Genomic DNA, 60948 nt, shown 5'->3' with positions numbered 1-60948 from the left:
AGGAGTTTGGAGGTCTTAACTTTCGTGACTTGGAGGGCTTTAACAAGACACTAATAGTCAAATAAGCTTGGCGATTTCTAAAAAATCCATCATTATTAGCATCCAAAGTTTTGAAAGCTATTTATTTTCCAGACTCCTCTACTTTTTAGGCTACTGCTAATTCTACTGCTTAATATTTTTGGAAAAGTCTCATATGGGGCCGTGACCTATTTCTTCAAGGGACTCGCAAACAAGTGGGCAAAGGTGATACAATAAGGGTTTTTGAGGATCCTTGGTTACCTAGAGAAAAGTCTTTTAAGCCGATCACACCAAAATTTTCTAATGGTAATCTTATGGTTTCTAGCTTAATCGAGCCCTCTGGCACTTGAACCTTGGGATTCTGTCTAGTGTCTTCTACAGAGATGATATTGATCTAATCCTAAAAACTCCCCTCAGTTGTTATAATTTGGAAGACTACTGACTATGATATTAGGACAACAGAGACATTTTCAGTGTTAAAAGTGCCTATAAATTATTCATGAGCAACAAAATTACTGCAGACACCAGCAACTATTTTATAAGAGGCAATTTCTGGAAGAACATAGGGAACATGAGCATTCCTACGAAAATCATATCTTTCCTATGGAGATCAATGCATGGGTTCTTGCCTACTATGTACAATCTTCAAAGGAAAGGGTTAGATGTCTCACCTTATTGCCCATGCTGCAAAAATAAGGTGGAAACTACAGCTCATGCTCATTTGAACTACTCTCGGGTGCAGCAAATATGGTCTACCATTCTCCCTTCTACACCCTGTTCTACGAGTTCGAATGTTCCATTTCCTGATCAATGGGAGAGATGGCATATGAAGCTTAGTAAATCGGAATTAGAAATTGCAGCGATCAAATGCTAGGCCATTTGGAATGACCGAAACCAAATCATTCAAGAAAAGCCAATTCCTGAAGTCTCTGTTAAAAGTGAATGAATTACCTCATACTGGGTTTCATCTCGTCAAGCTTTCCATTCTCCAATACCAGCTCCGCAACAGAGAACAACAATTGCCAATTGGAGTTCGGCCACGGTAGGGCTGAAATTAAATATTGATGCTGCGTGTGGAGCTAATTCGACTGAGTTAGACTTCCTTCTTCGTGATGAATCTAGCCGTTTATTGGCAGCGAGATGTCAGTCTATACCTCTTCCTTACACACATTTACTTGCTGAGCTTCTGGCCATTCATGAAGGTCTCTGCTTTGCAATTTCTCTGGGCTATTCACATTTAACAGTTGAATCAGACTGTCTCACCGCCATTTCTTTTCTTCGAGGTGATTCGAAAACCCTCGGTCCTGAATAGGTTTGGATTAACAATATCGGTGCTCTTGCTCTCAATTTAGATGTCTGTGGCTTCATGCATGTGCTCCGGGAATGCAATCGATCGGCTGACATCTTGGCTAAACAAGGTCTCCATGCCTCTAGTTCTTCTTCGTGGACTTGTAATTCCCCTTTTGGCTTCTTCGTATCTCTAGAAGGGAAAGTTCTTCCCCTCTTGTCGCCCCTGTGGCATTTGTTTCTTAATGAAAGCAATATTTCTAAAAAAACAAACAAACTTTTAGTCGTATATACTCAAATATTTTAGGTCATATAATATATACCTTGAAGTATTTGCCATATATCAAAAATCTAATCACGATTTTAGGGATTTCAAAATAAAAATTAGGAAATAGCCCAAATTCTAAATTTATTCCATATTTGATTTGATTTTTTTTATCTTTATTTAACATATATTGGAAAGGACCTATGAATAATTTTCCTAATTGATTCCACTATAATGTGTCAATCTTTAGACAATAATGTAAATTGTCAAAAAGTTAAGCTAATTGTGTAATTTGAATCCTAAAATAGACTCGCTGTGTACTAATCCTATAATATAAACTTTTTTTTTATTAGTTCTTTTAGTTGGACTTATACACAAATCTCAAAGTTAATTACTAAACTTTAATCTAGCTTTTCCTTTTTTTTTTTTACTAAATATGTCTAATGGTCCATAATATTTTAGATTTTTATTAATTTGGTCTTCAGTGTTTTAAGATGTGTTACAAAATCTCAATCAATTCATCCCATATAGGTAAATATGTTAAAATTATAATAGAAAATTTAGATGCCATTAAATTATTGTTTATTAACATATTTGGATGAGATGCACACGATTAATTTTTTTTACAGGTTCATATATTTTATAATATTAACAATGTTGTAGTATTAAATACCAAATTGAAAGGGAAAAAAAATCCTAAAAGTTTTTATAAACTATTAGAATGTTTTTCATAAATTTTGTAACTAAAACTGAATTCAAAAATTCAGTATTTAAATTTTAACTTTAGTTCATTTTAATGTGGACTTAAAAGGTTAGTTTTAGTCCCTTTAAAAGTGATCATTTTAATTCCTACCTATAAAAAAAGAAATTATTGAAATTTTAGAAAAGAGTATTTCAACACAAATTCTATACCTAACACATAAATCTTTTAATATAAATTAATGATTATATTTTAAGAAATGTATTGAGTTTAGTATCGTGTTGAAATTGTGATAGAAAAAAGAGATTAAAAATAAAATTAAGAGATCAAAATAGTAACTTTTTTAAAGGATAGGAACCAAAACAAAAATTTTGAAAGTATATAGACCAAAATGAACAAAAGTTGAAGGTATGAAAGACCAAAATAATATTTTTACCTATACACCTGTGCTTATTTTTCGAAAAATTGAATTACGTCACTATCTTTTAGGTTGATAACATGGTTAATATTATTTTGGTAAAACGTAAAAGATATATACTTAACTAGTTGAACTATGACATTTATTTAAATATAGTTCAACCGATTAAGGCATATATCAACGACAATAAAGTCTTGGATTCAAATCCCCACCCCCATATATGATGGTATAAATTAGTAAATTAAATTTTAAAGATTTGTCCCAAGGGACCAAGCTAAATTGTAAGAAAATGATTTCAATCATAGTGGTCACCTACCTAAAATTTAATACTTCACGAATTTTCTTAAAAATCAAATGTAGTATAGTCGACGCAAGGGGAAATTGAAAGACTATAATTTAAGGAATCAAATTACTTTAATACCCCACGGGATACATGGGGCCGTTATCCCATTCCTATCATACGTGTCAGGCTTGTTTCCACGTGTCATGCCGAGATGTGTATCCATGGACCGCACTCCGCTCTCTGTGGCGCGCGCGGGCATTAACAGACGAACGAGGGTAGGCTTCACAATCTTCTTCTCCTTCGCGATATTTTTCCCACTTTTGAAGCTCTAATCTATAATGGCGAAGGCGTTTTTAAGGCCGACGAGCTTTGCGGTTGAAGGGGGATTTGAATGGTGGAATGAGATCGACGAATCGGAGCAATGGCAGAATGGGATTTACTACTTCTTGGCTGCCTCTTATGGCATCATTTCCCTCATTGCCTTAGTACTCCACTCTTCTCTTACCCCTTTATGCTCTTTTCGTTCATTTTCTTCGCAGTTCCGGAGTTGTTTATCTAATTTAATGGCCGTATAACGCGATTGTTTGTTTATTTGTTTGTTTGTTTTGTTTTTCTTAGAAAGCATGTTGTTTTGTTGAGTTCGTGTCTTTATTGGGATTGACTGGTTTTATCTGTCTTGTGCTGTAATCTCGTGCCTCACTTTTCTGTTCAAGATAAAACAGGGCTTTCCTCCCGATGGACAAGATCCATAATTGTACTCTCGTGTACCATCAAATTATCGACGAATATAAGTGTTAAGTGTTGATAATTGATTGAATTTACTGTAGCCCATCGGCACAAGTTTTTGAGTTACGGTGGTTTAATATGATATCGGAGGAGGGCTAGAGTTGGGAATGAAGTTAAAACCCCATGCCCACCCATCTTAAGAATTAATTCCTATGGGTTTCCCAGCACCAAATGTTGTAGCGGGCGTCGGGCGGTTGTCCTGTGAAATTAGTTAAGGTGCATGTAAACTAGCTCAGACACCCGAAGATATAAAAAAAAGGAAAAACGGTATCGGTGGAATGTCATTTCTAAGTCCGGTGGAATGTCATTTCTAAGTCCACTACCACGAGTAGGGGAGTGTTAAGGGTTAATAAAGGATTAAATTTACCGTCCAATGAATTGAGATCTCTCACATATTCAGTTTGTTTGAAGTTTTAAAATAAAATACTCTGTGTGTGGGTTTGTCGTGAGCGTATACTGTATGTGTAAGCTGATAAAAAAGAACTGGATTTTTGGCTTACTTTGAAGAGAGGTTATCTCGGTTCCACTCTCTTTATGAGTTAGGATTTAGTACTTATTGTAAGGTAATTAAGAATGATATGGTGGAGTGTCAACTGTCCAATATGCCCTTGGACAATCAGGATTTATTGTGGGCATTCCGTCTTAGTTTGTTTCATTTGCTTCACTTTCTTCCTCATTTATATCCAACAAGAAAGAGAGTATGACCAAGCCAAGTGGAACCCTTTATGCAGTTTCTTGATAACTTTTGAAATTTACAAATGTAATAAAAACTTTAACCAGATTTTGTAAGTTCGATTAGATTTCTTGGGAAAAAGAACACGATAATTGGTTTGGTCTTTGTAATTAAAGCCTAATACTTAGAGTAATTGCTCAAGTTTTCAGGTTCAACTTATCCGAATTCAAATAAGAGTACCAGAATATGGGTGGACAACACAAAAGGCGTTCCATTTGATGAATTTCATTGTAAATGGATGTAAGATTGTATATTTGTTAATTTTTATTTATTTTTAATTATACTTGATGAGTAAATGTACCTTATTTGCATTTTGATAGTGAGGGCTATTCTCTTTGGGCTTTATAAGAGTGTTTTCCTCATTCGGCCAAAGGTAGGTTTCTTATATTAATTGTGATAATGCCAACAAGGATTTGTAGATTATTAATGTCCTATCGAAGCTATGGTTATCGAGTATATCTAGGCCTCATTTTGATATTGTAGTAATACCATATTGACATTTATTTATTTTGTAACTATATGAAACATCCAGAAGGCTTTCTGAAGGTGAAATTGATAAATAAATATAAACACTCAAAAGCCTTGTTTCCTGATTTCTGTTGGTCAAGAAAATCCAGGGATTTCTTCCTCCTCTGACACTGGGAACCATAACATTGTTAGATGAAGATTTATTGCATTGTGTTAATATTGTTACCCATCATAATCCACAGTGCAGCAGAGCATCATATTCCCATGCAAAAAAAGCAAGTCAATATATAGACTTAAATTGATAATCCAGATATTCAGAGAGATCCACATACCTTTTCCCATGATGTAACTACGACTATTTTCTCTGAACTATATGGGTTGGAACTTTCATGTTGGTAAAGGCTCTTGAAATGGTGGTTATGGAGATTCCTGGACTTCTATTTTTTTCAACATACACTCTGCTTGTTCTATTTTGGGCTGAGATATACCATCAGGTACAAGAATCATTATTCTAATTAATCTGGACGAAGTTATGTTACATATTATATCAATCCTGTGCTAGAATTTTCATTGGTAATCCATTTAGGTGATTTTTATTCTCTCAGGCACGGAGTCTTCCTATTGATAAACTTAAGCCCACTTACTGTATCATCAATGGAGTTGTGTATCTTACACAGGTAAGATAGAATATGTCACAACCAAAAGTTGTCTGTACAATGTGAAAACAGAATGAACTGAAATTGGTTGATTTGTTTATATTAATTTTTTCTTGTCAATTATTTGTCATTGTGTTGCAGATCTGCATTTGGATATTTGTGATGTTAAGCCGAACACATGGTGCAGTTATAGCTGCTAAGCTCTTCTTTTCAGGTTGCAGTTTGAGACATACATTTTTTTCCCTTATATAAAAAACAAATGATATTTTGATATTCATTTTCTAATGTGACAAGAAATGTGATGTATAATTGATGTCCATTTTCAACTGGAACCTTCCATAAAAAATTGTCAACGGGAACCTTTTGGTTTTCAAATCCTTGTTTATAGAGGCATATGTAAATGTAATTTTTTTTTCTCTATTGTTTCCAGTGGTTTCATTTTCTGCTGCACTGGGTTTCCTGATTTATGGTGGGAGGTAATATCTGTTTATGAGGAGCTGTGGTTACTTATGTTCTACACTAATAACTTTGCTCTTAACAGGCTATTTGTCATGCTGAGACGCTTCCCTATTGAATCTAGAGGGCGCCAAAAAAAGTTGTATGAGGTCGGTTTAGTAATGCGTTCTTTTATGGACTATGCCTGGAAAACATAAGAAATACTGTATAACTAGAATTGTTTGAAGCAATGGAGTTTAAGAAACCTAAATATCTGAAAAGGATACATCATTTTTCAATTTTGTCTCCAATGTTCCAACAGAACTATTTCATACCCATATATTTAGAAAAATTTATCCCTATTATAAGGGTTACATGACATTTCAAAAAATATCTTTTTACATGTGCTAGAAATATCCCCTACACCCTACTGAAATGAAGGTATTGTATCCAATTAGAAAAATGACCCCAGGAAGGAATGAACACAAGACATTCAAATGCTACACCACTACACCGCTATTCCATTATTAAATTTCAATAAGAACTTATTGAAAAATTTTGAAAGATCGGAATGAAATTAAACTCTTAAAATATTAAGGATGAAATTTAAGAATGGTGTATATTTTAGAGATACATGATAGATTTAGCCTTTTAAAGGATGCAGATTTTCTGAAGCTGTGGTTGATTTCTTATTTTTCCTTATCCTTGCAGGTTGGTTGTGTGACAGCAATTTGTTTTAGCTGTTTCTTTATAAGATGTTTTGTGGTAAGACGTTTTGATTTCCTTATGATTTCTGTAATCTTCATACCCATTCCTTAAGCAATTAATACATACATATATTTCTTCATCTTGTAGCTTGCCCTCTCGGCATTTAACAAGGATGCTGATCTTGATGTCCTAGATCATCCCATGCTCAACTTGATATACTACATGGCAAGTTTTCTAATTCCTAGTCTATATTATAATATTTTTTTCAAAGATGAATGGATTATTCTTTTAGTTAGTATTGCAAGTAAACAACTGAGGACGTTAAAAAATATTCTATTTGTTGGGATTATTTAAAGGGATTTACAGGTCTATTGTCTAACCCTTTTTTTTTTAACTTATAAAACAAATATTCATATTATCAATGGATACATTAAATTTAATTTCACATGCTTCTACATAGGAATAAAGATCCACAAGAAAACTTTACAAATTTATTTGGGGGTCATTGATGCTTCTGTGAATGAGACATCAAGTAGAGTGAAGGATTTTAGGCCTAGAAGAATGGTCACAAGCTTGTATAAGATAATCGCGAAGACTTTGGTTGATAAATTGATAAAGGTCTTCTTAGCATGATTTTTGATTCTTAAGGGGCCTTCATTGTGGGGGGGTAGATTTGGATCAAGTTTTTATTGCTGATGAGGATATTTAGGATCATAGAATTTGTAACAAAGGTGTTATTGTAAGCGGGATGTTAGCTAAGATCAAGAAGGGAGTTGCGATGGTGAGTATGACTTACAGAAGTCTAGGAAAAATTTATATATATATTTCTTAAATGTGTTATCAGAAGGCATTTATGTTCACTTGGGAGAAATTTATGAAGCATATGTAAGAGACTCCTTTATTGGGATAAGCTGAATTTATTTATTTATTGTTTTATATAATTTCTGATGAATTTGATGTGCATTCTACTGCAGTTGGTAGAGATTGTTCCGTCGGCATTGGTTCTGTTTATACTGAGAAAACTTCCTCCGAGGCGTGTATCTGATCGGTATCACCCCATTGAATGAAGCTCTCAAAAATTTCTGGTCAGCAGAACTTTCCATTCTAGTTATGTTTTTATTCTGAGTAGAAGATTTTTGTTCTTTAGGACTTTAGTTGCAGATTTCTGTTTGTCTATTTGGCTAGATTTACATTATCGCTTCTACTTTAATAAAAAAATACCTCTTCAAGCTGAAAAAAAAAAAACCTTCTGTCTTATGCAAAATATACCATTACTTTTAGGATGCTTTATGATTCAATAATACTTCAATGTCATAAATGTGGGATCAGTCTAATTATAATAGATTAGAGAAGAGTGTACAAAATGTGTCCAAAATTCAACTTCTAACCCAAAATTCTTGGCAATATAAATGTACTTTAATAACCATTCTTGGTAATATTTTGTTTTTGTTGCCTGTTGAGAAAACTTTGTTCATTAATAATTTATAGTGATGAACCTGTCAAATTTTCTTTTCTAAAATACTAGCCTACTGTTTCTTTCTTTCTTTCTTTTTTCTTTTTCCTTCCTGAGAGAGCAATATGAGAGTAAGGAGTGAGTCTCTGGCTCTGTGGTGCTATTTGGATTCTGCTATTGTGATAGAGCGGAAAAGGTTTACCATTTCTTAGGGGTGGAGTAAGGAATAGGATTTAGGAAATTGGTAAGGTGTGGCTTCTTAATTCAGTTGGTTTCAACATTGTAGTAATATATATGGTATTAAATATTCACAGATTTGTTGTAATTTGAAAAAGTTTACCAACCCAGTCCTTTGTACCCTTTTCTTCCCATTTTTCTATTAAAATAAATCCAAACTATGGTTTTTCTTTAAGAAAAATAAGATTGTCGTGTTTTGCTGCCAACCAACAAAAAATGACAAAAATCCTAAAAATTGGAATTGTAAGATAGTAGAATCTAGGCTAGTCTGGTCGTTATTTTTACATTTTAAATTTTGTTCCTAAACTAGGCAAGATACGTTGTTGGGCTAATAGATAATAGAAAATCTGCTAAAGGTTTGTTTTTATTTATAAGGAACGAATGTCTCTGTTGATTGCATGGTGTATTCAACATGGTGTTTTGGAAACGTGAGCAATCTGGAGAGGGTTGAGACAAACTATAACTGATGATGAGCTATTCGGATGTGATAAGAAGTTTTTTTGGATAAATAAATAACCAAATGAAAAGGACGACAAAAATTTCCTATCTTGTTTCTTTGAGATCATCCTCCATGCAATCCCAACCCTTCATTTTAATGGTCAACGACAAAGAGAATGGCGACCAAAGAAAAAGAGAGAGAGAGAACCACCGCTGATTTGGGAAAATAAAAAAAAGCTCTCTCTTTCTCTCCCTCTATCCCTTCAACAAAATGACACGAAGTAGGTCTTATCTACTGCTCCTGTACATTCGGCGCCGAGGATCGCAGCCGCTTAGTCGGAGACTCGGCGGCGGATTCGGGGCTCATAGAGCCGGTGTTGTCACAGCTACTGCATGCAGCCACATCGTGCATGCCGAATGGACTCGGAGGCACCGGCTGCTCGGGTTCACCACTCTGCTGTTTTCGGAGCGTTGCCGGACACGTGTCGATCACATACTCCTCCATTTGTTGGTGACAGCTTTTCACCATTTCAACTCTGTTCGCTGCCAGGAAATGGCTACATAACGGCTAGAGAATTGAACCTCTCGCCAGCCGTGCAGAGAACGGCTGCAGCAGCGATGGCAGATGGTGGAAACCCCAAGAAATCGATCACTGGGTGCTGAGAATTAGGAAACCCCAAGAAATCGATCACTGGGTGCTGAGAATTAGATTGAAAGAAGCAGAGAAGAGGCAATGAGAGTATTCCTCGTCTCCATCATCGGTGGTGGTGTGGAAGAAGAAAGAAGGTTGGAGATGAAGTGGTGTTGCTGCCAGATGGTGGAAACCCCAAGAAATCGATCACTGGGTGCTGAGAATTAGATTGAAAGAAGCAGAGAAGAGGCAATGAGAGTATTCCTCGTCTCCATCATCGGTGGCGGTGCGGAAGAAGAAAGAAGGTCGGAGATGAAGTGGAGGAAATCGAAAGGTGTGACGTCGCTTAATCTCCAATTGAGATTAGAAATGGCCCAAAGCTCCATTCTCTGAACCGTTTTGGGCTCGAAAACATATTTCGGTTTGAAAATTTGGAGGTCCAAGAGGTTCTTCCATTTTCGCCACTTAGGACAAGCACACCACATATAGAAGCTGAAATGGCTATCGGCCATACATTCAGTCGCGGAAGGAAATTCAAGGAGAGAGAGTGATCAAAGTAATTGATGGAGAGGAAATCAGTAATTGGTTTAAAATTGTAGTGCTCGTGCACCTTCAAGATCCACTTGATGGAGTCTTGGCGAGCGGTGAAGTCGATCGAACGGTCCTGGCACCGGCAGACATAGTCACGGCAAGGCATGTGGTCAAACTCCGATAGGACCTGCGATCATAGTCACAGCAAGGCATGTGGTCAAACTCCTATTGTAGAAGCCTGGAAATGGTGGACTCATTGGAGATCACGAGACGGTAGAGGAAGTCGCGGGCGGGGGAGGAGGTAGAAGAAGCGGAATGATTAGAAGAGAGACACATTGATGATGGGAGAGGTCACCGGAGAGGAAATGCGGCGGCAGCAGCATTGGAAAGTAGGAGGAAGATGAATCGGCAATGAAGGTGGCGGTGGGTCTGTTGAGGTAGATGGTCATAGCTTTATGGGTTCGGATGGAACATGAATGACTGATAAGAAGTTGGTTATATGTTTGAATGACTGATAAGAAGTTGGTTATATGTTTGTATAGTTCTTCAAATGTTTGGCGGGCGGAGGTTGGGGCTTTAGGAAGGTCAGATGGGTTGATCATAGATTGGGCATGTAAATGGTGTGTTGGATCAATCACGGTTGCCACCTATGTAGGATTTCTCAACACGAATGTTGTAGAGTTAGTAGGAGTGTGTTAGTTGTCTTGAATACTTTCTTTCATGAAAAAGAAAACAGAGAGAAAAAATCTAGGTTGATCTTGTGTGACTTTTCTTTGGTGCCGACTTTGGGTGTTGCCTTCTCTGTCTCGTTTGCTAAATAGTTGGTTGGCAGAAAGGATTGGTGGTCAAGTGTGCTATGTGAAGGTTGGCCAGGGTGTAAGCTAAGGAGAAAATTGAAAGGATTAAATAGAGATTTTGAAGAGGTGGAGGTTGGAGAAAAGGCAGGGAGAGTACAAGATAAGGAGGAGTTGGAAAAAGCATAATCTGGTCTTGATAAACAGGAGGAATGCAAATTGTTAATTGTTCAAGGAAACGTTTGTTGCTCTATGCTATTTGAAGAAAGAAACTGCTGCAAATGGGAAAATTATATGGCTGAAAGAAGTGGATGGGGGAATTTAGATCTTTTTTTCCTCAAACCGTTGGCTGCAAAAAGAAGAAAGAAAATCTGATTTTCGAACTGTGAAATGACAAGGGGGAGAGTTTAATGGAGGAAAGTCTGATCAAACAAGAAATAGTAGGTTTTCCCAGAAAACTATACGCTAAAGAAAGAGGTGAGAATCTGTTCCAGAAGGGATAAGGTGGCAGCCTATATCTGAGAAAGAAAAGACTAGGCTTGAAAGAACTTTTGAGAAAGAAGAAACGGGGAAATGTGAAGTCTTTTGATGGGTGTAAAGGCCCTGGTCCAGATGGGCTTACATTGGAATTTTTAAGGAAATTTTGTATGTGCATAAATTGATTTTATGGAGCTGTTACAAAATTTTTGTAAGAGAGAAACGGGCATTTGAATTCTTGTTTGAAAGAAAACGTTATTTGCTTGATAAAAAGGAACAAGAAGGTTGAAAAAGTGAGAGACTATAGACCAAGAAGTCCTGTAACTAGTGTTTATAATGTAGCAGTAAAGATTATTGTAGGAAGGTCAAAGAAAGGCCTTAAGTTCCACTATTTCAAACTGTCAAAATGCCTTTGTTAAAGGTAGGCAGATTGTGTGTTCGATTCTTATCGCTAACAAACTTGTAGAGGATTGTAGGAGGAAGAAGTGCAGGCATGGTTGGTTAAAATAGAATGGTTGGTTAAGATAGACTTGGATAAACAAGATTATGATATGGTGGATTGGAAATTTTTATGTGAAGTCATGAGAAGGAAAGGTTTTGGAAATAGATGATATCTTGGATGGAAGGCTGTATTTTCAGTACCAAGTTTTAAGTATTCTTGGATGGAAAACTGAGGGATAAAGTGGTTGTTTCAAGGAGGTTAAGGTAAGGAGATCATATTTCTCCTTTTCTTTTTGTTAGTGTGGGATATTGTTTGAGTTGATTATTAGAGCTTGGCGTGCAAAAGGTGTATTTGGAGGGTTTAAGGGTGGGTCGAGATGAGGTCTCGTCTCAAGTTTCTCGGGTAATATATATATATATTTTTAAAGACAATTTAAATTAAATAGCTTGTGGAACTTGTTAAAAGTTTTGAGATTTTATTTTTTCAGATTTATTCGGGTTTGAAGCTGAATCATAGAAAGGCCCATGTGGCAGCTTCAACATCACTGTTACCAAAGTTCGGAGGTTTGTGATGGAGAAGGGTTATTGTGCGGTGTTTATGCCAATAGAAAAATTATTTGAGGAGTTTGGAACAATGTAGTTAGCAGTTTTATGCCATTGGAGGGAGGAGAAAGAAATTAAAAATTACGATTTAACAATCTATTTAAGAGTTTAGAGGAGTGCAGCATCCAAAATGGATGTTTTTTCAGTTAAATCTTTCGTTTACAACCTGATAAAGGGTGAAAGAATTTTGGAGAGTCACTTGTGCCCAGATACTTAAAGTTGGAGACCATCGAGATATGGGTATAGCAGAGTTGAGATTTAAGCTCACCATCCATTTGCATAGTGCCAGTCCCAACCTAGGAAGGACGTGTCCTACAAAAGCTAAATGTTTGTACGTTCAAGTAAGTTTGAATATTATAGGTGGACAACGAGGATGTCTTATTTTGGAGTGTTTGTTGTGCTTGAGAGTCAGCAATATGAGTAGTAACTAGTGGATCCATTTGTTGGAAGTAGTCTTTTAGAATATAAGAGCTCGAAAGAAATGATAGCGTTCATGATAAGACGAATGATAAGTTTGTTTACCAATCTAATATGAAGTTGATCGTTATCTCTCAGTTTCCTTAGATAACGAGTTTGAGCTTTATTTTTATTCGAATATTACTGGTAGTTGGGGTTAGGGTTGTTTCTTCTATATCGGCAGAGTAGGGTGGGTGCGAGGTTCTTGTGATGGGTTGTCTCCTCTCTAAGATACCTCTCTTGAAATCGTTTTGAAAAACAACTTTTTGACATTGTCTTGCACTTCAAGCGATAAGTTCGGGTTTAGTCTATCGAGTTTCTATATTTAAGAAATTGCGAGTTTTGGTAGATTAGATCAGAGAAGATGTTGCATATTGTATTAAAGGTTTATTTAAAATGTAAATTTTGATATTTGAGGCTTGGACTTGTTCCTAAACAATCTCAAAGTATTGTTTTATAGTGGACAAATGATAGAGTGGGAAAGGCCAAAAGAAGAGCAATTATAATGTAAATATTTTCTTGCTTACATCAAACCTTTCTGATGATGACAGTTGAGGTTCCTGCACATCATATTAACAAAAAAATAAAAAAATTAATACCTTCCAAATCTATAAGATTTCTAATTTTTTTTATTGAAAAAAAAGGTATTGTATTCAGATAGGCTTACTTTTGTAAACTAGTTAAGGGGCTAGCTGTTTGGATGTATTTACTCAACACTATTTGATATATGTATTTTTTTTTTGGCACGTTTGATAATTATTTTGATTTTAAAATTTTAGTTTATAAATACTATTTTTATTTATGTATTTGATTCTTTTAAAGTTTAAAAATAATTTTGGTTCCTGTATTTTTAGTAAAATAGTGATACAGAAGGTAGTGATTTAGTCTCGTAATAGATCTGTATTTTTAAATTGGTAACAATTTAATCATTGAACTTTAATATATAACAATTTAGTTGAATTGAATGGCTTGATGTTGACTAGACTTTTCTGATATGGTTTGTAAGGGACTTTTAGACTGTATAGACATAACAAAAAATTAATAAATAATTGCTTTTTTTTATTTGAAAATATAGAGAAAATGGAGGTGTAGCCCAAACACGATAAAATGGAAAAGTCGATTATACCGTTAAAACATGTGGTTTTCTAAAAATGAGGAAATTCACAGGTACTGGTATAATTCATAAATTAGTTATATCAGATATACCTAAATTGAAGTATTGTTGTTTTATATAGACCTAACCTGAAGAATTGTTAGTATGTTAGTGATATACCTAACATGAAATATTGTCACTAATAGATTTAGGTATCGATTATATCAGTGATATACCTAAAATGAAGTATATTACTGATATGCAATAAGAAACTTGCAATGTTACTTAAATCAAATATGAAGTATTGTGGTAGGTATATTGCATATTAGGCATATATCAGTTATATTAATGATATATACTTAGTATTCGAAATATTAGTTATATAACTTATATACCTAATATTAAGTAGTATTTGGTACATCACTTATATAATCGATATACCTATTATGGAGTATATCAATGATATGCTTCATATTACGTATATAAATTTTTAGAAATAACAAGGTAAAAATTAGAATAAAAAAAACGAAAACTTTTATTTAAAAATTTTGGCCATATTTGCCCCCACCCTCCCTCTACGATCACCAAAACGACTTCGTTCTAAATCTTGTAATATCGTAGATTTGAGGTGTTTTTGTTTCAAGTTTGGAATGGCGGAGTGAAGTTTAGTTAAACATGGAACGAGAAGCCATTTTCCATGGTCACAAATGCTTAGATTGTTATATGGTGTGTTGATAGTAGAAGGAGAAAATAATTTGGGCAAGTTAAGTTAAGGTAGTAGTAACCTTCCTCATTAGTCTAGCTAAGCTAAGGTTCGAATCACTAATCTATATTGATAATAATAAAAAATAAAATCTAAAAAAATAATTAAATGTGTTGTTTAAGTAGAGAAGAAAAAAAAGAGGAAGAGTGTAGTAATAACCTGAATTTGCTTGTATCGAAACAACTTTTTGAATAAGAAATAGCCGATGCATCCGGTTCGGTTAGCCCTTTCAACGGCGTCATGCATATACTCTAATAGACATTCGTACGTCAAGTTTTTAAAATTCTTCACTAAATCTATTAGAATGAATGTCATTGCCCCATTCATTGTCTTCCCGGTTAACATCTGCACCCGATTCATCACCTTAAAAAAGTTAATTGCTTCAACTCCAATCAAAATATGTAGAGTGTGCCAACATGAGCATATAGTTTAGTGATAAATGACTTTTACTCCTTCCTTTGAGTTTGGAAGTTTAAATCTAAATATCCCTACATATGGTGTATTAAAAAAAAGAAAAAAAAAGAAAAACTCTACCCTACATTTAGGTATAATTTATTTTTCTCTATAGTTTTTAATAGTTCAACATAACGAAGAAGGAAGTCCTTCCTAGTTTATCGTAATTCAACAATACTTCAGGTTTGGTGATTGTTTTTTTGTTTTTTTTTTTGTCTTAACTTGTCTCGGTTAAATTTTTGGAATGGAAAGATTATATATATATAAAGTGAGCATATAAGCTTTTGCCTCTCACACTAAGAAAATTTTTGGTTTACGCCCCACTCAACACAGTTAAGGAATCAATAGTCTTTCAATAGGTTTTGAAGGTTACGATTGAAATGCTCCTTCAAAAAAAAAAAGGGGAGAAAAAACTTGTACATGATGGGGACTTATAAAAAGATACTCTCCTTTATACACAATTTGTAATGCAATATCAAAAAGATTAAAATATCTGAACCAATTATTTTTAACTCGAGGAAGATTCCAAAAATTTTTTGTAAATAAAAAGGTATGTAGAAAATTTCAAAAGTAGAAATGTTTGTTTGTTTTTCCCTCAAAAAATAAGAATGAAAAACAAAATGGCATATATAGATGAAAAAAAGAGGGCATAAGTAGAAGGATCATCTTACAGAAGTATCAGCAGCATATTGATCGTCTCCACAAGCAGACAAAGAAATTGCCAATCCGCCGCTCGTCTCCTTCCTTGCCCCCGACGGTGGTCGGTTGTCGATCCACCCGTTCCTTTCCCATCCATATCACACAAATATTCTTTCATAAACCATCTAAAAAATTTGACAAACTGAACCGAATCGAATAGAAACAAAAAGCAAGGAGAAAAGTTGAGACCTTTGGCTGTAGACGTAAGGTAGATCGAGAATGGTTCCACTATGGCAAGCATCGACGATGGCATGAAGCTTGACGCCGTTCTTTAGAGGCCAAACAATGGTGGCATTGATCTCGTTATCGCTGATCATGCCTTCCTCCAAGAAGTCCACCGGGCATATGGTCTCGTCATAGCCATCGAGCTCATCCATGGCGAAATCAGGCTGCCGTAATCCGTGCCCCGAGAAGTAGAACACCAGGTTCTCGCCTCCCTCGCACCCTTCCACCAGCCATTTCAAAGAGCTTTGGATGTTCTTCTTGGTCGGAATTCGGTCTGGATCTGTTTCTTCTTCTGCAGTGTGCCAATTGAAAATGTTAGGATTTATGAATCTTATCTGTTGGTGAAGTTTCTCACCATGTTTTGCTTTCAGATCTTCTAAACTTTGATATTGCTTAAAGTGGTGTTCATGGTATTTAGATATATCTGATCAATCCAATTCATACCAAGTGTTTTGAATTGTAATCGGTTGATTTTTCGTTTTTTTTCTCCTCTATATAGCTCAACTATTTAGAACATTACTCATCTCCTAAAAGTCATGATACCAGGCGCTCGAATCAAATTCAATGAAGACATTTCTCATCTCTCCTAAATGCATTATGAACTTTGTTTTTGCAAAATCAAATGGATTTTAACTGTAGTTTACCATATACATATACCAAAATCAAAGTATAGATCAATCGGTGTGAATATTTAATACTAAAAGTGTAAACCTTCAAAACTTTAAGTAAATAGTTTATATACTATTTTCATCTTTAGTTCTATTTAATCCTTATATTTGTGAACGTCTAGTTTTAAATCCATTTTCATCAATTGTATTAGATTTTTTCAAGTTAACTTTAGCATAAATCTTAAGTCATGTGTAGACTCGAACTAGTTCAAATGGTTAAGGTAGTTAATAATTAATATTCTTTCTAGTTCAAAGGGTTAAGGTAGTTAATAATTAATATTCTTACAAACTCGTAGGTTCAAATATTTAGACGTTTATTTAAATTATAATATGAGTTATAAAATTGACATGAAACGTGAATCACGAGCCTTCAAAACACAAGTCCATCTCTACATGTACATTTTTCTTTCTTTTTTTTGTTTTTTTTTGGGTTAAACATACTACCCGTAATTTTAGTGTAAACCAAGGGAAGTCAAGGATCCAAAATATAAAATTTCAAAACTTAAGACAAAAATCCAGAGAAAGAAAAGAAACTGATGCGAGAGAGATTATAATGAATTGAACCTGTAAGAATACGAATGTTTTGTTTTGGATATGCAAAATCATTGATCAACAATTCTTGCATATTTAGAACATCATTCACAGTCCCATGTAGCTTGTGTTTCCAGTTCTTGTAAGTCACCCCACAGAGCAGAGCACGTTTCCTCGGCCGCCCGTCCGAGGAGGCAGAGGAGAGGCGCTCCGTCGGAGGCAGTGGTGGCCGGAGAGTAATTTCCGCTCTCGAGTCACCATCCCGATCCATGTTGCGTCTCGTTCGCAGCGCCCCAGCGTCGGAGGAGGAAGGTTTAAACTTGAAGCATTTGCATTTGAAGCCAGTAGTGATTGTTCTATGGTCTTTCTTGCAATTGCAAGTTGCACTTTTGGTATCCATTCTGATGTCCTTCTTCAAGCCAAAGGAGTGAAACAGATAATATATAAAACCAAACCCAAGTGGCTGCTGGAACAAATTCAGATGAAAAGAATCTATAATAGCTTACAAGATTTGATGTTGCTTTTAATTTGGTTGTTTATTTTAGGAAATAAATATTAATTTGTGCCCTCGAATTTTGTAGGTGGAATAAATTATTAAAAGTTTACAAAATTAACAAAATACTTTAGAAAAATACTAGAATTAAGTGGGTGGTAACAATTTTTAAAACCCCAGAACGCTACCGCACTTGTCCGCTTTAGGCATAATCCTCATAACCATTTATTGTTTTTCTTAATTGAACATTTTTTTAGTACAATTTATCGTTGAACTATGTTTGCTTGAATATTTACTAATTTTTGAAATAAGTTTCAAAATATGTATTTTTTCTTTAATTTTATTTAATGCAGCATTATTTTAAAAATAAGTTTAAATAAAAATATTATTTAAAAAAAATCCCCTACATTACATAGTATTTTAGATTTGTAAGACTACTTTTAACCTAAGATATTCATTAATTTTTATCGATTTAAGTCGTTAAAAAACATAAAATTAAATCATATATCAATTTTAGTTAGATGTACGTTTTAATTGTAACAATTAATTAAATTTATTAAACTATATTTTCTATATAATAAAATGGAACTAAAAATATCATTATCTCAAAAAAAAAAGAAGAAAAAAAAAATTCACGCGCATCGCACCTACGTGTAACTACACTACTTAAAAAGCAATTTATTAAGATCTAAAAGTCAAGACGAAGAACGATGAGTATCACGAGAACACAACTACACTACCTTAAAAAGCAACTTATTAAAATGCAGAGTTTCTACTCCAGGTAATTGTAAATTAATTTACTGATTATTGATGATTAGATAGCTAGGTTTAGGTCTAATTTTTTGATAATTGCATATATGTTAGGTAGCATAGGTTAGGTTTCTTGGTTATCGTCTGCTTTGCTTCAAATTATGTCTCATTTTATGTATCCAAAAGATATTTACTTGTTTCTGGTTAATTGAAACTCTAGCCTCCGAAGTTTAATTAATTCTGTATTACTTGAGCATTTATTTGTTATTTTAAGCGAAAAGCTAATCAAGGAACTTGAACTGGAACGACCGAGAATCAGATCGATAAGCTAGACGCCAATCAGTGAAACTAGAGAAGATCAATGCAGTTTAAGCTTAAATGATCAAAGAATCGCAAATGTGCTGAAAAAGGCATGCAGGCCCAAGAAGGTTAAAACAGAACCAAATCCAGGTATAAAACCATTTGGCAAAAGCCAAAATAAGTTAGAAACACGTGGGTGTTGATGAAACTTAGGGTATAAAACCATAGGTAGAAGTCAAATAGTTTAGAAACTCAAACCTTCCAGTAATGGGCGTAGTTCCCCTTCCTTGAAGTTAGCTGGATCATCTTATAGGAATGACCCAATATATACAACACCAACAACGATGAGAGGTCACAGGCAAGGCTACGCGCACCGTAACATACAGCTGAAGAACGGCTTCTGAATATATCAGATGAGATTTCTTTTTTGTCACTACTCTGTATATAGAGTTATACCCTGTAAAAATGTTTACAGTCTAAGACATTATATATCCTCTAAAGAGACACATAAGGTACGTTGTACTTTAGGGTGTTGACTAAACTCAGACTAAGGGTGGTACAGCTAGTTCAAGTAAAAGTAAGATTCCAAGGCGAACAATAAATTTGCAGAGTCCAAGAAACTTGACCATAGCCAACTACGACAAAAGTGTATGGGGCTATTCCACAAAAATAGCCATCCATGAAACGCCAAGCGACAAGTACTTTCAATATAGAAGCGTTAGCATTTTGTTTGATGGTATTAGGATTTCCTAGAGAATATATCTTACATTCAAAAAGAGAGATGTTATGGCCTTAGAATTTTCCCTTAAATAATCATAAGGTACGCTACAAATCTCTACCCTTGCTACGCCGAAATTTCCTACTCTCCAAACCCGACTATTCTGATTGTGACTTAAGCATCAGAGCCTGTATGACAAGAACGTGCGCATTTGACAGAATCTTTGGAGACCAAATTTCTGCATCAACAATAGTGATAGAAATAATATTTTTATTTAAATTGTTTTTCAGAAGTCTTGACTCATATACAATAACATTTACTTGTAAAGTATGACACTGAAAGATATTTTAATGTTAGACACCAGAATAAAATTTAAGCCTACATTTAGAAGCACCCTCTAAAATATTCTACCTACAATTAAAACTTAAAACAATAAGAAAAACATGATTAAGTGAATTTGTTTATATGTCAAGAATAATTCAAATGGAATATTTATTTAAGATTTTAATACATGGTATGGGAAAATAAACTTTATTGACTAATTACGATTAATTGATAACTTATAAAAAGGATGGAATAAATTATTTTTAGTGCATAACTTTGATCTACGAAAAACAATATTTTATTTAGTTTCTTGTTTGAAGAAATTAAAAAAAAAATACAGAGTTCAATGAAATAAAAATATTTGAGTTTTAAAATTCATTGAATTGAAATGATTTTTTTTTTCATTTCAATAACATGCATGCGTAGAATTTTGAATTTTGAACCTCCAGCCTTTTGATCGGAAATATATATATTTTCACTAATTAAACTATGTTCATATGGATAGCTAAAATGATCTTTAAAATTAAAAATACCTTACTTATTGCTAAATTGAGCATAGTTTAAATGGTTAAAACATCTTTCTCTCTGACCAAAAAGTCATGAGTTCAAACTCCCGTCCCATATGTTGTACTAAAAAAATACACCACTTATTTTATTTTATTGTTATTTTTTAGTATAAATTTGTCAAAGATAGGTAGATAAAGCCATTAAGCACCGCTCAGGTTCACTTTATATGAAATTAAATTTTCATTCACTACAAATTAAGGTCTAAATAAATAATGAATCTTATTAATATCTTTATGCAAAAGTAGGGGAGCACATTTTTTTTTCTTTTCAATTTTAAGAGTATAAATATTGGTACTATAATAAATAAAAGCATTGGTACCTCAAAGATCATGTGGATTCAAACTTTTATTTTCATATTGTGTGTAGGTGAAGGTTATAAAAGTAGAATTCCTGAAAGTTTATCAATTGTTTTTAATTTGATCTCTCAAGTTAGAAAGAGAAAAACTTATATTTTAGTTACTCAAGTTTAATAGTGAATCTCATAATTAATGATTCAATGGTATGTGAAGATGACGAGACATGAACCTGTTTTACATATCACGACCCCGTATAAAATTAAAGCTAGTTCAATAATAAAAAAAGAAAATAGAACATGAGTCAATTTTTAGAAGATTAAAGAAAATAATCTTGCCAAAATTTTTTAGCATATTATAGAGATTTTTTTTTCTCAATTCATATTTCATTTAGTCTTACACCTAACAATTTCGTAACTTAACCAGTTAAATAAAGTTCGAGTTAGTAAGAGAGGTGTCGTGACATTGATGAGAGATAAAAAAAGACTGATTCTGTCTTATTTTGCTTCTTGGTCAAGCATAGATAAAAGGGTGATGTAGTTATCTTTATTCGACTATCTTTATAAAGGAGAATATGATGCTAATTCGTTGCTTGGTGTGGCTGAAAAATGGAAAATATTTGCTTAGATTTGATGCTCTACCCTACAAATACTTGATTCCCACTTCACCATGCCTCTTTTCTACTTAAACATAAAAAAATTGGATTATTCTTGAGCATAAGCTAATAATTAATTCATCGTCATGAATTTGAATTTAGTTTTGTATTTGCTAAATCAACCCGTCAAGAGCTCAAGAGGCCGATCAAAAGATTCACAAACCACCAAGAGGCCGATCAAGATCAACAAACCACCAAGAATTCAAGAGAAAGATTAAGAGGATAAGTATTAGAGATTGTACGAACCCCCAAATATCAAATACAAATTGTATTTAGTCCACAAAATATAATTTCTCCGAAAATTTCGTGTGAACACGAGCATAACTCAGCGATAATTGACATATATCTCCAACCAAGAGGATGTGAGTTCGATCCGGCCCCACCCCACATGTTGTACTAAAAAAAAGAATTTAGTTTTATATTTGATTAGCTCATCTTCAATCTAATGTTCGATTTGCCTTATATGAAGTACATTAATATTAATTGATGTACGTATCTAGTATGAGGTAGGGTATTAAATTTCTATTGACATGTTGATATTTTCATCGATATTTTTATATGTCAATGGATTCAACATCGACATGGGGTAAATTGAAATTTTCATACTAGCACAAAAATTGATAAAAAAAAATATATATTAACAAAATATCACTAATATGGATATAATATTGATATTTAATAAAATTTAATGGATTTAAAAAGAATGAAATGCTTGTTTATTGTTTTGAATATTTGTTATAAATTTTCTAGAAATATTAATTGACATCAATATTTTATCGACATTTCCATTGATAGCGACATTTAAAACTTTGGTAGGAAGTACATAAAGATATATTAGTTATAATCGATATATCTATTATGAAGTACATCAAGATATATAAGTTGTAATCGATATACCAAACATGGAGTACATCAAAGTATATTAAGTTGATGTATTGTATATATTGCGTAAATCTAATTTACTTTGTATATAGCAAATCAGTTATAACTGATATCCTTAGTATATTTTGTACATAAAGTTATATCAGTTGATTTATACACCTTAGATGAAGGTATATCAATGACATACTTGATATATTTTAATACATATACTTTAGATATGTAAAATATAATACTAATATACCTTATATGAAGTATATTAGTGATAAAATATGTGATATCACATATCAGGTATATTAGTTACATTTTCTACAATACTAAGTATATCGATTATAATTGATTTACATTATACGAAGTAAATCGATTATAACTGATATATCATAGATGAAGTACATTATTTATAACTCATAGGACACGTCATTCGGAGTTTGACTGAAAGCAATGTGTACGAGTCCCGCAAGGTGAACAACCTGGTGAATAGTTTGGAATGGTCGAACTAGATGATATAAATCTGAACTCGATTATTATGTTTAGATAAATAACTGTTCAACAACCTTCCCCCATTAATGCGTACAAATCACCCGGAATCTCGAAGATAAATGTAAATTCGAATTGTCTACGCCAACTGTTATCATAGAAGATTATAAATACCCTTAAATTGAAGGGAGAATGTACGCGAACCCTGAGTTTTTGAGCAAAATTATATCATCCTTGATCTATACAACAAAAGTTTCGAAGTGCTAACTATTTTTTTTGCAAGATTCTTTCTTCAAGTGTTCTTGGAGATATATTGTTCTTTATTTGAAATTTTCAATAAAAACAATTGGCGTCGTCTGTGGGAACGACAGTTCTTAAAGTTTTTTATCAGTGAAATTTGCGAATCCAAGTTCTACTCACTGACAATAACGGATGACATGTCGCAACAATCTAGCTTTATCGGCAGCCGATCCCGTTCCTCTATCCGTACACCTGCAAGAGGAAGGAGACGATCACCTCTCATGAGAAGGGGCGTTTCATGAAGGAACCACTTGCGATTGAGCTCCTCGAATATTGCAAGGCATATGAGCCAAGAGTTAACCGGATTGTGAGAGGAGTTAAACAAAATTTGTGCAAAGTTGGGTGGCGTAGCCCACTTGCGTGCGAAGATTGCAGAATTAACCATGGCACTATGCCGGAACCAAGCTCCAGCAGAATCAACGAGAGACATCCCAGAACCCTCGACAAAGTCGACAGAGAGATGTTGAGGAGAATAGAACTACTGAATCTCCAATTCAGCATGATCCTTTCAGAGGTAAAGCACCGATGGATGATAGATCGGAAAAACCCGATGAAGTTTGGTAACATCTGAGGGTTATTGAACGACTGAATCTGAGATCGTGCAGGACAGCCCATGACCCTCATGGGGATCTGTGCGAATACTTAAATTCAAACGTCGAAGATTTGCGACAAACCTTGGATTCCCGCACACAGGGTCGACAAAATGAGCAACATGCTCCACTACATCAAACTCCAGGGTCGAACCCTACTACACGAGGAGTACAACCAAATTTCCCTACAACTGGGCAGACTTCTACATCAACTTCGCAAGTTATGGTGGAAGTTCAAGAAGTGCCAGATAATATGAAGGAAGTTATTAGTAAGATGCAAAGTGACTTCGAAAATTTACGACAGAGTTGTAACTTAAAAGATACGACTTGGGGGGACGTAGGGGAATGGGAAGATTTGCCCTTCATTGCATCCATCATGGCATATGTTATGCCACAAAAAAAAAAAAAAACTGGATATGAAGCCGTATGATGGAACGACCGATCTAGTAGATCATGTAGAGCTCTATGAAGAACTGATGGAGCTCAATGCTGCAACTGTTTGGGATTTTGGATTCAAAATAAATGAGAGCGCAAGTGTACACCCGTCACAAATAGTAAAAACGGAACGAGTATTCCGAGTATCGATCCTCAGGGACAAATGAAGTCTTTTTATAGGAAATGTTAATGATCGGTGACTTTGTAATTGAATTTGGGGTGACAAATAATAAGGATAATGTTGGTTTTGATATTTAAAAACTCAATGCAATAAACCTAGCCCAGTTACTTCAAATTAGCTAAATATACACAAACTTTTTCCAACTAGGCGCCAGGCGCCTCTCATAAATTTTCTTCGGTTTTACTTCGCCATCTTCTTATGTCTAAGTGATTTTGACGGTTTAAGTCCATTCCTAATATGTCTATTAGAAAAAAGAACTTAATTTAGTAAAAACCAACCATAACCTTAGGTCGAGGTCCTATGTCTAGGCTACCCAAGCGAAAATCTTTATGTCTAAAGTATTCCTCTCTAAAGTTAAATCAGTAAAGTTGTGAAAACGTATCAACTCTTTTAGTATTGATGCTTTAATTGGCCAAATCAAGTTTCAACTTATGGAAACAACTTTAAGTGATAAAAGAGGAGAAAAATGCCTTTTGCCTTGTTGGATTTTAAAAACTTTAACTAACTATCCATAACCGGGCTTGGGAAAAATAAAGTTAGCTTATGATGATAAAGGAAAAATAGAATTTGATGGAAGTAGACGACATAATTAAAAGATGAGTAGAATTAAAACAAGCTGGAAATTGTGGAGTTGTAACCCGAATGACCCTAACCCGTTCTCTTTCAAGATCGGGGAGCAATACTCGGTCGATTCCTCAAGGTTGAGTGATTACAACTTCGTAAGGAGAACGAGAGAGAGATGAGTAACAAAGAACTTGCTAGAATTTTAATTAAACAAGATTAAAACTTACAATTCAAGACTACCAAGCTAGAAATAAAGGGTGAACTAGAAATAAACAAGGTTTAAAACAATAACAACTCAAAGACTAAAAGAGAAAACGTAAATAAGCTGAGAAGGCACGTCTAAAGCTAAAATGATCACTCCGGGATGATGAATGAAGAGAATGAGTTGCTGAATTTATAGGGACTTCAAGGTGGTTAGGAGGTTGAGAGCTTTGTGGAGAGCCATCCATTTCAAATACCTTTTGGTTGGGTAGTTGTTGAATTGGCAACCTTTAATGCATGGAAGACACGTGGCAGAGCTTGGGAGGGCTTCAAATCACACCGAAACGTGCGTTTTACATTAAGGGCAATCTCGGGATTGGGGAAGGTGCCAGACGCCTAGCTCGAAATTTTTCTGCACAAAAGTGTAATGTCCGTTAGAAATCAACTTTAAATCATGTAAAAACGTCCTATGTGCATGTATAACCTAAGATAACGTAAAATGAAAGGTTTTGTATACTATAATAAGCTTAAAATACGGTTTCCGAGTTTAAAACGTTAGAGAGCAGCACACATTGAGCTTCTTTTTACCCTTATGAAAAAGAGAAATCAACAACCGACGAGATGAAGTGCCGAGCCTTCTTGGTCACCTTAAAAGGACAAGCGAGATCGTGGTACATGCAGCTATGTTCGAACTCGATCTTGTAATGGAGGTAAATAAGGAAAACCTTCATCGGATAGTTTTCAGCCCAACTCGACAGAAACGACTGGATTGAAGGGATCAAATCCCACAACAGAAATGCACGAACGCTTGTGCTTCGATTTTATTTTAGAAAAACTACTAAGAAAAGAAGCAATGAAAAGAACAAGAACCTACCTTTGAAGATCATTCTTCGACGTATACACCGATACCACCAAAAGATCTTCCCCACTATTCTCTAGGCAAGGATCGGTCTGTGGGAACTGTCTTTTTGAAAGAGAGGGATTTTGGTTTTGGAAGAGAGCTTCTTAAGAGAAAACGTTTGGGTTTTTGGGCTAAGTAGTCATCCAACTTTGAAATTTGTCTCCACCCTCAAAACAAACTTATGTTTTCTAAACATTTGCTGACATCACCAAATAAGTCAAATGACTGTCCCTCCACTAACTTTGAGTTAAATTTTTACTTTTCCTATTTTTTTTTCATTTGGATCTTCCAAGTATTCACTTTCTCTCTCTTCTCGTTCTCTCCTTCCCCATTTTAATCTTCTTCTCTCTCCCTCATCTCTTTTCATGTTTCCTTATTCTCTATCTTCCCAATCTTTGTTGTTCTCTCTTTTCAGATTTTTCTCCTTCTCCTAAAATCAATTTTCCAGATTTTTAAGTTTCCATCCTCTCTCTTCTTCTCTCTTTTCAAAATTTTTAGATATTTATGTATTTAAAACTTTTCCTCATTCTCTCTTTTTTTGCATGAATCAATAGATTTCTTTTTAATAATCGTTGACCAACGAAGTAAATGGGTTCTGTACATGAGGAACTTCACTTTTTTTTTCCTTCAAGAAAATCAAGAACTGGAGCTTGGGTGTGGGAGAAAATCAAAGCGAAATTGAAGGAGATTCATCACCTTCTTCCCAGCTAACCAACCCCACGATATCAGAACCGGTATATGATATCATATTTGACCCTCGTCGTTCTTCTAGAACTCATTGGCCACCATTTTTCCTTAGAGACTTCCAGATTTATCATGCTGCTATCTTAGGTAATGATGCCTCATCTACCTCATCGACGGGCACTCGCATACCCATTGCAACAATATGTATCTTATATTGGGTTATCTAGTAAATATCATTCATTTGAGAATAATATATCTTGCTTAGTTCAGCCAACCACTTATGAACAATCTTGTCATGATTCTCAATGGGTTGAAGCTATAAATTCTAAAATCAAAGTACTTAAGATAATAACACTTGGTCCATGGTTTCCTTACCTTCTGGTCAGCAACCCATCGGCTGCAAATAGATTTTTAAAATCAATTACCACGCTAATGGTAAAATTGAGCATCACAAAGCTCGATTTGTTGCCAAAAGATTCACCAAAAGCGAAGACACTCATTACAAACATACATTCTCTCCTATTGCAAAACTGATTACGGTTTGTTGCTTACTCTCAATTGCAGCAGTACATAATTGGTCTCTACATCAGATTGATGTGCAGAATGCATTCCTCCATCGGGAATTAATTGAGGAAGTATACATGCCTACCTCCTATCGGTTATTGTCGACAAGGGGAGAGTGTAGTTTGTTGACTTCACAAATCACTTTATTACCTTAAGCAAGCATCTCGTAGGTGGTTTCTCAACGATTCTCTTGTGCAATCCATGAAATTGGGTTTCAACAATAAAATACTGACTACTAATTATTTAAAAAGGTTCGTGGAGATTCTATTATACCATTGTATTACTTCATGTTGATAACATAAGTATTACAGACAATAATGAGGATTCTATCAGCGATCTAAAAAAATATATGAATAGTTGTTTCAAGATCAAGGATCTTGGATTGCTCAAATATTTTCTTGGCATCGAAGTTGCTCGTTCTAAAGCTGGAGTGGACATATTGGAAGAATCCAGACTACTGGGAGTAAAACCGACAAGTACCCCTCATGGAACATGATTGGGTGCTAACAAATACAGGGAGGGAAGCTCTCCAAGATCCAACTCGATATCTTAGGTTAATTAGAAAGTTGATATATCTCACAATTAGTCGATCCGAAATTACATGTTCTGCGAATACTATGAAGCAATTAATGCAAGAATCTAGCTATGATGCATCGTCTTAAGGCTGCCATCTACTGCTCCAATACTTAAAAAGACTTCTCCAAGATAAGGATTATTATTTCCATCTACTTGTCCACTTGAATTGATCTGACACTGTGATGTTGACATCCATGCTCCAACATAGTGTAGGAAAAAAATCAATTCCAACACTAGTATTAGTTTAGACTTGAGCAAATCGTCTTGGCACAAGTTTGTTTGTTTATTTATTTTATTTTTTAGTGGATGTGACAATTACTTATGAGTTAACCTCGTGTTAGCACTTGACACAAGTTATGTATATTGCAAAATAAAATTGAAAAGTAAAGAAAATATAAATTAAAAATACTAATCTAACTTTTCACGTGTTCATGTCCTGTTGTTCATGTTGTAATTAAAGAAACAAGAGAATTGAATTTGACTCTGCCATCTACCAAAAGTTAGACAACTAAGCGGCAAAGCTGGATGACAGAGCTCAGAGTCAAAAGTTGAGAGATCCCCAAAAAGTAATTGAACCAAGTGGGGCAATAATTGTGGAGGAAAATCCAGTGCTGCCATTCAAGAAGCTTTGATAGTAATAATTAATAAAAGACACACAAAATTGCAAAGTCTAATCCATAATTAATTGATTAATAAGGTGTCTCAAGAGAAAATAAAAATTGATTAGTGAGGGTAAGGTGCCTTAATCGCTTAATGTAATTAAATCTTTTTGTTATAGTTATATTGAAAGTAGGGTTTAATTGGTGTAATAGGGCGGCTTAATTACAATAATGTCGCAGGTTTGGAGTGTAATTTCTTTTTGTCGAATCTAAAACTCTCTAAAAGAGGTAGATAGACCTTAATCATTGCTAAAATTTGACAGTGATCATCATTATTAAAATTAAAGTTTAAATCTATTTTAGTTTCTAAACTTTCTAATCAATTACTTTAATCGGACTTGATATACTTTCAAAATTCAAATACCAAATAGGCATAAAAATAAAATTCTTTGCATTGTGTCAATTAAAATCTTCGAACTAATAATTTCATGATCAAGTAACTTTGCAGGTGATCAAGTCAATTAAAACACCAAGCTGATAATTTCATCCATTAAAATTTTAAACTTGCTTAAGTGACACAATTTATATCCTCATTAAATTTTATTGGAACACCATTAGATCAATTATGAGCTGAGATGCGACGTGCGAGAGCTATCATTTCATATACATCGTCAAATGCATGTTACTTTGACTTGTTAATCTGTGTAAGTTAATACAGGGAATTACAATTAAGAAGACTAAAAAAAGTGTCAAAATATAAATTAGTGGCTCCACAAATGGATCCAAATGAGGTCATGCCAACATGTAGTTATCGCCTTTTTTGGAAATCCCTCCACTAGATGAATTTAGATTCTCATATTGTTCGAGAAAAGAGTCCCGAGACGAGAAATTAAAACAATCTATGTACGGATCGGAAATCAAACTGCAGATATATTTACATAGTCGTTGTGATCAACGACAGTACTCCATACACATCTTAGTAGTCAATGGGAGATTGTGGCAAATTGTGGATCTAGATTATTTCTTTGATATGGTACATAATTATTGAAGTTAAGGTCTAAATCCATTTCCGTATCTAAACTTTCAAATCAATTATTTTAATCCGATGTTCAAAAGATACTATATATTTTTAAAATTCAAGAACCTAATAGACAAAAAATAAAATTTAGGAAAATTAATTTACCACTTTGCATTGTGTCAATTAAAATCTTCAACTAATAATTTCAAGATCAGGAACTTTGCAGATGAGGTCAATTAAAACACGAATCTAATAATTGAGATAATGTCTACGGAGGGCTGTTTTAGAAACTTATTTACACAAATGTCTAAAATTTTCTAATTTTACACTTTTAGATTTCTGCAGGTAGGATTTTATTTTAATTCCGATTTTACCCTTATTTATTGCATTTACATTTATTATAGTTATTTATTTTTTTTTTAAATATAAAAGATTTAATTTCATAAATTATTATCATAATTCTTTGATTATTGCGGCCCCATACTAGTTTTCAACACAAATCACTTAATTCACATATTCAAAACCTTAGTTTACTCCTTCAAAAATATTGATATTCCCTTAATTCACTCCAACCCTGGTGCTCAATCTTCAAAGACAATTCAAAATCGCAAAAACATCTTTTGAAGTCTCAATAAATATATATTTGCATATTCAAAAAATATATTCAAAGTCACAGTATATATGCACTTATATATCTGCATATATACATTCAAAATCACTATAGTATATATCCGCATATCCCATATATACAAGTTGAGTTATAAGATATATCATAATCAAGCTCACTATAATATATATCCTCATGTATACAATAGTTCACACGAAATCAGAACTGTTGGAATGCAAACTTTTTGATCAGGATAAACGGAGACGAACTGTTCTGACGACGGAGAAAAACTGAGGCAGCGAAGATGAAGGCAGACAGACGTTGGCCAGAGACGAAGGCGGGCAAAAACTACCGAAGAAGAAGGAAGGACGGAAATCTCATTTCGAACGGGATAAATGGAGACGGGCGACGAAGCAAAATGGAGCCGGCCGGAGAGGAAGGTAGATAGAGACAGACGGTTGGAGAAGAAGAACGGACGGTCGGAAGAAGAAGAACAGACGGTTGGAAGAAGAAGAAAGGAGTTTCGAAAATCGATAATTTTTGGGATTTTTTTTATTTTGGAAAGTGTAATTAAGCACTTAAATTGTAACTTCCCAATTTACCATTTCTAGATTAAAAAAATTATTTAATATTAAGATGGATTGATATACTAATTTGTGTGATGGGTATCATGGTAACGTTGTTTCATGACAAAAGTGTAAATTTTATACCTTTCAATCCTTTTATGTAATTATGATTCCTAAATAGGTTAATCAATGTACTAATCTCCTGATAATTTCATCAATTAAAATTTTAAAGACACAATTTATACCCTCAATAAAATTTATTGGAACACCATTAGATTGATTAATTATGAGTTGCATGAGATGTGTGGGGCTGCCCTTGCAAATGGATTTTGTTAATTTTGACTTGTATTAATCCCTGTAAATATGGGGAATCAGAAGAAGACTCTAAAATGTGTCCAAATAATTTAACGAAACGAATCTCACTCTTGTGGTGGCTTCACAAATGGAGCCAAATGAAGTCATGCCAACATGTAGCTATCACTATGACTAAGTAATGAGATTTGACAATTGGCCTCTTTGGTTGCCTTATTTTCTAGCTTATGTGGCTTGCATTTCACTTGAATGACATATTTTATTTCAAGGGAAGTAAGGCATTTAAATCTAAATCTAGGTCGTGGAGATAATAACAGGTTCCGCCTTGAGTGCTTTGAGCTCTTATATCATATCCATATTCATGGATTCCATCTCAAGACTCTAATATAAATCTATCAGATTCTGTTTTTTGTTTTCAGATTTACTAAATAAGCGTTTAGCAGATTTGGGAGATTTGTCTTTTAAAACTATTTTCCCAATTCTGTGATCCAAACCGTAGAAATTATGAAAACAATTTTTTTATGTTTTCAGTGTTTTCAGATTCAGAATTTGAAATTCTTAAGATGCAAAATTACATTAAAAAAGATAAAAACTTTTATAAATATATTACTTCATATTATAAACTCATTTTATGTTTGTTAAAATTAAAACATGTAAAATATAATGTATTCTAAATTATATAACATTGTAAAATAATAATTATACAAAATTCATAAAAAAAATGTTAATTAGATTAAACTAAATATTTAGTTTCTAACTACTTCTGTTTTACAAATATATTACTAAACCGAATAACTTTTTAAATTGAGATTCAATTATCAAATCTGCTACCATACCAAATGCATATCTCAAAACAAGAATACAACTCTACTTTTCATAGAATTCATTGTATTCAAATTTTTGTTTTCTGATTACCAAAAAAAAAATACACGTACTCTTATCTTTCTAACGAGGAATCCTTAACAATAATAAAAATTCTGATTATCATGCACGTATCGGGAATCGACAGCACCTGATATGCATATAAAATGACAGCACCTGCCCCAAATAACGGAATCGATTAAGCCACACCAAGTAAATTTAAGATTTTAATAGACGAATTTATTAGAGGTTTTAATAATTTGACGTTTCCCAATATAAACTTATTTCACTATGTTCTTACAAATAACTTAAATCAAAATTCTATTCATAGAGATCCCCAATCTCCCACTGCCCACTCCCTCCAACCTAACTCAGGTTCAGAAATCAGTGTAATTTACTGAGCTGCTCAGTTACATTACAGTAATTTGGCAGTGGCCGGCACTTGTAAGAATCACGTTGGGTTTTGTTTTATTCCAAAGGCTTCATTTATTTAACATATAGCCAATAAATTATTCAGATACGGATCTTGAATGCAGCCATTAATTGTTAAATAAATAACGAATCCAAACAGATAAATGCTTTGTTTTTGCTATAAGAATAATGCAGCCTCACATTTCCATTTCTTGGAGCTCCAAATTTTCTTCATTTCAACAACAAAAGAGACTTCAAAATTATGGGTTCCATCTCACAAACCGACTCCAAACCCCACGCTGTGTGTGTTCCATACCCAGCGCAAGGCCATATCAACCCTATGCTTAGGTTGGCTAAGCTTCTGCACCACAGAGGCTTTCACATAACTTTCGTCAACACTGAGTACAATCATAGGCGACTACTCAAGTCGAGAGGTCCGAACTCGCTCGATGGCTTGACTGACTTTCAGTTCCGAACCATCCCGGACGGCCTCCCGTTCTCGGATGCAAATTCAACCCAAGATATTCCTGCACTTTGCTATTCCACCACCAAGAATTGCTTAGCCCCATTGTGTGACCTTATTTCTCAGCTGAACTCAAGTGATGCTCCGCCAGTTAGCTGTGTTGTTGGGGATGTGGTCATGTCCTTCTCTGCTTTGGCTGCTAATGAGTTTAAAATCCCTCATGCTCTATTTTGGACAGCCAGTGGCTGTGGCTACTTTGGCTATTTTCAATATAGGGAGCTTACAAAGAAGGGATTGGTGCCACTTAAAGGTATGATTTAGGTATCTCGTTAAATAGCATGTTTGATTCTTGTACTTTAATGGAATTAAAGATTTAGAGCACGTTTGAGTCTTGTACTTTAATAGAATTAAAGATTTGGAGCATGTTTGATTCTTGTACCTTAATAAAAATGATTTACTTTTTGTAGTTTAAATTTGTAATGATTTTGGACGATTTAATCCCTATACCATGAAAATGTTTCTATTTAGATGTAATGAGATTTCTTACTTATGTAGATTAATAAATTGTGCCATGTACCAAATAATGCATTTTCAAACTAGGCTAAATTATAAACATACTCTCGAACTTTTCCCTTTGTTCAAAAAAATAGTCCTATTCATTCAAAAGTTTCAATACTCTCGTTGACCTTTCATAAACGTTTCAAAATTATCCTTTTGAATAATGGAAAGTTAATGTGGTAGAATTTAGAACCACGTAGCAATTAACGTGCGTTGATTGGGTTTGGAAAGAGAGTAAATATAGAAAAAGTTATCGTTTTTCAATTTTGCTCCAATCTCCTTTTAGCATTTAAACTACAATACTATTTTTTTGGTAACGCTGGACTAAATCCTTACAAATTTTATTTATTGACTAAATCGTTACCTATTAAAGTTAAAAACTTTTTACTACAAAGACTACACCGCTGCATATGATAGTTGAACTAAATCATCACAGAAATGTATTTTTCAACCTACAAATTGTTTTTAGTATAAAATTCTAGAATTTGGGACACGAATATTTACTTTTAGCCTCCTTATATATTGGTTTTAATTAACAGATGCTAGCCACATAACAAATGGGTATTTGGAGAACACCATTGAATGGACTCAAGGAATGAAAGAGATACGTTTGAGGGATCTTCCCAGCTTTATAAGAACAACAGATTCAGACGACATAATGCTCAATTTTATCCACCAAGAAATCAGCAGATCTCTACAAGCTTCTGCAATCATATTTAACACATATGATCCACTCGAACGAGATGTTTTGGATTCTCTTTCTTCCATCCTTCCTCCTCTCTACACAATTGGCCCACTCCACTTGCTTGTCAACCAAATAGAGGATGAAAAACTAAGAGCCATCGGCTCAAATCTCTGGGCGGAGGAGTCACAATGCATTGAGTGGCTGAATTCAAAGGAACCCAACTCTGTGGTTTATGTAAATTTTGGGAGCATCACAGTGATGACAGCTGAGCAACTGACTGAATTTGCATGGGGATTGGCAAACAGTGAGAAGCCATTCCTGTGGATCACAAGGCCTGATATAGTTGTGGGAGATTCAGCCATTTTGCCACCTGAATTTGTGACACAAACCAAAGATAGAAGCATGATTGGGAGCTGGTGCTCTCAAGAACAAGTGCTGAACCATCCATCTGTTGGAGGGTTTTTGACACACAGTGGATGGAATTCAACCATGGAGAGCATATGCGCTGGAGTGGCCATGATCTCGTGGCCTTTCTTTGCAGAACAACAGACGAATTGTCGTTATGGGTGCACTGAGTGGGGCATTGCGATGGAAATTGATAACAATGTGAAGAGAAATGAAGTGGAGGAGCTTGTGAGAGAGCTGATGGATGGAGAGAAGGGTAAGAAAATGAAGGAGAATGTAATGGAGTTGAAGAGTAAAGCAGAAGAAGCTTATAAACCTGGTGGGTCTGCTGGCAAGCAATTGGACAAATTGATTAGTGAAGTTCTTCTATCAAATAAGAAAGTGATGTAATTGAAAAATAGACAGATTTTTGTGCTCTTTTATGGAATAAGTTCTCTTGTTTGTGGTTGGTTTGTCCTCTGAAGTGTGTGATGGACACTCACAACTTTAGAATCAACCAATTTATTTGAGAATAACCAACTTCAAAAATTTCTAAGGAAATAAATACTTGATTCACAAATTCTCATAAATTCTTTTGTTTTTCTTTCTCCACACACTACAAATGATCATCCTATTTAATAGTACTTCATGGAAAGATCTAGATCTATAAACTCCATCCTATGAATCTATATATACATGAACACACAATTAACTCATCTTAAAAATTAAATACATGAATGTACTAATTCATGTACATGTATCATGTATCTAGGAATGCATAATGTATCTAGAATAATACATGTTTAATTTTCAACATATGACTCGTATGATACCCTTTATTTAAAATTTCTAATTAATTAAGTTTAAAAAATATATCTTATTACAATCTATGTACGAAAAAAGAAAAAATGGTTTCACAAACTTTTATTTATTTATTTTTTTTTGAGAGAAAAACTTTTACTTTAATTAGTATATGAAAAGTTTGGATGGAAGTATATTAAATTGACCCTTTGACAGTCATAACCATAGCCCCAAAAAAATTTGTAAAGGTATAATAGTATGGGTTCTGACCCAATCCTTCTTAGCGAGACAGTATTATTTTTTACCCAATTTTTTCAAATAATTCTATGTTATGTTTTCTAATCTTGGTTGACATCATCTTAAATACTAAATTACTTTCACTATCCCTTATCTCTAGTTCTCTCCCTCTTTTTCCATATTTTAAAAAAGCCATCATTCTTCTTCCTCTCTCCAAATTTTTATTTTCTTCTCTCTCATTCTTTTAGATTTTTTCTCAAAAACACCAAAAAAAAAAAAACTCAATTAATTTGATTGACACATTTTCTCTCTCTCAAAATAGGATTTTATTGGTTTAATGTTCTTATCTCTTCCTCACACCTCCTCTCTCCTCCTCGAACCTCCTCTCTCTCCAAAGGTCACACAACATCTCCTCTCTCACTCCCTCCGGCTCTCCACCTCTCTTACTCGTCATCCGATTATTAACTTCCTATCCTTGAGCGAGAGCGATATCCGATCGTCGAGAGCGAGAGCAAGATCTAACCGAAAGCGAGAGCGCTACTCCAATAAAAGCTCCATTTTCCTTTTATGGGTTGCCAGCAGCTTCGCCTCTGTATCAAGCTGTTAGGGAAAATTTAAAGATGGAGATTTTTTTATGTTTCTCTTAAAAAAAGGAAAAAAAAAAGATTTAGATGGACATCTATGTAAGTTTGCAGAAATTGTAAGAACTGTTATCTTTATCAAAATTGAATTATGAAAATAATTGCTGCAGAAATTTAATTATTAAGAACGGAAGAAATATTGAACCTTTCACTCAAGATATTACCACAATGACTACCTTGCTTCTAATTAAGTACCCTTAACAATAGCTACCTCATATTACACAATTAAAATACTCTCACTAAACCTATGAGATACAAATCCATCTATTTACACACTGCCTACAACTACTCAATTTTTTTTGGATTATTAACCAAACAAAACTCTAACAAAATAGATATATAATTTATAGGAAGAAATATCATAATCCTGGTAAGAATTAGCAATAGTATTGAAAATTTTTTCTTCATAGGACAATAGTCTTCTATTTTGGCTTCATCATCCCAACAAAGATTACTAAACACAATTCAATTTTTCTTGAATAAAAAAAGAGAAAAAGAGAAAACGAAAAACAAGAAACAAGAAACAAGATATCTTTTAATGTCATTATTGATGTAGGAATGTGAATCTGTATTACGGTAACGAGAGTTCTGACGAACACCTACACATAAGAGAAAATTATAAACAGGTATGATGCTAAGCCCAACATACTTCAATGCCTAAGTCAACAAAGAATTCAATTGAAAAATAGCAAAAGTGGAGTTATGAGAACCTACCCTACGTCTTAATTAAGTTTTTCTTCTCCTATTTATAGAAGGAGTCTTCTTAAGTCGACCGACTCGATCGAGTCTGAATTAATTGGCTGGCCTGATCGTACCTGAGCTTTAAACTCAAGTGACACGATCCATATCCCTTTCTTAACTTCACTTGGATAAATTTAGTAGGTAATTTTACCCATAAAAGTTGTCAATGTTTTTCTTCATTTTCCCTCTCTTTTCTTTAAAAAAAAAAAACCAAAATTGGTCTAAATTGCTTTCCATAACATACTTTTATACCCCCAAATCTATAAAGTAATTTGGCTTTTATGAAAATTTCTGACGTTTTCATGCCTTGGGTTTCATGCACTACCAGCTGTGACCAATAACTGGCTTAGCCTACAAGACACAATGTTCACCATTTCCAAATTCCTTGATTCTTGCTCATCATAGCAACCTTTTGATCGGGTGGGTCGACATGTTAATTTTATAAAAATATTTGGTAAAATGTCATAAATTGAAAACATTATAAAATTATTTAAATTAATAAATAAATATTTTAATACATTTAACAAAAAATATTGTTATTAATATTATGCCTATATAAATGATATTTTGTTGACATCTTTAAATACTCACTCATATTTCTACCATAAAATAGAAAAATTGATTCATCTTTAATATCAAATGTCAAACTCATAGAATTATATATGAAAGCGTTGATGAGAATATCGATTGCATATCCAATTTAATATCCTGAATCAGCATCAAAGTCACCAAACTCCAAGATTTTCTTCTCTTTTTGTAATAGTTTATCAATGGTAAAAATTGACGTACATTGTAGTAATAATAATTTATACATTTTAAATTCAAATTTTAATCAATGAATTATTCATATAATTAAAATAGAGCCCTCTGACAAGAGAGCAGGTAGGATTCTTTTTGTCCATATATTGCCTATGAGGATATGCTTGGTGGGTGGAATCATGCAATAATTGATTGTAAAATATTATTTTATCTTGAAATTAATTTAATGTGGAATAATTAATTAAAACCAAAACAATGACCTTTACGTCCGGAAGAATAGAAAAAAAAAACCCAAAAAAAAAACCAACAGTAGGCTTGAATCTGATGAGTATGAATTCCACTTTAAAAGGACACGCTATCAAAATATAAAAAGACCTGTTTATGAAACTTCTTACCCTCCGGATGGAAATAAAGAAAATTCTAAATTAGAAATAGATAAAAAAGAAAAATCTCTCTTCTGGTTTGAAAAACCTCTTGTGACTATTCTTTTCGACTATAAACCATCGAATCGTCCATTTCGATATATAAAAAATGATAAATTTGAAAAAGCTGTTAGAAATGAAATATCACAATATTTTTTTTATATATGTAAAAATGACGGAAAAGAGAGAATAGTTTTTACGCAGCCGCCTAGTGTATCAACTTTTTTTGAAATGATAAAAAAAAAGTCGCAAGAAAATATTCGGAATCTGCACATTTTTCCAAACTTCAAACATAGGGTTAATGGAAGGAAGTTGAGCGTAATGAAATAATTAAAACCAACTAACTCAAGGCATTCGCTTTGACCTTTCCAGTTCCTCTTTCTAAAGGTGTATTTGAGAGTAATGATAGAATGAGTGATTTAAAAAAAAAGATTTAAGAATAATTGATTTTTCAAAATCACCAATGATGCCTTAAAAATTAATTTAAAATGATTTTATGTTTTCCTAAAATCAATAATTTTAATTATTTGTCAAACATGATCAATAGAAACGGAAGTAATTTTTACAATGGCAAAAGTGATTTTGTCATGCCAAAATCACTCCCGAACAAATTCTAAGTCTCCAAACTTGAGCGGATTCCCGTCTCAACTTTTAAAATACTTTTATCATATATTAAATAATTTATTTAATTTAATAAATTAGTCATTTGGTTTGGTAACATGAGCGCTCCATGGTCATGCCCGTCAAAGACCTATTGTTTGTGGCCGCATGTCAATAACAACCTCTTCCCATATACTTTTATGCTTTGTATTTAATTTTGCATATTGTTGTTTACTTTTTCTTGTATTTTTTGTGGCGAGTGACACCTCGCCACTTTGCATATTCATGCCAGTCAGAGGCAAGATGGTCCAAAATGTACTATATGGATACACCTAGTCACCTTTCTACCTTGTGTTGTATTTTTTTCTTGCCGCTAATTTATTTTCTTGCACTCAAGCTATACAAAAAGCTTTCCAAAATGCTTTCAAATGTTTTTCAAAACCTTTTTCTCTAACCCCGATTCCAAAACAATTTTCACGAAAGCGGGATGGAGGTTGCGACACATAGCCATTATACCACTGGCTATCCGATTTCTAGTAGGTTGACTTGCTTGTGGGCTGAAGCAAGTGCCACACAATCGCTTTGTGAATCCCGATAAAGTGCGATTGTGACAGCCGTCTCGCCTATCTCGCTGGAGTTCAAATATTCCTACATATATGTTATTAATTATATATTACAAAAGGCATATTTCGTCTAAAAATTACATCCATGGATTATATAAATACAAGTTAAAATACTATTTTGGTTTCTGGACTTTAAGTTTCGTTTCATTATGGTCTTTGTATTTTCGAAAGGTTTACTTTGGGTCCCTGTACTTTTATCCTTGTTTATTTTAGTTAATGTACTTTTAAAATATTCGTTTTGGTCTATGTACATTTAAAAAGTGACCATTTTGTTCCATATTTTCAAAAGTTTTAACACGAATTCTATACTTAAAGAAACTCCTTAATATAAAGTCATTGTTACATTTCAAAAAGTATATTGAATATAGTGTTGTGTTGACATTGTCATAGAAAAAATGAGATTAAAAATAAAGTTAATAAGAAAAAATTGTCAGTTTTAAAAAATATAGGGATCAAAACAAACATTTTGAAAGTATATAGACTAAAATAAAGCAATTAAAATTGAAAGTAAAGGGATTAAAGTGAAAAAAAAAACTTAAATTACACAAACAAAAGTGTAGTTTAACCTATAATATATATGTATATAATATTCATTTAAAAGTATCTCATTCTTATATTTTGTAAATTTACATGGTAAGCGATATTTTCTTCAAAGAATTATATCCATAAAGTATCTATGCCAAAGAAATGATAATAAATAGTACTAAAAAGAAGTAATAATAAATATGAAGTATTATAATTTTTTATTTTCTTGTCCGTGTGTGTCTCTCTCTCTATATGTATAAATATTTATTTATTTATTTATTTTTATTGAGTAAGCCTAAGGTGTTGTTGCGTCCAAGCTCCATTTGAGCCACATGGATCGGGTTAACTGGAAGTGAGCGCACCGAGCTCAGATCCGAGCACACTTGGGCTATCTATACGAGCTAAAGACGGCCAATGAGACTAAGGTGCTAACACCCTTTGTCCAAACCGCAATATTCTTTTAGAGGATTACCTGGGACATTGTCGCACCCGCCAGTAGATGACAAAGTGGAAAGAATGTTGCTAGTCCCCACGACCCCCAGCGCAACATTCCACCCTTTGTCTCCGTATCACCTCCTCTCAACATTCCTTCTCCTAATCCAAGTAAGTCGAAATTCCCCAACAACTAATTATGAGAATTTGACACACACTCACACCTAAGTAGACTCTCTTCTCGAGATCACTGCTTCCTTACTTTACTTGCTTAATACCAATTTGCTCTCAACTAAAGTTCTAACTTAGGTATCAAACTGCATTAGGTAAAGCACCACACTGGTGCTCGATTTCCGTGTGTACGTAGGTAAAACTTAAGCTAAGAGACAAAGATGTACGTGACAGTCCTTTAAAAATGGGCGTAACAAAATTTTCGATAAGTGAAAGGACACTTTCTATAAACGGGTAATGACATGCATCTCCACTCGGGAAGCGAGGCACAAGTGAATGCCACGATAGAATCGAAAGGCACATGACATCTCAACTCCAAAAATTCGGTGGCTTCTCAACCAGCCCAAGATTAAAGGCCCAATGGAGGATGAGAGCTATTGTTATCATGACATCTCAACTCCAAAAATTCGGTGGCTTCCCAACCGGCCCAAGATCAGAGGCCCAATAGAGGATGTGAGCCATTGTTATCGGGTTATCTAAGGCAACATGCATCTAAAATCCAAAATCTGAGTGCACTGATTTGAGGAGTTGAGCGCACTTAGACAACCCATGTAAGAGAAAGTTGATGGCCAGGATGCTAACACCCTACGTCGGAACCACAATATGCTCCAGAATATTGCCCAAGATGCTGCTTGCACCCTCCTCTAAAATTCATAAGTGGAGTAGAATGTCGATCGTCCTCGCTGGCCTCCAAGGGAAGATCAAACTTGCATAAGCGAGCTTCCTATCGAAGAGCCCCAAGACTAGAAGGTGAGGACCAAAGAGGCTCCCTTGCTTAAAAACTCGATCTTGTCCGTCTCCTATCTGAAGAAGGTCTAATAACATTGGGACAAAAGCTGGCCTGGCCACTAGAGGATCGAGAGGTTATTATAAAAGTTTTTATGACGGTTATAAATAGTTGTTATTACATTTTTCTGACGCTTATAAAATGTTGTTATAAAAGATTTCACGACGATTATATACCATTGTTATTAAATTTTTTATTGATAGATGTACAAAATTTTCTATTATTTTATTGATAATTATAAACAACCATGAAATAAATTTTCGTGACGTTTATTAATTATTATTGAAGATCATTTTGTGATATTATTTAGCTGCCATTGTTAACCTATTAATAACAGTTTTTTTTTTTTTTTTTTTGTTAACTATCATATTTGCTGGCAATAATCTATTCATGATATTTTTAAGTGTCATATTGAAATCCATATTTATATTGTAGTGAGAATTTATTGCATAAATATCATCAAATAGTAACAAAGTACACAAACCTCTATATTTTTCAATTACATCATCTTCTTATTTGATAGAAGAACTTCAGTAATCAGTTTATCCACCTGCTTGCTAGCAGACCCACCAGGTTTATAAGCTTCTTCTGCCTTACTCTTCAATTCCATTATATTCTCCTTCATCTTCTTCCCCTTCTCTCCATCCATCAACTCTCTCACAAGGTCCTCAACTTCATTTCTCTTCACATTGTTATCAATTTCCATCGCAATGCCCCATTCACTGCAACAATAACGACAATTCGTCTGTTGTTCTGCAAAGAAAGGCCACGAGATCATGGCCACTCCAGCACATATGCTCTCCATGGTTGAATTCCATCCACTGTGTGTCAAAAACCCTCCGACAGATGGATGGTTCAACACTTGTTCTTGAGAGCACCAGCTCCCAATCATGCTTCTATCTTTGGTTTGTGTCACAAATTCAGGTGGCAAAATGGCTGAATCTCCCACAACTATATCAGGCCTTGTGATCCACAGGAATGGCTTCTCACTGTTTGCCAATCCCCATGCAAATTCAGTCAGTTGCTCAGCTGTCATCACTGTGATGCTCCCAAAATTTACATAAACCACAGAATTGGGTTCCTTTGAATTCAGCCACTCAATGCATTCTGATTCCTCAGCCCACAGATTTGACTCAATGGCTCTTAGATTTTCATCCTCTATTTGGTTAACAAGCAAGTGGAGTGGGCCAATAGTGTAAAGAGGAGGAATAATGGAGGAAAGAGCATCCAAAACATCTCGTTCAAGTGCATCATATGTGTTAAATATTATTGCAGAAGCTTCTAGAGATCTGTTAATTTCTTGATTGATAAAATTTAGCACGATATCATCTGGATCTGTTGTTCTAATGATGCTAGGGAGATCCCTCAAACGTATCTCTTTCATTCCTTGAGTCCATTTGATGGTGTTCTCCAAATACCCATTTGTTAAATAGCTCCCATCTGTTTACAAATGTAAGGAGGCCAAAAGTAAATATTTTATATCTCAAATTCAAGAATTTTTTTATTTAAAAACAATAGGCAGGTGATAAAATACATTTCTGACCACGGTACTTTTTGGAATTAATGATTTAATCCCTATACATAGATAACAATTTAGTTCTTGTAGTCTAAAATTTGTAACAATTTAGTCAAATATACAAGCTTTTTGTACATCCATTGTTTCAACGCGAAGTATCAATTTTCATAACATAATGATTTATTACTCGTAGTTTAAAGATTAAAATGGTCAGGATATTAATATTCACGGGTTCCATCTCAAAACCAATTAGCAAATTACAGGAGTAGCCCATATCTATTATAAACGACCATTGTTAGGTCTTCTCTCTTTTCTACGTGAGATCCTTAACATGCCCAAATATTAACAAATGTAATTTGCTCAGAGAGTATTTTTGAAATGTTTATGAAATGTAAAGGATATTTTTGAAACAAATGACAAAGTTTACGAGTATTTTTTATACTTTAACCTAGTTTAAAAATGCATTATATGGTCCGTGGCACAATTTATTGATCTACATATGTAAGGAACCCCATTATATCTTAATAGATTTTTTCATGGAAAATCATAATAAATTTTAGACCAAACTCCAACTCGTTATAATTTTAAACTATGGAGAGGAAATCTTAAAGGTTAAAAGTGACTAAATCTTTAATTAATTCTCTTACTTTTAACCAATTACCTAAATCATACCTTTAAGTGGCACCATTCCCTGCTTTATAAGATCCCTATATTTCAAGTAGCCATAGTAGCCACAACCACTGGCTGTCCAAAATAGAGCATGCGGGATTTTAAACTCCTTAGCAGCCACAGCAGAGAAGGACATGACCACATCCCCAACAACACAGCTAACTGGCGGAGCATCACTTGAGTTCAGCTGAGAAATAAGGTCACACAATGGGGCTAAGCAATTCTTGGTGGTAGATTGGCAAAGTGCAGGAATATCTTGCGTTGAATTGGCATCCGAGAACGGGAGCCCGTCGGGGATGGTTCGGAACTGAAAGTCAAGCAAGCCATCGAGCGAGTTCGGGCCTCTCGACTTGAGTAGCCGCCTGTGGTTGTACTCGGTGTTGACAAAAGTTATGTGAAAGCCTCTGTGGTGGAGAAGCTTTGCCAACTTGAGCATAGGGTTGATATGGCCTTGCGCTGGGTACGAGACACACACAGCGTGGGGTTTAACGTCGGTCTGTGAGATGGAACCCATAATTTTGAAGTCTCTTTTGGGTTGAAATGAAGAAAATTTGGAGCTTGAAGAAATGGAAAAGTGAGGCTGCATTATTCTTATAGCAAAAACAAAGCATTTAGCTGTTTGGATTCATCATTTTTTTAACGATTGATGTGTGTTGGTTGCATTATTCAAGATTCGTATCTGAATAATTTATTGGGTAAAACAAAGACCAACGTGATTCTTGCAGGTGCTGGATTAGGTATGGGGAGTGGGCACTGGGAGCTGGTTGGGGATCTCTTTGAATGAAAATTTTGATTTTAACCATTTGTAAACATCAAATTTATTTAGATGAAACTTAAATTAAAACTTTGAACTAATTAATTTATGGATTAAAATCTTAAATTTAGATAAGTGTGGCTCAATCTATATACCATATTATGTTAGAAGACTGTGAATTAAATTCGAGATGCATGTACGAATGTGGATGTAGCGACAAACATGCATGATAATGAGGATAGACGTCAGTCACATTCTCCTTTGAAAGAAAAAACGGTGCACAGAATCCTCATTAACAATGAATCAATGCCCTTTGTTGACGATGAAATTTGTTGGAAAAATTACTTACCAGAACTTTTCTCTAGCTTCCACAGTTGTTTAGTGAAAACACAATCAACTGTAATAATAAGAGGTAATAAGAAAAGCACACAAACGACACAGAGAATTTATACTGGTTCACTCCAATTAGGCTGACAATGTGTTCTACCATGATTCTGGAATAAATACAATGGACAATACAATCTCTTAAATCTAGAGCTCTCACCAAAAGCCACATAGCTTCTAGGAACTACAACAATAGAATCCTAAGAATACAGGAATGAAAAACTCGACCAAATACCCTCAAGAACTGGTTGTCGATGATGCACTACAATCCTGAGATCTCATCTTTGTATCTTTGTCAAATACTGCCTCAGCACCCACTGAAAACATGCATATATACGTTATGGCCACCCCTCAAATGTGCAACAATACAATTGATAAAGAAAAAACCTAAAAACGAAAGAGGGAATTTATAATATTGTTGTAGCGTTGAGGCGCTACCCTCAGCGTCTCAACGGTCAATTTGGTAATTGCATGCGCCTCTTCTATTTTTCTTTTTAATTGTCGCAGCGTCTCAATACTGTCCCCTCGAACTAACTAGCTCGTGTAGTAAATTCTACAATTTCATTCCTCAATTATTTTTCTTCTATTGTTTTGGCTCCACCAACCCCATCAAGAAGAACGACAACCTACTAATTATGACATTCTATGTCAGAATTTGAAATGCCAACAAGAATAGGTGCCGCGTTACATGTGTACCATACAACAATAAGATTCCCCCAACACATACCCAAGCGGCAAGAACAACTCCATCATCATTGATCTCCACCACCACTTTGGTTTTAAAAATGCCTCACAGGTAAGAAAGAACATGAGGTTTAATTTTATTACAAAACTCTCAAAGTCTCACCCTTAAAACCTTATAAATCCCTCTCTTATTTCTTCCACTATTTAATCAAATTCATCTCATCTCTTTCTCTAAATTTCCATCAACAAACAAAAATTCATCCATGATAGTTTTTTCTCTCTACTCGCTCTCTCCCCTCTAATTGTCTGCTGCTCTCGATTATGACTTCACCGTCGAACTGATCTACAGAAAATTTACCTAATTCGCTGTTGTTCAACCCCTTAGAGAACCCACTACCATCGTCTCATCAATGCCCTCTACCGCTTCATCCGTCGTCGATTATTTATTTTTTAGTGATTTAAATGTTCCCGTCATCGATCATAGATTTGAATCAATTTAATTTAATTTATAATGTAACCTTTTTTTTTTTAACTAACCCATATCCTTAAGTTGAGGTCTAAAACAAGTTATGTAACCCATGAGGCACGTGGGATTTTGGTCATTATCTTCTTTTTGGGACTCAAATAAGATCTCAAAGTAAATTTTTCTTTCCTTTGATGCATTGTAACTTTTAAGAAGGAAGAAAGGTGAAAATTTAGAGAGATGTATTAAGTTTTTTTTTTTCTTTTGAAAGAAAAACATGTATTACTTGTTTATTTGCTAGCTGTATTTTATTTATGAAAAAATTTAATATCAATAGGTGTGATGAGATTTACTATAGCGCGTAAGCAACAAAGAGAGAGAATAAGGATGTAAATTTGGAGGGATAAAAAGAGTAAAAATATATCATAAAATTTAACTATTTACTTAAACTTTATATTTTTATCATTATAAAATAAAACCATGAAATTTCACATGGGATGCAAATGTTTCTTACTAGCATAAATAAAAACAGACTTATAAACTTTTATTCAATATTAGACAATATATAAATTAATTATTTAAGATATTATCATTTATTTTTTTTATAGCATAAATAAAAACAGACTTATAAACTTTTATTCAATATTAGACAATATATAAATTAATTATTTAAGATATTATCATTTACTTTTTTTTTATATACATAATACTTTGAAGTGATTCGAATAACTCGAACCAACTCAATCCGGTTTATCATTCAATAAGAATTGTTTGGGTTGAATAAATTTACAACTCCAAAACTTAAGTTTCGTCTAAAAATTACCTTAACTCAATCCAATCCAATCTATAAATATTTGACTCACTATTTTCCAAATATTATTCTTGAAAATAGTTTGGTGAACATATTTTTGGAAATAGTTTAAAAAACGTAATATTAGAAAAAAAATCCTTAATATAACTACAACAATAAGATTGAATTGCATCAATTTAGTAAATTTGATAAGTTAATTTCTCGTTACTGTAGCCCTTATTAATCAATTTAATTATGGATTAGATTTGCAGCTCTCTCTTTTTGTTTTTATTAATTATTTTATGAATTAGATTTTTGAATGGCACTCGATTACTCAATGATGATTGCCCCACTTGTTTCAATTACTTTTTTTTTTTCGAGTTGATTTTCTGCGTTTCACGTTCAAGTTCTGTGCTAGTCACAATTGTTACTCTATTTAATAAAGTGCTCCGATTATAAGGATCTAATCGGTCTAAGTCACATGACATGGAACTTGGTCCACAAAGCCAAATTCCTTTTTCTTTTCTTTTGGTTTTTTTTTAATTAGAACGTGAAAAATAATGCGACATGAACATATGAAAAGTTAGATTATTATATTTTTATATTTTATTTACTTTTTAATTGTATATTACCACATGTAAAAGTTTGTGACCGCATACATTTGTATATTGTTGTTGTGAAAAACTGGAATTATGTGAATGTCAAGATTGAGAGTGCAGAAAGAATATTTTCCATTGCAAATTCAAGACATCAAGAAATAAAAGAGGAAGATAATAAAAATTGTTGTTATTAATATTATGGGTATATCATGATATTTTATTGATATTTTTTAATCCTTACCTATTTTTTTAATGGTAGAATTCAAATATTGATTCGTCATGTCAAACGTTATAGAAGTGTTGATAAGAATATCGTTGTATAAAAATTAAAAGAGTCGTCAAAGATTTGTCTCTCTTTTATAATAATTTATCAAAAGTAAAAATTGACATAGTAGTAATAAGAATGGTACATTTTATTATAAAAAAAAAAGAATTATACATTTTAAATTAAAATTTTAATCAATAAATACTTCACATAAAATTATCTTTATTTCATATTGATAAAGCCCTTTGACAAGAGAGTAGGTAGGATTATTTTTGTCCATATATTGCCTGTGGGAATACTTTTAAATCATTGCAAGGTGGAGTCTATGCAATAACTTTTAATTTTTAATTTCTATTATTATTATTTTTCTTTTAGTTGTGGAGTCATTGCAATAGTTGATTTTATAATATTATATTCTTGAAATCAATTTAATATGGAATACTTAAAACCAAAACAATAATAGGGAAACAGAAAAATAAAAACCAAGAAAATGTGTAGCTTTTTATTACATATTTTTATGTTGACCATCGTTATATTTTTTATAAGTTTTTTCTTTTTTTTTTTTTTTGAAAATATGGTTTCATTGAATTAATTAAGCCACATGGGCATCATTTAAAGGGCATATCCCCTTGTACAATGTCAAGAAGCCAACGAGGGAAATTAAACTGCCAAGCACACGTGGCAGAAAGAGAAGTGACTCCCCATTTTGCTTAACTATGGGGAGAGAAATTGCAATATCGGGAGGAGTGGTTGAAAGAAATGAAATCGAAACAGTAAGTTAGGGCTTCAATATTTGAATTGCAATAACGGCACCATCTTTTTTTCCTTTCTCATCTTCCTCATCCTTCTTCTTCCCGCCTCCCCATTCTTCTTCCTTGTCTTCTTCTCTATTTTTTCTTCTCCTAATATCTCGAGTCGCATAGAAACCTATTTATTGTCCATGTTCCCAGCATTTTCCTACTTCCTTTCGTGCAAAACACCGGTCACGTCTCAGACATCGGCATCTCCACCAAAAGAAATAGAGAATGTTACAATCGGTCGGTGCAAGCTATGAGAATAGAGGAAGTTGGTTTCCATAAATAGGAAACCGACTAGGTCGGTTTCAACGTTGGGGTCAGCCAAAAATCGACCCCAATCGATGCTCACCCCTAATCAAACATATACAAAAAACCAAAAATTAAAAATCAAAAACCAAAATGGTTATCACACGAGTCCTTATCTATTTGTTGTTTATTCGGTCAATTTCGTTTTTTCACTTAACTAATTAGACATTGTTTCTTGATCAAGTATAGCACGAATTTGAAGAAGACAAGTCCCATGATTGCAACTAATTGATTATTGAACTTCTCTGTTGGGTTAGTGTTACATCAGTTTATTAGATAACCAATAAATGAATTAAATTTACCCAATCCATAAGCTTAAGTTTTTGGGTTGAGTGGTGGTCTATTCATCGTTAACATAGTTATAGTATTTGAAATGTACAAATTCGATCCATACTTAGTTCGTATATCTAAATGAATGTTTTGATAAGAGACAGAAGTTGAAATCTTTTATAAAAAATTTAATCTTCGACCAGGGTTGCCTTATGAGATATGGAATCCTCTCAACTGAGTCAATCCTATACGCTACCTGCGCTGCCTTGTGGTTGGTTACTCCACATCAGAAGTTTGCCATCTACTGCATCAGGATTCTTTCTGCAAGTCCTTCACAAAAACAGATTGGGATAGTGATGATAAGATCGGAATACAATGATCTTATCTAAAAATTCAAAATGAAATTTAAACAAATTAATTTACATTTAATTACAATAATAAATTAAATTAAACACTTGAGATATCTAGTTTCAGCTAGGCTGTGAATCTAGATATGGGTCGTTGATGTCGTATCCTTCGAAGGGATCGAAGTCTTCTTCGACATCATTGTTGATAGAGGTGGAGAAGTCTACATCTGTCTGGGGGTCGTCTGGGTCAGAGATTTGAACCGCGACCGTATTGAGAACTGAGTTGAAGTCGGCTTGGGATCCGGCTCCAGCTAGCGAGCTCATGACAGCATTTTTGGCTAGAAGGAAACTCTCGTCTTCTTGCCTTGTCACGTCCTGGAGATGAATGTTGGTTTTCAACCAGTTCTTCATCTTCTAGGAATCTAGATAGGAATAATCGAATTTTTCCCACCACTTGATGCGTAAAGCTTTGCTCAATGCTTTGAAGTTGCCACTGGGTCCTAGCTGGAAATTCCAGCAAAAGATCCATGGTATTTGAAAATACAAAGCAAATCTAACCGTCTTAGAAAGGGGAGACGAATAGATACTTTGTTGGAACAGATGGTACGATCTTTGAACTTCAACCGGAAAAATTTCTTCGGAGAGTCCAAAATATGTCCACCAACTTTGAAACCAATTCGGAAAGTGCGATTTGTAAGCTTGCTTACAAAAAGTCACAAACCAAGAATGGTTGTAACCTTGCAACCAGAAGACAACATACCATGCCTTCATGTAGTCGCGATAGTTGTAAGTCTGAGGCTGAAAGGTCGCCGTCAGTTTCTTCCCTACAAACATTCCCTGTTTCTAGGAGGAAGGGGTAAGGATGCGGAAGATCCTGAGTTTTGAGTAAATTGTCCTGGAAGGATCATTTCTGTCTGGAATATGAGTCATTTCTGCAGACTTTGAATCTACCAGAATAAACTCATAAAAGGTGCGAGCTTTTAGAAGATCCTCTGGCAGGAAGTTAAAGCCATGAGGAAATATTTGTTTGCAGACTTCTTGGACCGAAGGTCCGTCGAACTCTGGTTCAATGATTGAGTCCACCAGGGTTGTTTTGGTGAAATAACCAGAAATTGGAGGCCTTAGCTGGAAAACCTTTGGCCTGACGATTTGAGAGAACGAGGAAGGATTCCTCGGAACCGTCGGTTTTGAAGTGGCGGCTGCTAGCAGGGCGCCTGTTTCTCGTTGTATTACCGAAGGGGCGTAACAACGTGCTTGAGGGAGTGGGAAGGCTTGAAGGGCCTGTTTGGATAGTCAAGGTTCTTTGTGCAGAACCTTGCTGGCGTCTGGATACCGTTTCAAACTGGATATCCATTACATAATTTTCTGCACTCATCGGAGATGGTACAGATGATTGAGTAATGGGCCTTTTGCCCTTTGAGATAGCAGCTCTTGAGGAGGATGCTACTCTTTGAAGAGAAATGGTTGATTCATTTCTCGGCGACGGGGGTCGCTGATTGTTTTGCGGCGGAGGCCGCTGAGTGTTTGGGCGTCTCCGACTGGGAGGAGGTTCCATTCGAAGGGAGAGAGATCAGAGCTGATTTTGAGGTTTTCAAGAGATGTTCTCTTGAGAGGTAATCAGCAAGGCAATTCTCACTTCCTTTTATAGGCACGATTTGGAAATCAAAGCAAGACAGTAGGGCCTGCCATCTTGCAAAGATTTGCTTTGAGACAAGATTCTTTACATCTTTTTCAAAGATGTATTTGCTTGCTTTTGAATCCGTCCGTATGGTGAAATCTTTGTTGATAAGATCTCCCTGGAACTTTTGAATGCAGAGTACTATTGCTAATACTTCTTTTTTCACTGTGGAATAGTTTTTCTGGGCACTATTCCAAGTTCTTGAATGATAACGGATTACTGTGATTTTTCGGTTAACTTCCTGTTTGAGAACACCGCCATAGCCGATTTCTGATGCGTCGGTGTCAATTATGAGGCTTGCCTGTTCATCCACTAAAGATAAGCATGGGATGCTTTTCGCCAGTGATTTGATGGATTGGACTGCGCGTGTATGCTCTTCAGTCCAAGGTTTTGGATTCTTTTTTAATCTGTCATATAGTGGCCGACAGATTGTACGGAGATCTTTAATAAAGTCTCCAATGTAATTCACACAACCCAAAAATCGCTGTAGTTGTGTTTTGTCTTGTAGGACATCTGGAAATTTATCCACGAAATCCAGAGACCGTTGGATTGGTTTGATAATCCCTGGATTAATATCATAACCGAGGAACCTGACCTTTGTTTGGAACAACTTAATCTTTGGCTGGGAAACCACAAGACCATTTGTTCTGATTATATTGAGGAATAGCTGGAGATGCTTAAAGTGCTGATCTACAGTATTCGAAAATACCAGAACGTCATCAATGTAGACTATTGTGAATTCTTGGTATTTGTTGAAGATATCGTTCATAATCTTCTGAAATTCGGAAGGAGCATTTTTCAATCCGAAGGCATGACGTTCCATTGATATTGTCCGAATGGAACATTAAAGGCCGTCTTGTAACGGTCACTTGGATGAATCTGAATTTGCCAAAACCCAGATTTTAAATCGAACTTTGAGAATACTTTCGCAGAAGTGATCCTTTTTAGCAAATCCTGTCGATTAGGTATAGGATACCTAATCCATTTGAGAACTCTGTTGAGGGGCTTGTAATTTATTACGAGCCTAGGAATTCCTCGTTCTTTCTCGACCTGATTGTTTACGTAGAATGCTGAACAAGACCAAGGGCTTTTGGAAGGACTGATTAATCCTTTCTTGAGAAGATCTGTTATCTCGTCTGTACATGTTTTGACCAGATCTTTGCTCATTTGAATAGGCCGAGCTTTGGTAGGGATTTCGGCCTCCTTGAATCCATCTTCATATGGCAGATCAACCATATGTTTCTTCCCATCCCAGAAGGCATTTGGGATATTTGAACAAACTTCCTTTTCAAGTTTTCTTTGGAAGTTCTGAATTCTTTGCTGAACAGATGGCGTGTCAATTTGAATTGCCACCTTGTAGGTTCTTATATCGTCTTGAAGGAATTCAATTTGTTTTTCCTTCTTTGAGATATTATTGACATAAAGACTGATATCTTCTTCAACTGATGAAATGTATCTTGGAATTATCGGCTGACTGAATTCGAAGATAATCTCTTTATTGAACTTCTTGGATACTATTCCTTTATCAGTAACAGAAAAAGGATATAATTGAGTTAAGAAGGGTGTACCTAGTATGACTCCTTCATTAAGGTTTTTGACCAGGATGAAGGTGTTGATAAGGCACACGTCGTCCTTGCAGATGTGGACCTTTGATAATTTATACTTGATATTCAACGGATTCCCGCCGGCTTCGCTGAGAACTTCTTTGGTTTTTTCAAAGTATTTTGAAGGAATTAATCCCTCCTGAATGACATTCTGATCGGCTCCGGAGTCGATAAGAGCGAATGTTTCCAGCTGGAAGTCTCTGATCTTGAAGACAATTTTAGACATCCATTTTTGATTTTGAACTCTGCTAATGTAATTGATTCCACTTGGTGAACCAATCTGTAAAGCTTGTTCAAATTTTGAGGAAGTTTCTCCTTCCGTGGTTTCTGACTCTTGAAATTTTTTGAAGATGAATTCAAGAGTGGATAGTCGTTGTTTATTACTAGCAACTTCTCTTTTGAGATTCTTCACTTCAGTGTGGAGATCTTCAATTTGGATTGGCTTTTTAGCTTCTCCTTTGACCCTTTTTAGAATATCGTGAAAAGAGTATTCTATTAGGTTGTAATCTGGTTTCCTTTGAAGAGTTTCTGCTTCAAGGCTTTCCCAAAGTTTAACAAGGCACATTCGTTTAGAACCTTCATCGGGCAATTGATCGATTAGATCAAAGAGAGCTTCTTGATCTTTACTGATGACATTGATATGGTCATGGCATTTTTCAGCGCAATGGCCAGTGCAGGGAATAATTCCATCTTCTTCAGAAGAATTGCCTTGAGAGAAAAATGTTTCTTCGTCAGAATCTTCTTCGTTTATGAGGTTGATCTCATCATTATCAGTAGAAGATTCGGAACTTGAAGAGTTTTCTTCTTCACTTTTGATGGCATAGAGAAGAGATTGCCGTGTTTCTTCATCTATGGTCAGGGAATTGATTTTGTCTTTCAAAGGGCACTTGCTGGAGTAGTGTCCTTTGCGGTTGCACTTGTAACAAGTAATAGAGGATTTATGAGGACGATTCTTTGAATAATCATTCTTTACCTTGTTCCTGTTGTAATATTTCCTTTTACGCTTTGGTAATTCGGAATCTTTTGATCTACTTTTGTTGAAGAGTCGTTTGGTGGAAGATTTCTTCTTTTTCTTCCGTTCTTCCTCAGGTCTGTTGTCAAGACCGTACTGTTTGCAAAAAGTTCCCAATTCCTTTCGGTAAACGGGATCTTTGATGACTTTGGCTGTATGCTTATTCTTTAGGCAGAGATTAACGCATATTTGTTGAATCGTGGCATTAATGTCCCCGATTGTTAACTCTGACCAATCGATACGATTAGTCGTAGAGTTTGTTACCGCAGTCTGGTAAAATTTCTGAGCAATATAATGTGGAAGTCCTTCAACGAACTTTTGCTTCCAGATATCTGCTCCGCATGTTGTAATAGTATAAAGACGTGCCAGGAAGGTGTCTTTGTACCTACGACATTGAAGACTTAAAAGAGCTTCGACATTGAGATCTGAGTAGACTTGAGTGCTACCAATAAAATTCTTGGTCATTGCATAGATTAATTGATTTACCATGTCTGGCTCATCAATTTGCATTGCATTAGAACCTTCCTGTTTGACAACTGATTTAGTCGCCGTCAGGATCTTTGTTCTATCTTCGTCGGTTAGCTGGTTATGCCACCAGCTCCTTAGATTTCCAGAGAGACCCGAGATAAGAATCTGGGCCGTCTGTAAAACCGGTTTTTTGGTGCTGAAGGCAGTAGCTGCCATCATCATCTCTTGGAAAGTATTCATCATGTGAGCTTCAGAATATCCATCGATATTCCAAGTGATTATGGAAGATCCGTCATAAGTTCGCTGATCATGGCGGAGATCGTCCCATCCCATATCCGGAGGAGATGGTCTAGGATAATGATTCTTCATTTCCGTGTGCATTGTGACCGGAAGTATTGTTGAGGATGAGGCCTGGGATGCAGTTGGTATAGTAGTAACTACATTTATACTTTTGGCCGCCTCATTCTTTTGAGAAGAATCTCCTTTATTGAGGGACAAAGAAGAAAGTCTTCTGTTGATCTTAGCAAAAAGATCTGAGGGGTCTTCTTTGAGGGGTCCAATCTTAAAACTATTTGGTTGAAAGATTGGTTGGCAGGGATCTACTGGAGGGATCCTTGGGATTTTTGAGATGGTAGGAAGAACTGGATTCTCAATTCTTTCTATAGCCTTAGATACCTCGGAAAGGATCTTGTTTGAGTAGTTGAGTTGATGCTGGATATTCTTAATCTCTCGAACACCAACTTTCTGGACTTTGTCTTCATCTATTGTTTTATAGGGTGAAGACACCATCTTTATGGCAGGTATCACTAGGTGAGAAAAGGTAGCTTCTTCTTCTGGAGGGAAGGTGGAAGCTGTCTTTGCCTCTTGCTGTTACCCAAACAGTGCCATTTTTAATGACCGCTACCTGTCCTTGGGCTCGAAGTTGTTTGACTAGAGCTTCGTTTTTAGCTAGCTCCCGTTCTTGTATTTTGGAAGTGAAATCGCCAATGGTCATGACGGGTTTCCTTGTTTCTTTTGGTGCAGCAATCCACATATCGATGTATTTGCTGTATAGTTCTTCATAACGTTTCTCGGGTTTCGAGATAACGTTTATTTGATTGAAGGCGGATTCAGTTCTTCTTTCCATGTCGAATTGAGTTGGAAAGAGTGATCCTTCTTCATAATGAACGTCAGGGATTGGATGAGTGAAATGTACTGACGCGCGCATGGATTCAGATCTTTTAAAGGATCTATTAATAGTGCTTACCGACCTTGCATCTGAAGATACGCTTGGACGGCTGCTCATGACTTCTCTAATTCTGGGATATCTCGCCTCAGAATTGAATTGTACTTCGACATTTCCATCTGGAAATTCGGTGATTGATGCCTCCGTATTAGTCCTTCTAGCGGGGGCTGATACTCCTTGAAGTCTCCAGATAGTGTTTCTAGAGATCTCATCCCATCGAAGTGTCTTCGGGATGGTTATCGAAGATTTTTCGAGATTGACTTCCATTAGGATTGACTCAGTTGAGAGGATTCCATATCTCATAAGGCAACCCTGGTCGAAGATCGTTGGTGTTCCTTGGGCAGTTTAGGCGAGAGGCCGTGAGTAAGACCCTGGATGGAACGTCCTAATTGGAAGCCAGAGAAGCCTTTACGATTGATATACAGAATCCGCAATCCTCGCTAAATCAGAAGGAGCCGGGTGACTTCATCAAAATTCAAAAGCAAGCATCCAGTCCAAAAACAGTCATATCAGCCTTTATTTTCTAACTTTTGTCAGTTTGTAATTATTTCCGCTTTACTTTATTTCTTTTCCTACTTTTTCAAAGACAAGATGCCTCCTGTCGGCCACGCTTATCTTTACTTTTATAAAGTAGATTTCTAAGAGATAAGATGCCAGTCATATTTTGCCACACGAATCTCCCAAAGAACCGGCTGCCAAAAATTACCACAGCTGGCCACTTTTGTTTTGGTTCACGGCCACACTTTTCTTTTGTGCAACAACACAAGCCGTCAACTCCCACGATTTTCTTCCTCTCACGACTCAGAACAAAAACAAAATATGCTTACCTATATAAGTATCTTACGGCAGACTTAAAAATTGAGAATGACTAAAAGGTAGTTGGGCCTTGTGTTTTCTAAGCCCAATATCTTTCAACACCCTCGTATATTTTGCATGTTTTCTTTTTTTTTTGTTCCCCACTACTTTGTCCCAGTCCCAACAAGGGGCACCGTAAAAAGTTGAAGGACGATCTAAAGAAGTTGGAGGCTAATGCCAATGCAGTTGTATTGAAAGTAAAACAACACCAGAAGACCAGTCATCAGAATGGGTAGTAGATAGTGCAGCTTTAGTACACATAGCTTCATACAAGAGATTGTTCACATCTTTCACTGTAGGCAATCATGACATTGTCAAAATGGAAAACTTTTGAAGACCAGAGTAATTGGCAACATTAATCTAAAGACCGACAGTGGAATTGAGTTGGTTCACCGAGATGTCTGGTACGTACCCTGCATCAGAATTAATTTAATAATTGTAGGGAAGTTGGATGACGATGGTTACAGAAGTGAGTTAGCTAGAAACATGTGAAAACTCACTAGAGGATATGAGTTAGTGGTTGTTAGCCACATGACATCTACGGTGTACACAGTAAGGTTTGGTGTTGCCAAAGGATGAGAGAGACATATAATGCAAAGTAGAGCTGCAAATGATTTAGAAGGATATAGGACAGAACTGACAGTAATGACAACCAAGATAGATCCATCAATTTAGGTTCAACAATTGGGAGGTTAGAGAAAGAAGAAGAATTCAGTTGGTTTTCAGGTGATAGCCTCAGTTATCAAACGGTTCAGCAAATTTATGAAGTAGCATAGGCGAAAGGAAACATCTAAGAAGAATATCACAGTTGCTGCTGAGGTCGATGTTGAAGTCTCTAGCTTCATAACAGACTTGAGTGGGAGTGTCAAGTTATCGAAGAAGAATTCTCTCTTTGGAATCATTGGTCGCGATCAAAGAAGGAAGCTTTGAGAGGTACCACTTAGTTCGAGTGGAAGTACGTGGCTGTGTCTTTTACGTTTGGGAGACAAGACCACGTAGGTTGCCTAGTCTCCCAGGCAAGCACAGGCGAAACCTTGGTTATTGTCAAGAAGATGATCAGGTGTTGTTGTTACAGTGGGAGTAGAACCTTGATGGTCTGCCAAGAAGATCGACACTATTGTTGCAATGATATTGATATTTTGTCCCCAAGTGGGAGAAGTAACTATTGTTGTAGTGCTTAGAAGCTAGGTGGCTATTGTTGTAGCATCTAGAAAGAGTTATAGAGTGAAGTGAGGTCCATTGTAATGTACATATTGCTGAAGACTGGATGTAGCTCCAAGCTTGGAGTGAAAGCCAATAATAAACCTAACATAAGTCGAAGAAAAGTCATTAACATAATTAATGTTAATTACATGCCAACATATGAGTAAATTATGACATATGGCTAAATTAAGTGGGTGAGTTTCCACAACTTATTTTAAAAACAAACACACACAAATGTTTTTTGTTCAAACAACTTCCTACAAGTCTAATATTTGTACGGTTAAAAGCAAAGAAAATCAACTCCCACAATTATCATTAAGATTGGAGCTAATTGTGGATCTAGATTATTTGTTTATTATTGTATAGGATTCTTTTCCTTAATTGTGTAATTAGCTAAATTTGCTTTATGTCTTCTTTATATGGTGGCACCCTTGTACACTAAGATAATACACGAAAATATATTCTTGCATCTTCCATTTGTTTATGGTATCAAAGCAGGTTTCTTGGTGCCTTTAGCCTTGCATCTTCCATTTCTTTATGGTATCAAAGCAGGTTTCTTGGTGCCTTTAGCCCTACACCTTCCGCCACAAGCTTTAACCAAATTTCTATTCATTCACCAACATGAGTGACACAAGTGAGAAATCACAAAAACCACAACAACAAGGTATTGTGGAGAAAGGGATCAAATTCCCCGATCCTTTATTCTTGCACCCTTCAGATACACCAGGACTTGTCTTGGTTACTACAACACTGGACGGACACAACTATGGACAATGGAGTCGCTCAATGTGTCTTAGTCTCAGTGTCAAGAATAAACTTGGCTTTATTGATGGATATGTGAAAGCACCAGCAACAACTGATGAAAGATTCTCAATGTGGAAATGTTGTAATGACTTGGTAATTTCATGGATTCTCCATTCCACTTAACATGACATAGCTCGGAGCGTTATTTTTCAGATACCGCAGCTGCAATTTGGAGTGAACTTCATGATAGATTTTCACAAGGAGATGAATCGAGGATTTATCAAATACGACTAGAAATTGCTGAATATCGTCAAGGATCCCTTTCAGTCTCGGCCTATTATACCAAACTTAAAGGACTTTGAGATGAATTGGGATCTTATCAAGAACTCATTGCATGCACTTGCAACATGTTGAAGGAAGTTGCCATTAGAGAGGAAAAAGAAAAGGTAATGCAATTTTTAATGGGACTTAATGAAGCTTATTCTCAGCTTCGTGGATCCATCTTGATGATGAGTGCACTTCTGGATACACGAAAAGTTCATAGACTAATCCTTCAACAAGAAAGGCAAATGGCAGTCGTTATGCATCGGGAAACTCCACCATTATCGCATGCTATACAGGTTGCAAAGCCAAAACAGACCACCAATCTCATTATTCTAATCACAAAGACTTGCAATTTATTTATTGTGATCAAGGAAGACATTCAATAGATCGTTAAGATTATTTGATTGGATATGGGCCACAAATGGCATGACTGATGGAACCTTAGACACGCACAGCGGAAGCTAAGGATCGTAATACACTTAATGAAGTAATTTAACTAAAATAAGCATGCTGAAAAATATGATGAAAAAGGTAAAGAGGAAGTGATTAACTTTATACCTTTGAAGACCTCCACTATAACTTCTTCTCCTAACTCAATGGGACCACCAATGGCAAATCCGTGCTATCATCAGGCTGATGAACACGCTTGTGGGACCGAATTATGAGTGAAAGCAAAGGGAAAGCACTAATGGCTAGGAGAAAACAATAGAAATTTGAGTGGAAAAATTTTGCACTTATGCAAGGAAGCATTAGCCTTCTCCAAGTGATCTTCATCACCTATATAAAAATCTAAACATTTAGGCCCGTTTGTTACCTATTTGTTTTTGGTATGTTATCAAAAATAGATTTCTATTTCTCAAAATCTATTTATCTTTTTAATACTCAACTTTCTTTTTCATATTTATCTATAAAAAAATCTCTCACCCTAGAATTTGTTTGAAAGAGATAGAGACAGGGATTAGTACGAGAAGGGAGTATAACATCCTCACTTACACCCACACCATTGTCATCTCTCCTCTACATAAAATTTTCTCTATTATTTTCAATTTTCTAACTTTTTAAAAATAGAAAACTAAAAATGGTTACCAAATATGTTTGGTTTTTGTTTTTCAAAAACCAAAAACAAAAATACATTATCAAAAATATATGGTTTTTGTTTTTTAAAACCACAGAACCAAGAACTAAAAACAAGAAAAACAAAAAACGGAAACAAGCCCTTAGCATTACTTTGCCAAACTTGCCTTACAATCAGTGGCACCAAAAATTCATTGTGTTTTAGATTTAGAAAGATTGTAAACAATACAATGAAGATTGTATAAGCGTAGACCGCAACATTTCTTATAATTTATCGGAGATACAAATCTATCAATAGATTAATCATATGAATCTGAATCCCAGTTTAATAGTAAACTTTCATTTTATGCGAACGAATAAGTGCATTGCTCCGTGAGACTATCAAAGCGCTCTTATCCCACTGTTTCCTAGAGGTTAACAAAGCTCTACACAAAAAATAAAATAAAATGACAACTCAGTCCAAGCAATAGCTTACGTTAGAACAAGTTAAAACTACAAAAATCCACAAAATCCGTTAGAACTTTAATCAGTAGAGAGAAAGAGAGGGATTTTGGCCATGAAACATTACCAAAGATGTGTGTGTGTCATCCTAACTAATTGCATATAACATTCCTTCATTCTTCGTTAGTTCTTTTCGGCATCGCTTTCATCGTCAAAAGTTTCGGTTTTGTCAGAGGAGTACTCCTCTTCTTGTTTCAGCTTGCTGCTGCCAGTAGTCTGTTTCGAAAGCTGATCTCTGTACGCTCTAAGTTTTGCTTTCTTCGAGTTCAAGACATTGAGAAACTGGAAGCAATAAAAACAACATTTATAGCCTTCAAGTAGAAACAAGTGATGCCGTTTCAGTAATAGACGTGTTATATAAAATTTGAAGCAAGTATAAGTTTAAACTACCATCGACATTCATTATCACAGAAACATTGTAACAAGACCACTTATCATCTCCTATATGCAGCAGAGGTGCAACACAATAAGAACACAATTACATATCACGTTTCTTACAAAATAGGATATGGCATGAAGAATATGTTCATCACTTTGAATCTTTTCATACATTTGAATGATTTTTCATAATAAGTTTCTTTTAGTTTATGATACTTACGAGACAATGGGATTCCAAGAGATAAAATATGTGAAGAAATTATGTTAATATACTTGTATGATAAGTAATCTCATGAGATCAGCTCATCAAATCCCACTCAATACCACTCAATACTTTAGCATCCTGAGTTGGGGCTTAGTGGTCAGGTCGGCTTAGTGGTCAGGTCAATAAGGATCAATGTAAATAGTAAAGAATTTAGAAGGAATAGGTTCAAATCATAGTGACCACCTACCTAGGATTTAATATCCTACGAGTTTCCTTGACAACAGAATGTAGTAACTGCCTTCATGGCAAGTTGTTGTTCAAATATGGTGGCAGTATGACAACAGAGACTGACCGAGTGACCATCCTCCAATTAGTGGAAGCCCTTTGAGGACCCTTTTCATAGGCCTCAAAACGCCCATTTTTTAATCACACTTGAAACAAGTGTGACATCAGTACTATTTACTGGCATATAGATATAGTCGAGCGGGTGGTATTCTTTTGATTAGTGGTGAGATAGGAGTCAGGAAAATAAGGGACCTCTAGAATCATCCCTTGGAAATGTTTCTCCCTCCCTCAAGTAAATAAATGAGTTCTATCAAATTCATTTTGAGCTGAGGACATATCGATATCCTAGTTAGACCTACCTATATATTGAACAAAGTCTAGTCTGGTATATCATTCATGTTGAGGCAGGGCGGGCAAACATAACTATCCTCCCCTATATCTCACTAAGGAACCAAAACCGATAACTTCCAACTATAATGTAGAAAAAGAATCCCTCTTACCAATTTCCCAAGTTCTAGAGTCTAGCAACCTTGATCAATGAGGCACGAACACATATGACCACTTGACAAGTAGAACAATGCCA

At 34.8% G+C, this 60948-nt stretch overlaps 5 protein-coding genes and 2 pseudogenes across 11 annotated transcripts in view; 3 read left to right on the top strand and 4 right to left on the bottom strand.

The window, feature by feature from the left end:
• Positions 1-3203: 3203 nt before the first annotated feature.
• LOC111012173 (tobamovirus multiplication protein 1) lies at positions 3204-8040 on the top strand. 4 transcript variants are annotated; one of them, XM_088122447.1, is made up of 11 exons: positions 3204-3456; positions 4633-4720; positions 4811-4863; positions 5360-5452; positions 5564-5635; positions 5756-5828; positions 6045-6090; positions 6156-6219; positions 6761-6814; positions 6905-6982; positions 7732-8040. In XM_088122447.1, the coding sequence occupies exons 1-11, from the start codon at positions 3310-3312 to the stop codon at positions 7822-7824; spliced, it is 861 nt and encodes a 286-aa protein (XP_087978573.1). In that variant the 5' UTR covers positions 3204-3309; the 3' UTR covers positions 7825-8040. The 4 variants fall into 4 exon arrangements, with proteins under 4 accessions (XP_087978573.1, XP_022141918.1, XP_087978574.1 ...); XM_022286226.2 differs by having other exon boundaries at positions 3209-3456; positions 4640-4730; XM_088122448.1 differs by having other exon boundaries at positions 3223-3456; positions 4640-4720.
• On the bottom strand, positions 6904-11783 carry LOC111012174 (cyclin-D1-1 pseudogene; annotated as a pseudogene).
• A 1385-nt stretch (positions 11784-13168) lies between these two features.
• On the bottom strand, positions 13169-19211 carry MC3 (metacaspase 3). Of its 2 annotated transcripts, XM_022286224.2 has the most exons (6): positions 19052-19211; positions 17284-17659; positions 16016-16343; positions 15799-15910; positions 14834-15037; positions 13169-13378 (listed from the first exon to the last, which is right to left on the bottom strand). In XM_022286224.2, exons 1-6 carry the CDS (start codon positions 19097-19099, stop codon positions 13319-13321), a joined length of 1128 nt encoding a protein of 375 aa, XP_022141916.2. In that variant the 5' UTR covers positions 19100-19211; the 3' UTR covers positions 13169-13318. The 2 variants fall into 2 exon arrangements, with proteins under 2 accessions (XP_022141916.2, XP_022141917.1); XM_022286225.2 differs by lacking the exon at positions 19052-19211 and having other exon boundaries at positions 14834-15019; positions 17284-17676.
• A 13052-nt stretch (positions 19212-32263) lies between these two features.
• On the top strand, positions 32264-34756 carry LOC111012181 (7-deoxyloganetin glucosyltransferase-like). The gene is made up of 2 exons (XM_022286234.2): positions 32264-32849; positions 33637-34756. The coding sequence occupies exons 1-2, from the start codon at positions 32339-32341 to the stop codon at positions 34575-34577; spliced, it is 1452 nt and encodes a 483-aa protein (XP_022141926.2). The 5' UTR covers positions 32264-32338; the 3' UTR covers positions 34578-34756.
• A 6632-nt stretch (positions 34757-41388) lies between these two features.
• LOC111012166 (7-deoxyloganetin glucosyltransferase) lies at positions 41389-43784 on the bottom strand. The gene is made up of 2 exons (XM_022286219.2): positions 43154-43784; positions 41389-42405 (listed from the first exon to the last, which is right to left on the bottom strand). The coding sequence occupies exons 1-2, from the start codon at positions 43734-43736 to the stop codon at positions 41465-41467; spliced, it is 1524 nt and encodes a 507-aa protein (XP_022141911.2). The 5' UTR covers positions 43737-43784; the 3' UTR covers positions 41389-41464.
• Positions 43785-57475: 13691 nt separating this feature from the next.
• On the top strand, positions 57476-58680 carry LOC148211702 (uncharacterized; annotated as a pseudogene).
• Positions 58681-59304: 624 nt separating this feature from the next.
• The window catches only part of LOC111012197 (DNA repair protein XRCC4), a 4582-nt gene continuing 2938 nt past the window's right edge, over positions 59305-60948 (bottom strand). For 2 of the 3 annotated variants that reach the window (XM_088123535.1, XM_022286255.2), the window contains one exon: positions 59305-59779. In XM_088123535.1, the coding sequence (XP_087979661.1) occupies positions 59621-59779 (159 nt within the window). In that variant the 3' untranslated portion in view covers positions 59305-59620. The remainder of the gene's footprint in view (positions 59780-60948) is intronic. The other variant, XR_002601534.2, reaches the window with a different exon arrangement.

The sequence above is a fragment of the Momordica charantia genome, assembly GCF_013281855.1.
Source record: "Momordica charantia cultivar OHB3-1 chromosome 4 unlocalized genomic scaffold, Mcharantia_2.0 BLBB01000004.1, whole genome shotgun sequence".
Classification (NCBI taxonomy): domain Eukaryota; kingdom Viridiplantae; phylum Streptophyta; class Magnoliopsida; order Cucurbitales; family Cucurbitaceae; genus Momordica; species Momordica charantia.
The sequence above is the reverse complement of the archived record's forward strand: the minus strand, read 5'-3'. Positions and strand labels throughout refer to the sequence as shown.

What these genes read in the sequence shown, in the direction of transcription:
- LOC111012173 (XM_022286226.2), top strand. Translation starts at nt 3,310, where the DNA reads ATGGCGAAGGCGTTTTTAAGGCCGACGAGCTTTGCGGTTGAAGGGGGA. An exon ending in TCATTTCCCTCATTGCCTTA is followed by an intron (nt 3,457 to 4,639) that starts GTACTCCACTCT and finishes TCAAGTTTTCAG; the next exon opens with GTTCAACTTATCCGAATTCA. An exon ending in TGCTAAGCTCTTCTTTTCAG is followed by an intron (nt 5,829 to 6,044) that starts GTTGCAGTTTGA and finishes TATTGTTTCCAG; the next exon opens with TGGTTTCATTTTCTGCTGCA.
- MC3 (XM_022286224.2), bottom strand. Translation starts at nt 19,099, where the DNA reads ATGATCCAGCTAACTTCAAGGAAGGGGAACTACGCCCATTACTGGAAG. An exon ending in ACTACGCCCATTACTGGAAG is followed by an intron (nt 17,660 to 19,051) that starts GTTTGAGTTTCT and finishes GGCTTGAAGAAG; the next exon opens with GACATCAGAATGGATACCAA. An exon ending in TTCGATACAAGCAAATTCAG is followed by an intron (nt 13,379 to 14,833) that starts GTTATTACTACA and finishes TATGATGTGCAG; the next exon opens with GAACCTCAACTGTCATCATC.
- LOC111012181 (XM_022286234.2), top strand. Translation starts at nt 32,339, where the DNA reads ATGGGTTCCATCTCACAAACCGACTCCAAACCCCACGCTGTGTGTGTT. An exon ending in GGGATTGGTGCCACTTAAAG is followed by an intron (nt 32,850 to 33,636) that starts GTATGATTTAGG and finishes TTTAATTAACAG; the next exon opens with ATGCTAGCCACATAACAAAT.
- LOC111012166 (XM_022286219.2), bottom strand. Translation starts at nt 43,736, where the DNA reads ATGCAGCCTCACTTTTCCATTTCTTCAAGCTCCAAATTTTCTTCATTT. An exon ending in GGGAATGGTGCCACTTAAAG is followed by an intron (nt 42,406 to 43,153) that starts GTATGATTTAGG and finishes ATTTGTAAACAG; the next exon opens with ATGGGAGCTATTTAACAAAT.